The sequence below is a fragment of the Mercenaria mercenaria genome, chromosome 11 (assembly GCF_021730395.1).
Source record: "Mercenaria mercenaria strain notata chromosome 11, MADL_Memer_1, whole genome shotgun sequence".
Classification (NCBI taxonomy): domain Eukaryota; kingdom Metazoa; phylum Mollusca; class Bivalvia; order Venerida; family Veneridae; genus Mercenaria; species Mercenaria mercenaria.
In genome coordinates, this window is record NC_069371.1 from 40,741,566 (window position 1) to 40,813,654 (window position 72,089).

General features: G+C 34.1%; 3 protein-coding genes and 1 long non-coding RNA gene across 5 annotated transcripts; 2 read left to right on the forward strand and 2 right to left on the reverse strand.

Annotated features, from left to right (window-relative positions):
- Positions 1-13,221: 13,221 nt before the first annotated feature.
- LOC123532812 (uncharacterized) lies at positions 13,222-42,031 on the reverse strand. 2 transcript variants are annotated; one of them, XM_053517230.1, is made up of 9 exons: positions 41,945-42,031; positions 27,684-27,872; positions 26,979-27,008; positions 24,769-24,869; positions 23,284-23,511; positions 22,862-22,895; positions 22,229-22,309; positions 16,531-17,574; positions 13,222-16,322 (listed from the first exon to the last, which is right to left on the reverse strand). In XM_053517230.1, the coding sequence occupies exons 5-9, from the start codon at positions 23,335-23,337 to the stop codon at positions 15,544-15,546; spliced, it is 1,992 nt and encodes a 663-aa protein (XP_053373205.1). In that variant the 5' UTR covers positions 23,338-23,511; positions 24,769-24,869; positions 26,979-27,008; positions 27,684-27,872; positions 41,945-42,031; the 3' UTR covers positions 13,222-15,543. The 2 variants fall into 2 exon arrangements, with proteins under 2 accessions (XP_053373205.1, XP_053373206.1); XM_053517231.1 differs by lacking the exons at positions 26,979-27,008; positions 27,684-27,872; positions 41,945-42,031 and adding an exon at positions 26,527-26,543.
- Positions 42,032-43,560: 1,529 nt separating this feature from the next.
- On the reverse strand, positions 43,561-46,570 carry LOC123541908 (uncharacterized). The gene is made up of 3 exons (XM_053518050.1): positions 46,544-46,570; positions 43,811-44,062; positions 43,561-43,662 (listed from the first exon to the last, which is right to left on the reverse strand). The coding sequence occupies exons 1-3, from the start codon at positions 46,568-46,570 to the stop codon at positions 43,561-43,563; spliced, it is 381 nt and encodes a 126-aa protein (XP_053374025.1).
- A 294-nt stretch (positions 46,571-46,864) lies between these two features.
- Positions 46,865-52,330, forward strand: LOC128546536 (uncharacterized). Its single transcript, XR_008366017.1, has 4 exons — positions 46,865-47,142; positions 48,007-48,092; positions 49,049-49,222; positions 52,234-52,330. It is a non-coding gene; the product is annotated as an uncharacterized LOC128546536 (long non-coding RNA).
- Positions 52,331-56,547: 4,217 nt separating this feature from the next.
- On the forward strand, positions 56,548-57,843 carry LOC128546756 (uncharacterized). Its single transcript, XM_053518051.1, has 2 exons — positions 56,548-56,677; positions 57,393-57,843. The coding sequence occupies exons 1-2, from the start codon at positions 56,548-56,550 to the stop codon at positions 57,593-57,595; spliced, it is 333 nt and encodes a 110-aa protein (XP_053374026.1). The 3' UTR covers positions 57,596-57,843.
- The last annotated feature ends 14,246 nt before the right edge of the window (positions 57,844-72,089 follow it).

Consider the following 72,089-nt stretch of genomic DNA (forward strand, 5'->3'; position numbering starts at 1 on the left):
ATATATAAGCCTCCTCTGATCCAGTTCTTCTGCTACATCCACGTCAATCTAAAAATTTCGTGTTTGCTTTTAAATTTTTTGGCCCAAAATTTCAAAAACATTAAAAAAAATTTAAAAAAAAAAAGGCAAATAGGGTTTGAAATGAATTTTTATGTTTGGGTAAAAAAGCTCGTTGTTCAAAGGTTTAACTGTAAAATATCAAACTTTTACTTTTTTCCTTGTTAAAGGCGCAAACTTGAACTTGGGCTTTTTATGACAAAGGTACTTTTGATGTAAAGAAATTTTATTTTTATCTCTCTTTTATTTTACATTAACTTAAAGGGGGGTATCGACGCCGTTTTTTCCAAAAAAAAAACCCGGGTCGTCAGAAAAGGATCCCGGAACAATTGGATTTTGGGGGATAAAAATTATCTTTAAGGAATTAATTTTGACATTTAAAAGGCAAAAACCGAAGGATCAAATAAAAAATACGTAAAAGGATACACTAATGGTCCCAAAGGGAAAAAAGGGAGGCCTTCGGGGAAAAAGTTTTTCCCTTTCGCTGTGGTATTGTTTTTGTTTTCAATCACATTGGGAACACAAAAAAATTTTTAAATTTTTCATAACAAAATTTTTCAAAGGGTTTTGTATTTGATAAAAACTAAAGTTGATTTTCCCCTTTTACATTGAACATTATATTCCCCCAATTAAAATGATTTCATTTTTTTACAATAAAAAAACATTTTATTTGATTTTGTTAAAATTTAAGTTCTAATCAAAAGAACATATTGCATCATACAGTTAAAAATTTTAAAATCACATTAAAGTCTTAGATATATAAACTTATAAAGCAAATTTTTTTTTCTTTAAAAAAAAAAAGGGTAAACGTGGAAAGTCCTTGGTCGCCTTGGGGGCCCGAAAAAAACAACGTTTCTATTACTATGTGGGGATTATCGAAAGCCTCCCACTTCCCCTTTGTAATGCTTTTAACAGCAAAGCGACCCGGGAAAGTATCGTGGTTCCAAAAGCGGATAGGGGAAACGATTCAGGTAAGTAAAATATATAACTAAATTTCCGTCAAGTTGGCATGTTCCCACCCTTTTTTCAGCAGATGGAAGGCATCCCGAAAAATTTTGAAAAAAATGCCCCCAGTAAAAGGGTTTACCTTACCCTTTTGGGTTTTCTATAAGAATAAGATCATGAACCCGGGGAAAATGTAAATAAACCCCCTTTTAAACTCATTTCTCACCCGAAACGCCCGATCGGCAAATTCGAACTATGCCCTATGAAAAAAGTGGTCATTTTTTCCCTCGTGCACCGTCAATTGTATTAAAAATTTTATATCACAGAGAAACGTGGCATTTTCTTTCTAGTCCCTTTTGCTTTTGGTTTATTGTGCTGTATTGCGGGTTTTTAAAAAAAGCAGGCTTTCGCTTTGACCCCATGTATTGGGCCAGATTTTGGGACAGCACATGATAAAAGGGTTAATTTTTTAATGTTTTGATAGTGGAATGTTTGGGTCGATAAATCGTAAAATATTCAAACTTTTCAAAAATTTTTAAATTTTTAAAAACCCCGGGAATACCCAAACGCAAAAACTAAAACAAGTTTCTTTTTCAAAACAAATAAAATTTCGCCCTAATCCCAATTTTCCGACAAGGGTATGCAAAAAAATTTTGGGACAGATCGCTGTTTTAAATTTTTAGAGGACATGTACCCAAAGTTCCTGAAACCGCAAATAAAAACCCCCTTTTAAAGTTTTGAAAAACCCAAACTGGGGTTTTTTAGACGGGCTAACTGTAGATTACTTGACGTCGCCCCAAAACTTTTATTAAAACCCAAAGGGGACTTTTTACAGTTTTTTTACGCTATTTAGGGCTTTTTTGTTGTTGTTGGGTTTAACGTGCAAGAAACATGGTAGGTCATAAAGGGGACTTTTTTTAAACTTTAAGGTGGGGAAGACCCCCGGGGGCCCCCCCGTGCATATTTCAAACACGGGGGCGGGGACCCGGGTTTAAACCACCGACCTTCCGTATCTTTATTGCGTACTGTATATTCGTAAAAAAGAGAAGAAAGAATAGGGAGGAGCGAAAATTCAGTGGGAAAAAGATTTCCCCTGTTCCATGACATCTGTTTTTTTTTTTCCCTTTTTTTCACCATTTAATGGCAAGAAATTTAAAAAAATTTTAAAGTACATTTTTTGGGATACGGGAAAAAATTTTGGGCATGGGAATATCTTTAGACAAAATCGTTCTCGGTTTTCCATTTGGGATGGAAAAAGCAAAGCTTGGGGTGTCACTGACCCAAAGGGATCGAAATATTCCTTAACTTTAATGAAAAAATTCAATTTTCATTTATTTATCGGGAAACTGCTAAATCCTTTACAAAAAAATTTCGATTTGTCTTTTAAAACCTTTACATTTTTTTACATTGTCCCATGTTATGGTATTTCCCCCCCTTAGTAATTATTTTAAATTTTTTTTGGGCTCCTACTTCTAAAATAAAATCTTAAAAAAACTTTTTACATTTAAGTTTTTTAAAAGCTGCAAATAAATTTTTTATACGTTAAAACCCACGTTTTTTTTTTTGTTCAAAGGAAAACAAAGTGTCCTGAAGAAGACGGTGGGTTAAAAAATGCACCCAGGATTTTGGCCCCCAAGCTAGCTATTCCTCTATTTTCAGCTACTGGAAAAAATAAGCTGGGGTATACTTGATAAAAAAACTATGACACCCTTTTTCAGTTAACTGGTATTTTGTATTTAAACTGCTCCCCTCTTACTAAAAAGAACAAAAAATCGGGTTCGTCTTAAAAAATTTGGGGTAGGTTTGGGTAGAACATTATAAATTTTTAAAGTTTAAATTTTCAAAAGTTTTATAGAATACAATTTTCCCTCAATGTTTTAAAACATAAGTCAACAGTTTTCAAAATTTTCGTTTCCTTTTTTATTTTACATTTTACTTTATCTGGAAATAGCGTTAAAAAAATAGATTACCAATGCTTATAATTTTTTTCATAAAAAAAAAAAACATTTTAAAGCAAGAAAAAAACTTTTGCAAATAAAAAAATAAATTGTTTAATTTCGAAGAAGTTTTACATGTTAAATTGGTTTTGATTTGGGGTGAGCTGCAGAAATATACAAGTCAAAGGGCAAAGACTTTTCCCTAGCCAAAATAAATATAAATTTTCATCCCCTGAAAGTTTAATATACAAAACCCAAAAAGTAAAAATTTAAAATTTAAATTGGCTCCTGGGATTCTATTTTATTTTTTTTTTAACTTAGGGTTAAAATTGAAAAATAAACCCCTTCCCCTAATCGTTAAAAAAAATTTTTTTGCAATTTTTTTATTTAAAAAATTAAAAGAACACCCATCTTAAAAAAAATTTGTTTGTATTTCCCCGTCGAAAACGGCCCCTTTAAAAAATTTTTTCAAACAAACATGCTGTCCCCAAATGTACACAACCCTTTAAATTTTAAAAGGGAATTTAAAAAGGTATTTCATAGGCTTTTTAAAATGGTTTAAAAACCCTTATTTTAAAAGTGCCCGTGGGATAATACAAGATTTTGCTGACCAAAACTGTGTAATAAGAATTTTCAACTTTGTTGCTTTTATACTATTTGCAATTTTTGGGCCCTATTCTATGGAGGGCCCTTTTTTTTTTAATTTGATAGCCCTATTAAAATTTTTTCTATCTTTTTAAAATTAAAATATTTGAAAAACTTGTTGAAACTATGTAATGAAACGTGACAATTTTATAGTCAATGCTTTTTCTTTATGTTAAAAAGTTTTTTGACCTCAGTGCCGTTTATGGGGAAAAAACCGAAATCGTAAAAAGGGGGTTTTAAAAAAAAGTGATAAAAGAGCAATTTCCGGGATATTAAGATCTAAATTTTATCAGATTTACAGGGAAAATCCCTCAGGTATCATTATAGTGCAGTTTTGTGACCCCAAAGTTTGTCTTTTAAATACAAGTTTTTTGTGGGCCCGAACTTTCGAGGTGTTGGTTTGTGGAACGCCGATTTTGTAAAAATACCGAAGTTTAGCTACCAGAAGAAAATTTGGCTGTGAAAACAAAAGTGGGATGCACTTCCTGTTTTCAAAAAAATGTTTGTATGACCTTTTTAAATATGTGCCCAATTCGAAAAAAAAATCTAAAAGTTTTGTGTAATTAAATTATGTTTTACATTTTAAAAAATCACAAACCTTTTTTTGTTTTTATTTGAAATAAGAAGCAATTTATAGACATTTTATTTCTTGAGATACAGTCTGTATATTCCCTAACAAAAAATTGTAAGATAAGTATAATGAGTATCTAAACCCCACGTATTTTTTTTGCATCTCTATTAAAAAAATTGACAAAAATTTTTTTAATGAAAAAATTTAACCCACTTTTAAAAGTATAAAATGGACAATTTTTTTTACACGAAATCGAAAGGTAATGAAATGCATAGCGTAAAATATATGTAAAAAACTTTGCATAAAATTGGGTATAAATATCGTACGAGGGTTTTTTTTTCCGGGGCCCCTTTCCGTTTTACGAGTACCAAATTTTTTAAAAAATTTCATTGGGAGAAATCTACAATGTTATTAATCTTTGGTTTAAAAAAATTTTGGGGTTTTTGGGGTTTGGGGAAATTTACTTTTACAGTTTTTTTTGTCAAAGATATAGGGTGACTGCTCTCTAGTGATACACGTTTATTTTTTGTGGGGCAATCCAATATAAGTTCAGGTGAATAAATTTCAATTAAAATCAATTAACCCCGATATGAAAAAAATTGATATCTGGGAAAACCCTGGTTAGTACAGTTTAATGTCCCAAATTTTAAAGTTATGGGATTTTCCTAATCAAAGTAAAAAACGACTAGCCTGCAATGTATTTTTTAAATTTTTTTTGATCCGCCCCCTTTCCCCAAAAACCCGATTATATAATTTTTACAATTTTTTGCCCCTTGAGCCCTTTTATATGATTTATAAATTTACCGGGGAAAGGGGGAATATTTACCGAGGGGAATGGGTTCAGGTTTATGAATAAGCAACAAATATGTGTTTTAAAATAATTTTTGTTTGACTGGTGAAAATTTTATTTCCTTTTTTGAAATATGTTAATGGGGAAAACCCACCAAAAAATTTAAAAAGAAATATATTTTGAAAGATTATGAATGGTTTCCGGGGCCCAAAGAAATTTTTTGGTTTTTAAAATTTTTAAAAATATAATAAAATGAAATATTTGCAGCTTTGTTGGAGTTCATTCAATATTTAAAAATTTTTTAAACCTTGTTTAATGAAATAGGGAAAAGGCCAAATTGACATTTGTAAAGCCCAAAATCCTCTCGCTTTTTAAAATAAGCAAAAAAAAAGGGGATTTCAACCCCTTTTTAAATCCATTTATACTTTTTAAAGGGAAAAATTTTTTACAAAATTTTTTTACAGTATCGATTCGAAATAATTTTTAGCCTCAAAAAATTGACATAATTATATCTTGGGTCATTTTTCGGGAAATACTAAACTGCCCAAACTGGGCTTACAAATGAAGGGTAGAAAGTGTTGTTTTTTTTGTGTGTGTTTTTCTGAATTTTCCCAAGTAAATTACCCCGCCATAAAGGTGAAGAAAAATTTTATCGTCTAAATCATATAAACCCCCGTTTAGTGCAAACGGGTTAATTTTTTTCATTTGGTCCATGCCTAAATCCGGGACAGTGCTTAATTTAAATTTGGGGCACCGTTTTAAAAAAAGCTTTACGTCGTGATTTTTTTTTTGGTATTAACAAGAAACGACGGAAAGGGGAAAAGCTTTTTATGACCAGTTGTTAACAACAGTGGTGAATGTAAATATTTCCAGAAAAATTTTCCTTTTAAATACCCCCACCGCTAAAAATAAAAAAATTGTGTGGGCGTGGGGGATTTACGTTAAACGGGAAGCCCGTTATTTTAGGGGCAAAAGAGGTACTAATTTATGAAAAAACAATTCTGCCTGGTGCAGACGAACCCCTTTTTTTTTAGTTATTTAAAAATTTAAAGTAAAAACCCTGTTTTAGAATTCTTTTCTAAACCCCCAGTATTTATTTTAAAAAATTTAACCGTTTCTGTTATATATTTTTTGACCACTGGGGAAAAAAATGCCAGCATTTTTCCCCCAGACAAGGGAAGGGAATTCGTAAAATAAAAACGGGGGCGGGTCATTATAGTACATAGTTTCTTTAAAAAAAAATAAAGACAGCCCCAAAAAAACTGCATGTGGGGGAAGAATAGTTGTAAACATTATTTTCGCTAAATAAAATTATTGGTATTTTTTTTTAATTTTTATATTTGGGGAAATTTTAATTTAAAATTAGAAACTAGTCCACATGATCACGTGATTAACAGTAGATAAAACTTCAGTCGAACGGAGATGCCTGTATACGTTTACAGGACTGAATCTGACTTCTTTGTTTCAAACAAAGTCATGTTCATTGTTATTATTTGGTGCACTGATTTGTTGCATAATGAAATAGTGTCCGAATATTTAAGCACTTTGAAAGTCGATTTTGACAGCTTTTACTGGCCCACTTCGGATGACCTTTTTATGATGAAATCAGCAATATACGATTTTGTTGTTTTGCATAGAGATTTATAAAGTACCTAAAATTATACATTTGAAATGTGATGCTCGTGCAGTTTCTGAATGCAAAGTTATTGTCATAAAACTACCAAAAGTGTCCGGATTTAGGCACTGGACCAGTACTGTGCTCCCAGTTTGGGGGCTTTAAAACTATGTCCGTATGGGACTCAGTGTTGTGTCTATGTCTTGTTTTCTTGTCCTTCGGGATCATTAGGTTTATTCAGACATGGCAGGGTAAGTTGGAAATGGGCCTTTATTCGTATATATATTGAATAGCATTTCATTTGTTTTTATAATGAATACTTTTCCGAGAAACTGGTTGTATGTTACATTTTCTGTCATACATATTAAACTTATATAATTCATATAAAGCCAATATATAAAATCATTTGTTCTTAAAGTGTGTTGAATCATTGAACATAGTTATAACTATTTTCCGATTACCTACATTACAAACATTCTGTTTATTTTTGTTACCAATGGATGGCTATGGGAAAGGGCTAACCCTCAATTGTTGCAAAAACTTATGGCTCAACCCTTTTGCTCTTGATAAGATTTATTGTATGTACTTGTGTTAACTATTGTATATTACGTAAATTGTTTGTATTGAAATGACAGTGTTATAAGAAAGTAATAAATATGTTGACACTAAACACGTGAACGAACATAACCAAGTCATGTAACGAAAGCGTTGTTTTACACAAAAAATGAATAGCATGAAAACATCACTTACCTTGTTTGTATATAAGTTTATCTATAATCGTCACCGGCACCCCGTATTATGGCGACTCCTCCAATAGTCTAACTGTTAGTGATGTTAGGATAATGCAAGATACGAAATAGGAAAAGTGGAAAACCACAGTTCGCCCAAAACGACATAAATAAATATGCCGCGGACTCTGTTTGATCGAGCCTATTCGTGGACGATAGTAGAAATCAAATCTACCGTCCGCGCCCTCCAGCTCCGGGTTGATCAGAACTCAATATTTACACAGTCGTGTTAAAAGTAGCGGAATAAGATTTAGAGACACCAGCAGGTGTATTTATACGGCGGTGTACATGGAACCTTCAATGAAATATTGGAATAGTCCCCAGTAAAAATAATGATTTGCCCCAAATAAGAAGACGACCTGAAAGACGCTCCAATTCCAGAAGCATCTCTGGTTCTTTAGCATGTCAGGTGTATAGCACCCAAACACGGAACTTTTATCCCAATGTCAGTAATTTTTTGTTGCAGGAACGGGAGCTCGAACTCACGAACCCTTATTTCCTAGTCAGACAGTGGTACCATTTGACCACTGCGTCCGCTCTCTTGTTTTCTTTTGGATGTATTCATTTGCTAAATAACGTGAGTAGATCATTTTACAGTATGTTATCATTTAAGATAAACTGAGGTACAATTTGTTGTTATAGAAATCACTAATCGGTTGCCAGACCACCAAGAGACTACAAAGTCTAGCTCTAGGCCCGGTCACCGGTGCCATAGCTAATATCTTACATGCATCTAGTATGGCACGGTTGGTGTAATAATCTAGTATTATTATACCTGAATTTTAAGTTTAGGGTCTCCGTATCTGAGTGTGTAAGGTCGCTGATTTCGAATCATTTGCCGCTCACCGTTATGGGTTCGAAACCTCGTTTGGGGTATGAAATTCTTTTATGTAAGGATACCATCCAGCTGACTTGAGGAAGGTCTGTCGTTATACCCAGGTGCCCGCCTGTGATGAAATATGCACGAAGGGATATCTGGGATCTTTCTCCACTATCAACGTTGGAAGGTCGCCATATAGCCTAAATTAAGAAGTTAAACCCGGCAGAAACAAAAAAAAAATATTCCAGTTCATATGTTCCTAAGATGATAATAGGTAAGGGTAAATTTATTGGAAGCACAGAGCACCTCAAACACAGCCTCAGAGCCTTAAAGCCCTCAAGGACACATGTGCCCCAACAATATTCCCACCACAAGTCGAACCGCAGGCCTTCAGAATACGAATTTCTAATAAGTATCACAAATCAGCGCCAAAGGAAAGTATGGATACTGAAATTATAGTAAATATTTTTCTCTTAATATTTGTAGATATAAAGGTGGTAAATATATTTTACAATTCTGAGACCGTGCATGACAGTTTTTTTTTTTCTCCCAAAGTATAGTTTCATAATTTCGCATAATTGTATAAAGCACTGTTTTTAAAAAAAACACATACATTCTCAGAAGATAAATGACCTCGGTCACAAAAGTCATTTTCAATCGTAAGTCAGCGAAAAGACATCGACTTTGTTTGCTTTCAGTTTAGCGCCGTTTTTCAACAGTAAATCAGTTGTTTAACCGTAACCAGTTTTAACCTGTTTTCATCAAATATCTGCCAACTTTCCCTCATGAATCACAGGAGGATGACAAGTGATTGCGGACACAACTTTTTATCAGTCACCACAGAGAACATACGCCTCGTCCAGGGATCGAACTCCTGAATCCGAGATCCGTAGTTTTACGATTTATCTGTTGAGCCAAGCGGGCGGACTAAAACACCTTGGTAATAGGTAGATGACTGGACAACGTCTTGGAAATATCAACATTTGTATTAATGTACAATACGTATCATAACAGTTAGGAACAAAGATAGGTTAAAGGGAGATAAATCTACTGCCTATACCGATATGACGCTCACACAAGGCTGTTCGAGTTATGCCTTAATATTCTCGTAATTATCGCTCACCGTAAACATCGCCAGACATACTACATCAACGTAGCGAATTTGTAGACTCAAAACAAAAAGCTGAGTCAATTCTTTCAGGTATAAATATAATACAGAATATGATTTCAATGTTTAATAGGTTAAACTGTACAGAGAAACTTTAACAAATTTTAGGATTCATCATATAGTCTGGTTGACAAATTAGTCAACCCTGGATATAAACTAGATATTTGTGTCAAATGTAAGCACTATTTGTCAAGTCAAACAACTGTAAAGATGATGCAAGCTTATACCACAAATTAAACACTGGTAAAAGTACTTTACAGCATGTGATCACCGTATCTATGTCATCACCATGTCATCACCGTATCAACGATCTACGATAATGAATATTGTCAGAAACTAGTATACTTGATTTAACGGATTCTGATTCTTTAAGACCCAAATTCAACTATAGGCTGCGTCTTCAAAATTGTAATCTCCATATCTAAATTTTGCATGGGACTCTTCAGTACTTTTACTGACTAAACCTTTAGTTTCCAATATTATCTTAGTTTCGTAATGGCTCCACTTGCAGCATAACTTAACTATCTGATGTCTGTGTAATACGGTGTTCTGTAAGGGCCAGCGCCTGCTGCAGCGCGAAAGTAAGGCGGTACGATGGCGAAGCGCGACAATACGATAGTTACAACACGCCAGTGCGATGGGGAAGCGCGACACTACTATAGGGACAGTCCGTCGTACTGTCGCGCTTCGCCATCGTTCTGTTGCGCTTCACCATCGTAGTGTCACGCTTTATCATCGTACTGTCGCTGTTAGCCATCGTACTGTCGCGCTTTATCAACTTTTCTCTGTTTACTTAAGGGTCTAGTTCAATGTAAAGAAATGTACGGTCAGACGGAGGGTGTGCTTTCGAATTTCTTACTAATAATTCTGTTTAACATAAATCTACATTTTATCCAATACGTCTTTAACGTCAGTGGTAAAAAGACAGGGTCGGTAAGCGAATATAATACTATTAGTACAAATAAATGCATACGTTTTTCCAACTCTTAGGTCAGATATAATAAACCAATGATTAAGCCGAGTGCAATTGGATATGCCAGCCGATATAATAGTTATATAGTATACAATAATATGTACTTATGGGCCGTTCTATAGGAAAACCTTATTAGTGACGAAAAATTAAAATAAAATAACAAAATATTTAATATGAAGAACATTCGTTTATCTTTCAAATCTGAAAATCTGAAGTAATTATCTTCACTATTTCAAGAGCTATAATGTTTTTAAGTAAAGCACCGAATGCGTTTTGAGAACTGACGTTAAGAACGTCTTGAAAGCAGTATGATGTCGTCGTGCATGGCGTGTTTTGTTCAAGTCATTAATCAAAAAAATTATGCGTCTCACTTACTCGGTCAATTTCATTTTTACAGGTCCGTAAAAACACATATTTACCTCAACATAAGTCAATAACTGTATAATAACCCGTGTTTTGAGTTCTTATGCATAAGAATATATCACGAAGGCCGTAGGCCTGAGTGATATATTGTTTCGCATAAGAACGAAAAACTCTGGTTATTCTACGATAAATCACACTTGGAGCTTGTTATTTCGATTCTAACACGATATGCTAGTATCAACAGTGTTAGGAAAAATGGTAACTACTTTTTACGACCGTGCTACGCACCTGGATGGATGACGTTATTGCACGCGGGTGGTTTATTGCAGAATCACCCGAGATAGATTTTGCTCTACATTTATGTAGGTTATTCGCTGGTCGTGTTAGAAATAAATATCAGTCCTGCATTGACCGGCCATGAAAAAAAATCCTTGACGGTTTCCACCTCTTCGTATGACCTTGAACATTGACATTCTTGTCTGGGTCTTGAGCTTGAAACATCCACTCGTTACGGAAAATATTTGCGCCAAGTTATATAAAATTATATCTTGATTGGTTACAGAGTTATTGAGCAGAGACAAAACTTGTACTGTTAAGTTTTGACCTCCAAATTTGATCTTGATACTTGGTGTTGCACGCGATATGTTATACATTAACATTTAGTAAACTCCATGATCCAAACGGACAAAACACTACAACAGAATTGAATTCAAGCAGGGGGATCTTTTTACAATCGCCGCGCGGCACTTTTAGTTACTGTTTTTGAGATAGTGTATAAATATAAGAAAATCATCTGGAAGCATTGAACGCAACCGAGTAAAATAATAGCACATTCGGTTTCATGAGAGTTGATATTATGTGCAACATTCCTTAGCACCTACTTAAGCGATTTTTTATTAAAAAAATTAATGAACAGCGTTGATTCCGAAAGGATACCAAAAAAATATAACCACACTGAGCCTAACAACGGGGCAAAACCATGTTAAAACCATTTTTATTACATCTGTATTTATCATAATTTCTCCTGGTCTGTATTCACAGTCACAGGAGTAAATATATGTAAAGTGATAATGACTCGAGACGTCATAACAATAAGACTTCGAACACAGTTTGAAATTATAACACTGGAAAATACCAACCGCTGCTAATTTTTAAAAGTTTCTGGATTAAACAATAATCAATGTTGCCTTTAAGTTTCGGTCCTCGGTCGATATAGCTTTTTCAGGCCGATAAATCCTATATGACTCGTAAATACTCGTAAATACTGCTTATCTCATCGGTCGATATCTGATCACATGAAGGTCAATAGAAAGTGATTACATCGATATTCTTATAAACAAAGTTAGATGAGCAACTGTATATAAATCAGTCAAACACCAGCCAATCGTATCTGGTTTCCATAAACGCGTTATCCAATCAGCAACCTCGTTACATTTAGATAAAACTGTTTAATGACCTTTAGAAATTATTATCTTATGAACAACCTAACTGAAATATTAACCATACTGTTCTTTTTTAGTGTAGTCATGAAACAAAACACTTAATTACTGTATGATAACATTGGTAAATATCTAAGTCTATGGACTTGAACAAGGTGATATTCACCTCACCATCATACAATATCTGTTTATTATTGCCCTCATCAAAAGACAATCATATATATTATTAAATTCAAAAGTTCCATAAATCAATATTTTAAATCATTTTCATCATTCTAAACACAGTCATATTAAACATGACGAGACGCCTTATAATATATAACGTTGAATCCTTCAGTCTGATGACTTTAAATTGGAACAAAAGCGGTCTAATAAAATGAGCTATTGACTTCTTATTCCTTATTATATGACTATTGACTCCTAAAATATGAACTATTGACCACGTATCCAGTTGGAACCGAAGTTAATCTAGAAAAAGTTATCATTTCATTGTTCTGCCAGCATGTTCGTTGCATAAGCACTTTAAGAAATGGAGGGTGCGTATATGTAAACGTCTGTGAATTTGTATAAAATATTTTGATACGTAAGTAAATTCAAATAAAGCTGTACTAACAAATCCTCATAAGCAACGCGTACGATTTAGCAACAGCTGTTTCTTTTAAGTTTCAGTCGAAACGAGGATTTGTCGGCCTGAGAAAGATATTGATCTCGAGCTACACACCCGACTATACCACTTTTTTTCAGGACCAAAAAAAAAAAAAAAACAATTATTGCATTTCAGTGCTGTCGATATGAGGATTTATCGACATTGGAAAAACTTACAGGAAAGAACTGTTTTATAACATGTATTTAATTGAACAACTTGAACGTTACTTATGGCAAAGTTTGCAAGCATTTGCAGCGCTTGGTAACCTTTTCTATTGTTATGGGCTTACATTGTTTACGACGTCACATTTTATGACGTCATTGCTGCTGGTCAATGTCCGCCTTCGAGCCAGTATGACTTTTATTACTAATCTCCTGACTGTGTTTAAGCCAGCAGAAATAACCATCTGTAAAGATTTAATAATTTAACACTTTATTCTTACAAACAAGAACACAAGTCCGTCCTGTAATTCTCTACAAAAATGTTTTTATTCTAAATCACAATTAACAAACATGAACAACTAAAATATTTAAAAGTAAGAAGGAATTATTCTATCAAATATATATATATAATTGGTGCGTTTTTCTCAAAGATAAGGTATGCTCATATTTCATATTAACAATTGCTCTACAGTGTCTATAAAAACATAAAATTAACAATACATTAATTGAAAATATAACCACAATCACAGATTTGAACTATGCCTTCAGAGAACATATCTGAGTGCACAAATCATAGTCTTCACGAGAGGTCATGTGACCTTGCTTTGATGTGGACAGAAAACCATGTTCAACTCGAATCCGTTAAATGCCACTCAAGCATCAATACGCGGAATGATACATGGGCTGTATTGAGGATGGCCGCCAAACTTGATCTTGACGCAGTTGAAAAGCAATGATTTATTAGTCATGAAACTCAAAAATTGAAATGAATATGGACTACGGTTGATTAAACAGGTTAATAAAACGAAACAAATTGATAACCAGATAAGCTTTATCAGAAAATGTAATTTATGTTATAAATTTGGATAGCAATATAAGGCATAATATGTTATTATTTTCATTAGCTCTTTACTGTTGTTGACTTTACAAGTATACAAACCAATACAAAGTGTGGAAGCTGCAAATTGTACATGAGAAATGCAATTTGTGTTAAATGTACATTATCAGCTTCAAAGACAATTATAGCAATCATTCATTAGACATGTAAAGGAGACATTTGCAATTATTGCCTACTGTAGTTGACTGCAGATTACTACAAAAATAAAATTTATGAAAATATAAGTGTTATTTACGCTACCAACTTGAGTTGACAAATACTGCACACATTTTTGCATATCTGCAAGCAATTCTATAATAGACATAAAATATAGCTAGTAGTGAATTAAGACAAAACAAATTTAAGTGCTATTTACACATTATAATGTTTTAGAAAAGTGGAATTAAGAAAAAAGTTTCCAGATCCATGTATCACTGTGCTCCGACTGCTACATCTGTTTATGATTTTGTACATCGTGGACATATATGTATATGTTCAAAATACATAAGCAAAGTAAAACTAACAAGAGCTACCATTAAATACAGCTTTGTAAGAACACACCATGGGTCAAGTTCCTAAAATGACAAGATAACTTAAAATAAGTGAGTAAAACAATATGGATAGATTGCTGTTGTGACTAACCAAATTTGTTAGTGGGACCGCCGAAAATACCAGTGGCCTTTCCCTTTATTAAATGACTAGGTGAATATAATTTAATAAACAAAAACTAGAAGGGCTGTGGATGCCCTTAGAAAATGTTAAGTATATTTACACTTTATAGTGAACATTATGTATGGAGTTTCTTTGGAATGCCATTAAAAATGTGAAAAAACGTTTTAGGTTTAAATTACACAACAATTAATGTATAAGTAAACTGTGCATGTGGATTAAGTTAATGACTCTTCCGAATTCGAAGTCACTGTATAAGATGTTTCCAATTTTAATACATGTATATGCGCGCACACTCTCATTTCTATTTATTGTTAACCTTGGTACAAAAATAAAAACGACTTGAATGTCGAATGTCCTATGGGTTCTATATTCAAAATAAAATTAGCTAAGTACGTATGCTCCCATGATGGCATGTCGGAGGCATAATTTTCAGTCTGTGAAATATGCTGTGAATTTGATCTTTGACCTTAATGATCATAGGCAATCGGACCCTGTGAGATCGTAACTATTAAATACTTACAAAAAATTCATGGAGATCATAAAGTGAAAAACAATAATCTTATGAAATTTGATAAATTATTGAAAACCAAATGTCCTACAGACGAATCGAACGACAGATAAACCAACTGTCTGACATGAGCGAAACAGGAAAATCGGATGGCAAAAACTTCAATGTCAAATGCCGTATGTCGAGTTAACTTGAAACTGAAAAAGAATTATCTCGATATTTAAAGAAGTTACAAAAATGAAATACTATTTGTTAAACAAAATCAACATTCACATTTTAGTGTTGAATGTCCTATATCAAGCTCCCTAGTGAAAAAACTTTTATTGCTGAGTCGCTTTCCCAGAACCCAACCCAAAGTGTTACACTTATCGTATTTAATATAAAGAACTGAAACAAAATACAAATTTGACGGACTTTTTTAAGCTCTTATCCTAAACAAATATATCGGTCATTTATTAGGTTTTTTTTATTTCTGGTAAACAGTTAATATCCCCACAACGTATGTGATTGTTACGATGGCAAATATGGTTAAGGATTGCCTCATATTGAAGAGGTATGTGGCAGTCTGTTACTTTTTTTGATTAATTTGGGACAGGAATTTACCAAGCATCTCTTCCACTGATTCTTTCATCTGTAGCATCTGGTCGCGAGTTTTGTTTTGCATGTCATTCATCTTTTCCTCTAAACTTGTCATTGATCGATCAATATTTGTCTGGAGTTTCGTTATATCACTCTCAATTTTTTCGTTTATTTCTGTCTTTAGATTTAATAATTGCTGGTCAACTTTAGTATGTAATTCTTCTTTTATCTCTTTTGCCTGTCTTGCAACTTCTTGTGAAAGAGCTTGATCCATATAATCGAATCTTTCGTTTAGGTCCTTTGTACGATCTGACTGTGGTATCACATCTTCTGTCGCTGTGGTAACGGAACAGCCTACTGGAATAGCAGTATTAGTGCTATGTAACATAAACTGTTTCATTTGAAAAGGGCGTGGTATTTCTAGTGCATTTAAAACGTCATAAATAGGAGTGACTAAGCAGATGTTGCCCATACCAGCTTCAACAATTCCTATTCCTAACAGTTCATTTCCTTCAATAGTGAAAACCATTGCTCCAGAATCACCTGCTTGTGCAAACTGTGTATCACTAAACGATTCGATTTCATACTGGTTAAATAACATAAATCCCCAGTTTTGAGCAGTGTTTGTCCTAATTGCGCCGCCACGTAATCGAAAGCTTCCCTTTGTTATTCCACTTGTGCTTCCATGTTTTACCACCAGAGCCATTCTCTTAACACTTGGTGATATTTTCCCTGAATGGAAGGTCATAGGATTTTCCTTATCGAACCCTGAAAGCAGTGCAAGTGTACAAATTAAAACGCGGTAAATATACAGTTGTCTATGTATCAGTAAAACATGTAAAAGAATTTATGCCCCGTTGTCGTATCATATTAATAGTATGTACAATGATCGTTCCGTGACTTCTGTGTGAATGAAAAAATATATTATACTTCTTACATTAACCAATACTTGATTCTATTCTGATATATAATTTACCTGCTTCACGGTCATTAGCTGCATCAGGAAATATTCCAGAATTTGGAAATCGTTTCCGGACATGAATAACAGCAGCGTCAACGCCAGCATTGCCGCCTCCTCCTTCGGTGAATACCGCTCTTACCAGTGTACCAAATGGCTCCGAAGGCGGAGAAGGTTGATATACGTTGTTAAGAGGATTGTCGTCTGACGCTGCTATCCAAGTACCATTGCTTTGAAGGTCTTTTAAATTTGGGTTTTGAGCAAACACATGTGCACTCGTTAAACAATAAATTTCATTTTCGCTCTCAATGAACCCACCGATTGTCCCTATATTTGACTGCTCTGCAAAGCTTTGTCCACTTATTGCGCAACCCATCTTTACACTTTCATGAACATCATGCGGACCAAGAAATGGGACACATATTCCCTCTCTGACATCCACAGGAAAACCGTTCAATATCTTGGGGAAAGGTTTCTCGTTGATTGGAATTATACCCTTCCTTGGTACATAGAGAGATATACAGACTTCGTTTGTCATTTTCGCGTCCTCCCTCCCATATCGAGAAGACTTAATCCAGCTAACTGATATACGGGTTATGTTACTGTGCCTTTTCATCAGTCCTTGTGAATGACGCTTCATGCGTGTTACTGCTTTGCTGATTTCCTCATCCATCAAAGGAATTTCGTTTTCGCGCCATTGTATATCCTTGTTTTCCCGTGAGCTATTGACCTCATCTATGCATATTTGTTCAACATTGTAATTGAATGCATTTGCCATTTGGATTTTTGCCTTTGTAATCACTGCAAATACTATAGCATTTTCCTCAATATGTTTATCGCAAATAGTTTTATACCCTGCCCATACATTCACAATAGTATTTGACTCAGCTTTTATACATGAGCTTATTTCGTTACACGTGTCCTTTAGTATTTGAGAATCTCTCCCAAATTCTACTGAATATTTGTTAAGCATTTTCTGTGTAGGTAAGACTCTTTCGGATATTAAACGTTGTGCCTCTTTTCTGTCCTTTTGTTTAATACAGCTCCCCCACGCTGTTTCGTCTAATGAATATATAAACAACTTTTAGTAAGTATTAAAACATATAAACGAATGATATTGGCACACTGCAATCATGCAAGCAAACAATTTCTAACTTAGTCTTATATGTGTTTTTATTATTAATAAACATGATAAATACGAAGTATCTAAAACCTATTTGCGGGATATCAATATTTTTTTCTACCGTGTAATGAAATGGGTATACCGAATCTGAAAAGAAAAATCAGATTTTTAATAGATTAATTAATGATTTGTTGCGACATATGAGTGCTAGAGATTTAAACTGATCTGGCATATGTTGAATCTCATTGGTAGTACATCCTGAATAAATGTGATAATGATTAAAGAAGACATAAAAGTGCTAAAGCATAAACATATGGCATTGATAAATTAAGAGCATGTAATTCATAATTTGGCCATTTATAAATCGTATATATACACATTATTTGTAAATATGGATTGACGTCGTGCAGGAATGATGGTACTAGAATGTAAACATAGTGAAATATAGGTGTTAACTCCACTTAGTTACCAATCTTATAAATTGTCATTCAAATCCAGTCAGTAGAATAGCATGTGAAAAGGTACATGTATAACAAAAATACACTGAGAGACAGATAGACTAACAGACAGTGCATAATCAATATATTTCCCCCATATATGTTGGACATAGTTCTGAATAATGTTACAAACAAAAAAACTTTGTCGCCTAACTCTACTTTACGATTGTATATGCCCTTAAAGCTTATTTTGTGTGCTGTTACATGTAACATTTAAAACACGGCTGTGATGTAATTGTTTTGTCAATTACATAGGTTATTGTACCGATACCGCTCTATACACACAATTTTACTATACTTATCCAATATTACTTGTAACAGATCATTTTTAAAATAATGGATACTTTAGATATGGACAGTGAGCTACAGGTAATTGATATGTATAGTAACAACCTTTTGCGTTGAGAGGTGCGAGTACATCAACCTAGGAAATTCAGCTACTTCATAAATAAGTTTTGAAATATAAACAGCAACGTTTTACAGAAATTTTAGCTGCAATTAAAATTCTAAAGGGGAACGTACAACATTGACCAAATTCGACTCCCAAATTATCAGAAAAATGAAAATCAAAGAATAGGCCAAAAGAATGTACAGAAAGTTCAACTGTTAGAAAGTAGTAAATCCTTTGTATACCCCTAAATCACCATAGAAAAGTATATATGAATTCACACTCGGTTGTGTCACATTTCAATCAATTTGGTCAATATGAGTCTTTATTATAATAAGTTACCAATGCAGGACACAAATATATAATTGATCATTTTTATATTCTTAATAAAATTGAAAATATATCCTTTGCAGATCCATAATGCGCATTATAACTGATAATAAGGGATTCATAACGAACAAGCAATAATCATGTTTTTATGGACATTTCATAACATGATCTGACAAAATTTATAACCTGTCGCAATTAACTTACATGATAATATTCCTAAAAGTCATACTTAAAAAAATGAAATGTTCAATAAAAAGTAATTTTAGTAGACATTTCCGTTCACGGTTTTTAAAAATCCAAAAACAAATAGATTTTAGACGGGGTAAGAGATTAGTCCCATCTGGTTTACACCCCCTCACACTCACCTACAAAGTCCCTCATGCTTAATTCGACAAAGGCGGACACAACCACCCAACCCTCCTTTGAGTTTTATCCAATTATACCTAAATGACGATCAGTTCAGTCCGTATACAGATAGATAATTATCATCTTAAAATTGTTATCTTTTATTTATGTTGATTACTTATTGATAAATTTTAAAGCTGTTATTAAACTATATAAAAGGATGAGTGGTGACAGCAGTGCTCAATTATAACAGAGGGGCCGGGGATGGAGGTGTTCCATACTCACATTCTTTATCTGTTGTTAGACCATGATCTCTATTTTTTGTTGCGTTCATGTTTATTTTAACTATTCTATTAATTGAAGGTTGTTGATTTCTGCGCACGATATATTTTCAATTTTATTAAGAATTATATAAAAATGATCAAGAATATAAACATGAGATGGACATTTATTTGGTTTGGTATTTCCATTAAGTAAATAAATGCCAATAGAAATTTAAGTCATTGGTACGATCCAGATCTCAATTTTGATTTTTTTTTTGCAATATGAACATCATTTTAAAACGGAATTTCCCACCAAGTGATATATTTTTCCGGATGCGCACTTATTATGGCATTGATGATCAATAAGTCACATCAAAGACATCTTATATGCTTAAGTAACTTTTACAACCCGGCCTAATTAGGTGACATTCTCGAAATCACTAACAAGTCTAATGTTATAGTCTTGATCACCAAGGAGACTTGTTTTATCATGCAAATTGCGTAATAATTATTAGTGATCTATTCCCCTATATATCTTAAGGCAGCAACTTCAGTGACAAAGAGCCGCGTCCCTTAAAATTTATAATAAATATCATTCAAGTCGGAGAAAAAATATATACCGCATCTATGTGAAGGAAAAATATCTTTTGACAGAACAAATGAAAGAAAATATGGCATTTTCAAATGTAGTGAACAAGTTTTATGTTTGTTTTGTGAGCGGATTTAGACTTGAGAATGCTTGCGAACAGGCAAAAATTAAGAAAAAAGTGGAACCTCAGATAAGATATAATTAAAAACATATCAATCTTTAATCAAGACATTCTGTACATTAAATTGTGTTATCAAAATCTTTTTCTATTGTGGCAATACATTTCGTAATATAATGATGATTTTCTGAAGATGCTTAAGAACTTAATGCTGAGAGGTCTTTTTGGTACAAAACGCAAACGCATTAAAGTTAAAAAAAATGTGGCAACCGATAGCATTGTAAATTCGTCTATTGCAGAAATACAACTGGTATGGCATTTTCGGTCGAACATAGCTGAAAATAGGCGTTGAGCCTCGAATAGTCCATTCTTTCACATATGGACAGTTTTCGGCTTTTCTTCTTTATATAAAAACATAATTTTAGATATTTATTCGATGTCAAATATTATTTATTTTAAAGTCCAGTTTAAAAATCTTTAAGCATAAAAGGAAATGGAGGAAAATGACAGAAGACTCATTTTGATTCATTAAAGAAGACAAAATGAGCAATATATCTCACGAACGCCCACCCCCTCCATTAACCCACCACCGCCACTAACCCGACTCTGCTCCAGCTTAAATGGATAGAAAAACCTGGAAGGACTCCATGATCCCAAAGGAACCAGAAAATAGAACACAGAGTTCAAGTTCGGGTAGAGCATTTACGGCACATAAAGATTGCTTCTGTGGCAGTTAGTAAAACGTATAGGAAAAAAGTATGTACATGAGTGTCACGTTTTAGTAAATCATTAAAAATGATGTTTTTTTATAGTATTTTCTCCTTCCTTTGTGTTAACAAAAGTACATATAGCCATTCCAAAATTATGGTACAACGAAAGAAATCATGACGTTCAATGACAACTACCCTCCATACTCTCCAAACAATATTATCAAGACAAAAGTTATAAAATGTTACATCACTTAGACCACCAATGGCACCACGAAAGTTTCCATGTAACTTCTTTATCTTGCTTATCATGAATAAAATAAACACAAGATTTTGCTTCAGAATCTCACTCCAAATTTCTTCTTTAATAATGTTCAAACTCTACGTAGACTTAGTTCCCTAACTACCACTTCGTTGTAGTACGAGGGGCGTTCAATATGTAATGTTTTACTCCGTATGTAGTTCCGTAACCGCTTAATATTTTAGATGCGGTTTTCGATACATTATAGAGCAATTTATTTGGAACACATAGCGATATAAATTATAAAAATCGGTATATTCAAAGTAAAAATATACTCATTTGAGTGAGGTGTACTCGGGTATACTGGACAATTTTATGTCCAAAATATTAAGATTGTAATATGCAATTCCTTGATTCTGCTATTGAACAACTAGAACAATACTTCAATTTTCAGTTTAAACAGATAAAACAAATCATGATCTTCACAAAAACATTTGAAAACTAAAATAAAAAAGTTTATAACAGTTTTAAATTGTGTGTGTATATTTTTACTCGAAAAATGATAAGGTGGGTACAATAAGCCTCTGCAATTTTGTCAGGCGCGATAATCATTGTTTAAAAAGTTCTTGTATTTTAAGTTGATACTAGTATCTTAATTCTCGATTGCGAAACTAGTTCTTACAACTTTGATTAATCGCTCTCAACACCCATTCCAGATTGAATCAACCTCGAGTTTAGATATTTTAGTTGTGTTGTAAAATTAAAAATGCAATAAATAGTTTAAAACAAACGCAAACTCATCACAAATTGCCGTACCTCGTAGAAAAATAATAGAATTTTGTGATTTTACAAGTTATTCTATTTTTCTGAGACTTAAATTGCTCAGGACAAACCTAAATTATAATTATGGTCCAGTATACCAAAGTACACCTCACTAAAATGATTATAGTTTTACTTTGAACCTGCCAATTTTTATAATTTATATATGCGTTCCCAATTAATTTCTCTATAATGTGCCGAAAACCGCATCTAAGAATAACCAGCGGTTACGGAACTACATACGGAGTAACATTACATATTGAACGCCCCTCGTATGAAAGAGATAAAAGCAGTACCTATTTTCCATTCTGGAACACTGTCAATAATTCCGTGTTCGGTGCAATGTTTTCCGCCGTTTAACGAGCCGCCCACTGCGCCTAAACCAATATAATAATATTTAAGAAATAATAAGTTCCCAAGTGTGGTTTATCGTAGGATAACCAGTGTTTTGAGTTCTTATGTCTAAGGCTATATCACGAAGGCCTTAGGCCTGAGTGATATATTGTTTCGCGTAAGAACGAAAAACTTGGGTTATTCTAGTACGATAAAACACACTTGGAAACTTGTTATTTCGATTCTAACACGGCATACTAGATCAACAGTGTTAGAAAAATGGTAACTATTTTTTACGACCGTGCTACGCACCTGGATCGGATGACGTCATTGCACGCGCGTGGGTTATTGCAGAATAACCTACATGTATGTAGGTTATTTGCTAGTCGTGTTAGAAACATTGTTATATATATATACAAAATTTTAACCTTTTCAAAATTGTGAATAATGAAATAACGAATACATTTTACAGGTAATAGATAATAACATGCATTAAATGATGGGCAGAGTTTCTCAGTTGATATTCAACAACATGTTACTTAAGTGATACTTGTCAAAATAACCCTATTTTGACAGAATAAAATATATGTCCTTACCGATTTCAAAAGATGCATCTAAGTCCTTCTGTTCCTAGAAAATATATTATTGAATCTTTTACATTATGTCTATTTATGAAAACAAATTAAAAATTGTTTATCAGTTCCTGAAGTGGCCACCAAGAATATAGCTATATTGATACAATGGTTTCAAAGATAAGTGAATGCAGTTATGAATAAAACTGATCAGATCAACCAATCAATATCATTAATGTATTTGCTTGAACATTACGTGCAAATCTGTTAATGGTATTCGCGGATAATTTTGAAAGTAAAATTGTGGTTTATAACTAAAACAAGACAGTTTTGTTGCAAGGTAATGAAAAAATTGATCAAAATTTATTGATTATAAAATGAACTCCGTTTCAACTTTGAAAACTACTAAACACTAGATACATAAAATATGCATGTAATATTTTCACCTGTTTGCATACGTTCTGTAATTCTTTGGACCTTGTCGTTGTTTCTACATTCATTTCAACGCTACTTAGTATTTTACTTTTCTACGTTACATCATACCGTAATTGTCTAAAGTTTTGTTTCACATCAGCTGTTATACGCCGGGTATCCTTTAAGATTTGACCACCTGTTTCTCCAATTTGCGTCGATATGCTTTGTAAGGCTAGTTTTATTTCCTCATTTGACTTCATCTGCAAATAAATAAAGGTACAAAAATGTAAAAAAAGTTGTATGTTTTCTAAAATGAAATATCCTTTACAAAGCCAAACAAATTGCATTAAACCATTTTTAAAAAAAAAATAACTTCCGCTTGTTTTTAATTTGTAATAAAATTTAATTGTCTTAATGGTTCCCATATGTTGTTGTTTGTGAAAAATAAATAAAAAATATAGATAAACTTTTCGAAGCATCACACAGGAAAAATAACGACAGACGCAGTCCTGTTCATGAGATGTAATGAAATGTGCAATACCCCTCACGCACCCTAGTACCTACTTAAGCGTAGTTCTTTCATACAGATATCAAAAGATACATTGAATGGACTTCATCCTCTAAAACACCATACAATAGAACAACACGGATCCGATTTTTAATTATACATCTAGAACAAAAATATGATACTATGATTAACACTTTCCTTTTAATTTGATTTAGACAGCCTGGTCTGGTAATGCAAATACAGTCAAACCTTTCTATATGGGAGAGCCAAAATGTGGTCTTTATTGGGAGGTGGTCTTTATTTACAGCTTAAAATACATTGTAACTGTTCACTGACAAACGGAAAACAAAACATGAGGTCTTTGGAGCCAGGTAGTCTCCTTTTAGAGGTGATCTATAACACAGGTTTGACTGTCTTATGTTTGAAGGTCATTACCTCTCATAAGAAAACGCAGTCAAACCGGGATTCTATTATCATTTTTCGCTTGAATTCTGTATTTAGTGCTTCCAACGGGTCTTCATAAGATTTCATAACTGCCATCACTGAGGTCTTTCAGTGACTGGTTTCAGTCGTTACAAATGGGTGTTGCACATTGTATAACCTCACATGAACAGACTCGATCGGACCGAGCCTCATATTGCTTTTAACCTGGTTGTATTATTCGCTTCCAAAGGACCGCCATACTGATTTTTTCTGTAACTATATTCTTACAATTTGCCATGCTACATTTTCTTCTTTTCTGATAGATGAGCAATATGTATTTGGTAGTTATGACTATTCAAAATTAACAGGCCCACGTAATTAATTATTTTCAAATAACAGACTACTGATTCTTAAAACATTCTCGAGCATACCTCAACTTCCTTATCGAATTTTTCATGTAACATTGGCAAGGGCAGTGCAAGGGCTTCATTTCAGCTTCAATTTCATCAAAGTGACATGGCTTGTGCCATTTCTTTACCATGATGCATTTCTATTTTAAAAGATAAGATTTTATAAACCAACTTACCAAATTATAAAACGAGGAGGATGTGTCAGAAAACACAGACTGGCTCCTTCCGACAGCCATGGGAGGAGTTGTGAACAATACCCTTCCTGGCGATGTGTTCGCTGCAATCAATTAAGTCATAAATGAAGATTTTACAGTCATGTAAATATCTAAGTACTTCTTAAATATACTAAAGCTTTCACAAAAAGTAAAGCGGAATATTTTAAAACACAATTTAATACAAAATCTAACATGAATCGATTTGTCTCTTAGTTTAACATATTGGAAGAAATACAAGCATTCTATATACTGTGTTAACCAAAGGTTGACAGGTGGGCCAGTGAGAAAATTATGTCAAATTAGAGAATGACGTTCGATTCATTACTTCATAATATTCAAATATTTTAGACTGAAAATAAACCAGGTCTTTCTGTGGTATATTTCTCATTTACCGTGTTATATTGTTTAAATGTTAACGCCCTCACGGTTCAATTCCTAAACGTATCTAAACTCTAATTCTAAAGGATATGTTGAATGTAAAATCTAAAAAATCTTTAAAACATTAGAACATCAGTTTCTTAAAAAATGTACTTCTGTAAATAATTTAAGGGAAAATGTGACTTTCATTTAAAGCAAATAAACCATTTTCACCGGAAAATACAGCTGCTTTTGGCAAGGGAAACAGGTTTTATGCGCCTGTAAAAATCTACAAGAAACATAATCTTTGCAACGTTCAACAATTCTATGTTGTGTGTGTTGGCGTGAGTGTATTGGTGCCAGATGGTAGGTGCATATTCCAGCTGTGGGCAGACGAGAGTTTGTATGCTAAGGTTCGTTGGTTGTTGTGATGCTTTATTTTTCGAAGCCAGGAGTTTCATTTGCATTTGAAGCTACCCTGATGATATGTGTAATTCAAGATTAAATCAGTAGCTAAGTCAACACCCAGATATTTTGCAATGTAGAGCGATTCTAATTTATGGTCATGCACTAGATATTAGGTTTCGCTTACAATTGCTTTTTGCGATGTTAAGTGTCTGGCATTCGGAAGGATAGGCCTCTATGTTCTACTCATTTCCCAATTTTTCTAATTTGATTGTTTATGTTTTTATATTATTTGAGGACAAAGTTCTGTGGAAAACCAAATATTACAGGTACTTCTTTGGAATAGTACCTCTAAGACTACAGACTGAATTCTGTTGATTAGGACTGCCTGTGATCACTTCAGGGCTTGTAGGCAAACACCATAAAGATTTAGGAAAGGATGAGTGGTCCCCCTTGTCAAAAACTGCATTTAGGTCGAGCATGATCAAGTTAGTTTGTCTAAAACTGGAAATGATTTGATTCAGTTTAGATCAGATTACTACAAGAAAATCATCAAATCAAACTCTAAGCTCATTGGGAACAACAGGGTGAATACAGTCTGGTCCTGTAGCTATTTTGGCTTCCGGTTAGATATCAAATCTTGGAACAACCATTTTATCGATTGAGATTTCAGATATTTTGGGATACTGGCAATGCTACTACATAAAGATATAGTCTCTTACGTTAATGAACTTAGGAATATTAGGTGATTTGTTGGTCAATACAGCTTGATTATTTAATTCATTTGCTTTATCTTTATTGTGTGATTTAAAGATTCGTGAAACTGGGAATTTATATTTGATGTAAACAGTCTACCAACTATGGGTGACCTGTCAATCTATTTAGTTTATTATAAAGCAAATTACCTACACATCGTGGTGTGAGATTTAAAAAAAATCAAACTTTTCCTATATTTACCTTTATGCCGCATATTTGATGTTCTAATAATGTATTTTCCATCGAATTCTGTTGAAAATCATTGTTTTTCTAATAAATTTAAAATAAAAACATTCGTGTACGAATTCTGAAAAGGGTTTCCCGGTTTTTAAAAAGACGAAATTATGGCGTTTTGAAATGTAAACAAAAAAAAAAACAATAACATAAAATGATGTCAGGACACTAAGTTTACAATGCAGTCGGTCGAGCGGTTACAGTATTTGTATTAACTTGTACTGAATGCATCGTTTCGTGGCCAGGTTAAATGCGAAAATTGGGTTTTTGCTCTAATATAAACAACTGGTTAAGCTAACAGTAAAAAAACGCAAAGGCATTCATGACTGAAAAATTCAACTGTCTCCATTTTTTTTTTATTATCGACGGAATTAAATATTTATTTTACACGTAGTATAAAATAACAGCAAATCATTTACCTATATCATCTCGTATTGTTTTCTGTTGTTCTGAAAATGAAAAATACTGGTGTGTCATATATGGAAAAACTTATTTCAATTCTCGCGGGTCTTAGATTTCATAAATCTAAAAGGGATTGTAATTCAGTGAATGAAATGGTCTGGTGCAATTATATATGACGCATTCAGTTCATAAAAACAGGATATAAGATTTTAATCATCAAAATTTATAAAGAAAAACTACAACTAATTTCCGCGCGTTTTACAATTCTGAAATCCATTTTGTCTTCCAAACAAAATCATATAGCTTCATATGTATGGGACTTTTAATAATCCGGAAATCCTTTTCTGCAGCTATTCATCTGATAGAGTTGTAATATGTACATAAACGCTAGTATATCAAAGCTTTGGATCATAAACAAATATATAATAAATCTGGTAGTAGTTTGACAGCGGGATATCGAAATGGGACAACTAAAATGGTGGAATTTAAAAATGCATATCACTGAAAATAGTTGAGTATTACATATACAGGATATTTCTAAAATGGTACCTTCTTTCAACGACTGAACATAAAATGTAATATGAGCGGCGTACAAACACTAATTAAGATGGAAAAATCTGGTGTTTGTAAACAAAAAATAATGTATTTTTGTCAAAAGCCTACAAGCCAGATATTATAATAATTGCTAAATGGTACATTGTAGAATACTCATGAGAAGTTACCATCTTGTCCAAACAGATAAGTTATAAGTCCCAGTGGATCAGTATCATCCTTTTCTCTCAGGTTATCTGTTTTTTCGTGTTTACCTCTGTCTGTTCCGCGGGGCCACACTTCATATCCTCTCGCGGACATTTTACTTCAAGACAGGAAATCTATCTCTTAATTATTCCTTTGTATGAGATTGTACCTACCTAAGTTAAGGAAAACGTCCAATAATTTTAATACATATAATAAAAGCAATTTTCGAAACTAAAGATGAAATAGGCACTTATTCTAACACTTTGTCTGAACAAAACCCCACAGAGATATTAAAAACATTCCAATGATCTGTCAAATAAAATAAATCTGAAATACTCACACGAAAATAGAAGTCTACCAAATGTTTATTATAACCAAGTGCAATCTCGTTTAATAGTTAAGGGCCTCTTATATACTTTTACTAAATAAGCCTCTATGCATTCGGTGTAAAATGCAAATTTTTGTTATGGTTTATTACTTTTTTTTCAATCTCATTTTACTTATGACTGATAACTAAAGCTAGATTTCTAAACAGAGACAGTGTAATAAGTAAGCTTGTGCTCTTATTCTAATTCGAGGTAAAATTATTTCAAAAAGTTGTTTGTTATTTTCTAAATATTATGACATTTTCTGGAATATGAAAATTGCCTCCTTACTGTATTTTATGAATTGAAATGCGATTAAAGCATTACATGCCTATGACTTCATATAGATAATTGCAAGGGCAAGACAATCAAGTTACATGACATAACAAACAAGTGAATGAAGTATTGCCATGCAATACAAAGTCCCCTACTGGAAGGCACCTAATTTTCTCTACTGCAGTATAACATAATGAACTGATATCTGTCAATGATGTATAAACAATATTGTACTACATATACAATATGTTATAACAACACACTTGGATTAAAATGTGCATATATAAAAACCCACAGTTCTTTTAATATTGAATTTTTTTGGCAGATTATAAAAATGTTATCATGTAAGTTATTTATAGTAACAACAAAGGGAAATTAATCTTTAAAAAAAAAAAAAAAAAAAAAAAAAAAATCTATATAATATAAGTCCACAAGAAACTCTTTACCAGGTAGAGATAGGTCAAAATACACCTAAAAATTGGATGTAACATGCATGCTATACCACAGAAAGTGGTCTCGATTTTTCTCTACCGTCAGTAATAAAAAGTTACAATAAAATCTATTTATAGTAACAACAAAGGGACGTAATTCTAAAAACAAGGGTGCCTCATGGTGGTGAACATTTGGTCCAAGTTACATCAAATCCCTCCATGCATGAAGAAGAAATGTTCCGTACAAAGTCATTCTTGAATTTGACCTTTGACCTCTAAATATGACCTTGACCTTAGACCTAGGGACCTGGTTCTTGCGCATGACATGTTGTCTCATCCAGGGGAATATTTGTGCCAACTGATATCTAAATCCTGCTTTGCATGACAAAGTTACAGACCGGACAGGAAAAAAATCCTCTTGACCTTTGATCTCAAAGTGTGACCTTGACCTTTAAGCTAGGGTACTGGGTGTTGCGCATGACACGTCGTCTCATCATGGGAAACATTTATGCCAAGTAATATTGTAATCCCTTGATGGATGACAGAGTTCTGGATCGGACAGGGAAAAAACCTTATTGACATTTGACCTCCAATTGTGACCTTGACCTTTGAGCTAAGGGTCTGGGCTTTGTGCACAACATGTTGTCTCATCATGGGGAACATTTGTGCCAAGTAATATTAAAATCCCTTCATGGATGGCAGAGTTATGGACGGGACAGGAAAAAAACTCTGTTGACCTTTGACCCCCAATTGTGACCTTGACCTTTGAGCTAGGGGTCCGGGATTTGCGCATGACACATCGTCTCATCATGGGGAACACTTGTGCTAAGTGATATTAAAATCCCTTAATGAATGTCAGAGTTATGGACCGGACACGAAACAGACCCTGTTCATGCTATGTTAACATTTGACTGCTAAGTGTGACCTTGACCTTTGCACTAGGGGTCTGAAAGTTGTGCATGACACATCGTCTTATTATGAGGTACATTTGTTCCAAGTAATATTAAAATCCCTTCATAGATGGGAGAGTTATGGACCGGACAGGAAAAAAGCCTTGTTGACCTTTGACCTCCAATTGTGACCTTGACCTTTAAGCTAGGGGTCCAGGTTTTGCGCATGACACGTCGTCTCCTGATGGGGAACATTTGTGCCAAGTACTATTAAAATCTCTTCATGGATGGGAGAGTTATGGACCGGACAGGAAAAAAGCCCTGTTGACCTTTGTCCTCCAATTGTGACCTTGACCTTTGAGCTAGGGGTCCGGGATTTGCGCATGACACATCATCTCATTATGGGGAACATTTGTGCCAAGTAAAACTAAAATCCCTTCAAGGATGGGAGAGTTGTGGACCGGACAGGAAAAAAGCCCTGTTGACATTTGACCTCCAATTGTGACCTTGACCTTTGAGCTAGGGGTCCGGGTTTTGCGCATGACACGTCGTCTCATCATGGTGAACATTTGTGCCAAGTAATATTAAAATCCCTTCATGGATGACAGAGTTATGGACCGGACACGAAATTGCGGACGGACGGACGGACGGACAGACGGACGGACGGAATGACGGAAAAGTGCATTCCTATAGTCCCCGAAACTGGTTTTCAACCAGTAGGGGACTAATAATACGAATATCTGATTGCAAAACAATTGAAAGCAAATACCTTTAACAATTTAAAATAATTATGAATTCATTTATTGTTGATATATGTATGAAGGTAAAAAAGAGCATTCAAATTATTTTATGATTAAGATATTCCTTTCTTGATAGATTGCAATGTAGGACGTTTTAGATTTGTTGAAAACAAGATCAGGATGTTGCATAAATCACAACGTTAGATTGAAATAACCTTTAACAAGGGAAATATATTATAAATTTTCCCGTTTTGCGTCAAATTCATTTATATGATCATTATTTTCATCTCGAATATCTCCTTTTCGCAAGAATCGAAGAAGCAACATTGCGTTTATGGATTGTTGATTGATGCACATAAATACTTACCGTACAAATACACAAATCAAAAGCAGCCTGTAAAATTTAGTTTTTATATCTACATTTATATTACTACTGAGTAATATTTTGTGCATAATCATTGCAGTCACATTGTACAGGAATTCTTTATAGCATTTGTACTCTACTAGTTTATACTACAAAGCCAATGACAGGAAACATAATATTTACCTTAGTTATTTCAATACCCGTTTATCTCTTGAAACAGAATTTACGTGTAAAACTTTTTCCCATTTAATTAACAACATTTATTTCAGAATATGGGATTGTAGTTTCCAATTCATGAAGGAGAAAGTAATGCAAACCTTGTTGCAGACTTTACATTGTTACGAAAGTCATATCTCTGCTCAGCTCTTATTCCAGATACACAAGCAGATATTATACAAGACTCAAAAAGTAACGTAATTATATCATATGAGAAATGTATGTGGTTTTAGCATTGTAAATGATGGGAAAATATAGCGAGTATCATCATATACTATGTATGTTTCTCAATTATTACAACTTTTTGTCATTGTCTTCAGCATTTATTCTAAATTGCGTCAATAGCTTGCCAAATTTTACAATTGAAATTCCGATTTGGTCTCGAAGACAGTTTAGGGACATGGTGTATCAAAACCTGTTTGTCTTAGATATGGCGCTCTGCTGCCAATCGTTTTGTTTAGCAAGCTTATGACCTAAGAGTGTTTTGAGACAAACATGATGGTTGGTTTTCAACATTTTTTACATTTCTGTTACATTAATGTGTGCAATTTTGAAATAGAAAGAGGCGATGGTTAAAATCGAGGTTTGTTATACCATTCACTGGTTTAAACTCCTCAAAGGTGCTTTTGCCATTGAGCGTTCAAAGGCGGGACCCACCTGGGTCATTTTGTAATTGTTTAAATGTAACTGAAAACAGCGTTTTCGCTACGTATAGGTGTAAAGAAAATAATATTTCTTAACCAAGGATCATACAGTATACTAAAATGTTTGATTATCTTAAACAATGAACTTTAATCATTTAATCAGCCCTTCCCCCCCCCCCCACCTCCCCTCCCCGAAAAATTCCCTCCAACACCTCTACCGCCGCCCCCCACCCCCACACCCTCCACACACACAGACACCGCCATTTCTATCAAAAACCCATCGTTATAATCTTAAACAAATTAAATACACATCTTGTTCGATTTCGGAAGCAATCTGTCTGCTATATCTTTCTTTTACAGTTTCTATTTATGGCGAATCTACTTTGCAGTGGAAGGCTCTGGCTGTTTTGCTGTGCTTCCGGGAAATCTACCCTTAAGTTATTCTGTTTTCATGACATAGAATGCAAATAAATTTTTAAAAACTTCTCTATATATTCAGTTAGTCGCAATGAAAACTGAAAGCTGTACACTTTTAACATTCTGCAAAATAATATACAAAATGTTGAGGAAAACTCTATAAATACCTTCTATACTTATGGCTATCATTAAAAGAGATTGTATCTTTCTTTCAAAATATAGATGTAAAGTAAAAAGGCTTTGAAATACATGCAGATGTCCGTATATTTCTCAAAAATCGTGAGAACTTCAATCAATAGGAGATAAATACAGTCAAACCTGTGTTAAAGACCACCTTTGAACAGAGACCACCTGACTCTAAAGACTGCATGTTTTGTTTCCCATTTTAACATTTACAGTGTATTTTAACCTGTTAATAAAGACCACCTCCCAATAAAGACCACATTTTGGCTTTCCCAAGAGTGGCATTCATAGACATGTTTGATTGTACCTATCTACAAGAAAGCCATTAGCATTCGCTATCAATCATCATTGTGACTAAGATCTAAGATCCTTAAGGTACTTCTGTACGTTTTGATAAACCGAAAGTAATGGCATAATGTCATTTATCCAGATAACGTAGAATAAAGACTGGACTCGGTAAACGGAAACGAAAATATTCTTTATGAATGAATGGCATTAACCTTTGGGTAAATTTATTAAAACGGCAACCTTATTATCTTTCAAGCGATAAGTTATGATATTAAAAAGTTTGACATTTCAACTATTTCCAAATAATGTCTTAAAACCCGCTTGAATTTTGCGGATTTCTTTAATCATGGGCAAACACCTTGAAAACAAGTAAACGGACATGTACATAAGTTTCATTAAAACCTACATTTTAGAAACAAAATCTATTTGCGAAAATAGTGATTTTCTATAGACTTCAATTATGAAACTTGCGTGAGATCCATTTTTTTTTCAGACAAAGCTAGCGAAAAATCAAGCACATGTCCCTATATTTTTTATTTGCCGAGTCAAAGTCTAAATATAATTCTTCATTGTAGAAAATATTGTGACCCAAACATGCAGAATATACCTTAAGAGTTAACACGTGTGCGTTGATATCTGTATGCATAATAGGTCAGGTACAATGAAAATAACAATCCTTTTTGTACTACATTTACAAGTATTACTGTTGACGAAAAACCCAATTATAGACTTAAGGTAAACTGATATTTCAAATGAAATGTATAAACTGAAACTCCTACACTGAAGAGCAAATCTATATCCATTGATAACACATTTTGTATTTTAGAGACCCAAAAATGGTGACATTATCCAGCTCTTCAAATATTTGTTTTTAATTCTTTATTGTCTATCAATACAAATATATAGAATACCTAGATGTTTGTGTATAACAAACCTGAATATATATTATATTGATTGTAAATTTAATCGTTATTACGTTGTGTTTCAGTTATCCATTGTTCGAAACATCTGTCACGCGTTTGATGAGTAGCTGCACTCAAGCGGAACCACATAATATACAGACGGTCGATGTCAAAGAAAGGAACCGTGTTATTTATACAGATATTGCGTACGTTTAATTGAAATATGTAATACGTTGCAAATAATGCATAAAGACATATATACACATAGAAAGATCAAATAAAGTGCCATAATCGAGGGGAATTGATGAAATGTAGACAAAAATGAGCAAGGATCTTATGGTTATATAACTACAACAAATGTTTTCTTTTGATAAATAAATTACAATAGTGTACACACAAGTTAAATATGAGACTACGAATGTCGGACGACAGCCGCCGGATAACATGCGATCAAAGCATCTTTCTGATTTTTTAAGAAAATATAGAGGGAAAACTGCAAAGAATTTTATTTCTGTCTCCATTTACAATTTATTGTTAATCTCAAAGAAAAATACAAACAAAAAACCAATTCGTAGAAAAATATATGAGTAGAGCCGTTCAGTCATTTTCGTTTAGGGCCGTAGAAAAAAATCTTGATTTCAGTTATTCCGTTTTGTTTTGAAAATAGAAATAGTTTCAATGTATTCAATTTATTATAAATGTCATAGTTCTTGTTCAATTTTAACGGAGTAAAACTAAAAGGCTTCAGTCAGAGATCCTCAGTTAATTTGATGTCGCATTAACAATATATTTGCCCCTTAAATATCATATTCAGGGAAAAATGCATGTAAAACGAAACAAGATCCTAAATAAAAGTCCTGATAAATAATGTTATTGTTTACCATCTTGTGTTGAATTAATACAAATATTTCTATAAAAGAATCCTATTAGGAAATAAGATAAATTATTACTAAAATGTATACCTATCTTATTTTTCGTCGATGAAAACCTTATGTAACTTTTACAAAATTAAAAATGGCCGACCAAACAAAATCTCGTTTTGACACGTATACCATTACTCATAACCGTCAGACAGATATCGACGACCAAAAAGGCCGCGCAATATTATTAGATATTTTACGAAATGCATAACAGTATCGGTAGGAACACATGTAACAATTTTTACTCATAAAAAGACAAAATTCTATTTATTTTATTTCAACTTAGGAACATTTAATTTTTTAAAGTAAAAACCCCGATTGTACGACCTTGAAGCGAGACATCCGGAACATGCGCTCTGCACGTCGTCTGGGTGTGGTGAACATTTGTGTCAAGTTTCCTTGAAATCCTTCAAGGGGTTCAAGAGTTACAGAGCGGACACGAAATTGCTAACGGACAGACGGACGGACGGACAGACAGACGGACAGACGGACACCAGCGTCATAACATAATACGTCCCTTCGGGCGTATAACCAGGTAATCATAATAGTTAGACATGGTGAGATATTCCTTTCAAGATCATACGGTAAATATGCAGACTAATTTATCTAATCCATCAATACCCTTGTCTAGCAGACACAAAGGTGACCACAGTTAATTGATACGTTCTGTATTTTAGAGCGGATGATTTAAATATTTAACTCCATTATGTTTCAAAGTAATCGGAAATCTTTAGCAACTTTAACTTTTTTATTTGACTTTGAATAATATGGTATTTTGCTTAATATATATATTCACTTTTTTCCCTTGTTTATTCGATTGATAATTACATGTATGTATGTTTATTTACATTTTATTGATTATCAGTTATTTATTTGTCATATTTCCTAGTTAGTTCCCACAAGAATGCTTACATTATTTACTCATTCATTTCGACTGTTTCATGTATTCATTCCTACATTCTTTCATTGAATCATTCAATCAATCAATCTTTCAATTAACAGTTGATTTTGTTATTCATTCAGTCATTCTTCCCAAGTGTCTATTTCTTTAATAAAATTTAGTATACAAATATTCGTTTAAAGAATGACTTATTTTTCAGTCGATCAATCAGTCAATTAGTCAGTCTATCAATCAATCTATTCATCACACATTCATTCAGAAAATTTATTGATTTGTACTCAGAATATTCAGGTCAATCTTATAACTTTTGATTTCCTATCATTTGTAAATTTCATTCATTCCGCAGTTAAGTCAGTCAGTCAGTCAGTCATTTATTTATATTCATTTAATTAATTTTCGAAATATGCATATAATGAGTCAATCATTCACTCAAACAATCAATCAGCCATTCAATCAGTCTGTCATATAATACTTTATAAACATTGTCAACCCCTGCTTAGCAGATCAAGGGGTGCCCACCATAGGGATAATCTGGGTCCCTGATACATAATGTTAAGTGGGGGGGGGGGGGGGTGTATGACCAGAGCGGATGTTTCAGAATGCCTCACAAGGGTCCCGTTTCCAGTTTGAGGTTACCCCATAGGTTAATCTCATCCAGTTTACGTTGAATAAAATTTGTATAACTACTTTGTTATTCAATTACTTCCCTTATCTGCATCAAAATCTGAAGAAATCATAGCCATCACGCCTGACATGTCCGATACACAGTTGTAGTTTTGTTCATGTATCATATTTAACAAATTTAATTTCAAGTAAATGTAAGTTATAAAGTTTTTTGGAATTTACGTTGAATGAAATTTACCTGCATTTGAAATATACTTAAAATAAGTTTACTTCAAATTTACTTGCACTAAAATCGAATTATATTTTACACATGAAATCTAAGAAAATTTAATTTAGAAGTAAATTCCAATTTTCATGCAGTATTCACTGTTTCCATGGCAACCGTCCATTTTAACAAGTGACAACCATGTAGACAATAATTCCATCATATCTTAGAACAAAAACTTTCCGTACTTACACGGGTCTGGGGCACTTGTCCTTAATTTACAGTATTTCTGTTAAGAGTTAACTTAAGGAGGAATTATCAGTATCTGACATATTTAACACATGATACGTATCATTTGATTATATAATATTCTATAAATAGTACTACTGTCAAGTTATTACGTACTCTACATTATATTTCCATACTTGTTTATGTAGTGAGATGTTTCAGTGAGAAGTAAAACAATATATGTGCTTGTTTTTAAAAGGTATGGAGGGAGAAATTAAATTCACTTTCATCAATATATTGATTTGTTGTAGAAAAACAATATAGAAACAGAAGCACTGTCAAATCATTTAGCACCTTTAACAATACGGTATATTTCCATACTTGTCAAACAGTGAGATATTTCCGTGACAACACTTTAAAATATGTGACCACTGTATTTGGTTGCATTTAAAAGAATGTAGAAAGAAATTGAATGTATTGATTTGCTTAAACTGTGGTGTATTACCCTGAAGATTGTTTTACTTCTGTCCACTAAGAAATCATCTGAAATATACATTACAAAATCTATGTTACTGTTCCATCATGAATTGATGTAAATATCAAGTTAATTTCGATACTAATAAGACACACTATTTCCACAGTTTGTTCAGTTTTATGAAATGCGATAAGCCAATATGAGTAATAAAGCCAAAAACCAGTGACAAATGCATTATATCTATTTAATGCAGTTTAACGTCTCACCGACATAATTATAGATCATATAGTGACTTTCCGACTTTTGACCGTAGAGGTGATCCAAGGTGCTCCTCAAGTCATTATTGCAGGCATTAGGGTAGAATTATCGACCTTCCAGAAGCTAGCTGAATGACTTCCTTACATGAAATAATTTTATACTGCAAGCGGGGTTCTGAGCCTATAGCGGTAAGAGCAAGTGATTAAAAGAATAAAAAGACTTGTTTTTCTTTAATATAATTTGAAGTGTGTACCGTGTGTAAGCATTACAGAATGATACAACAGATCTTAAAAACTCGAAGCATGTGTTTCATAAATGTGTTCCACATAACTATGAAAGAATTTCTTCATATTACTCTTTCTAGGTCTCTATAAGTTTAAACTCATTTTCAAAAATATACTATATTCCATAAGCTTGAAAATATTTGTTTTTATAAAACTCTGCCAAAATTACACACAACATTATTCTGATGATAATGTATCATATGTTAATGTTAATAAAGTTTGAAAAAATAGCCGTCTATACATGGCTGACTCTAATTAGTTTTAGGGGGCTTCTTTGGTCGAGTGGTAAAGGTCGCTGGCCACTCACTTAACCGATGTGGATTCGAAACCTCGCTTGGGGTGTAGATTTAAGCTGGGCTGTTGTATTTTTCACATCATCTCATTTACAAACTCGGTCACAATGATTGATTGATTTCTTGATATTTTCGTCAATTTTTAAAAAAAATTGTTTGACTGGACTAGATCGACACATTCCAAACGAATATTGAATGCACATGCATGTGTATGTGTAACAACCTATACTTTTATCAGCTATATTCTTTTTCCACTGGTATTTGTTCAAATTACTGAGAATAAAATACTTGAATAAAAGAATTAAAAAATCAAGAGCTGTCCGTAAGACAGCGCGCCCGACTTTTCTCAGTGCTTGACTCTGAATTAGAGCTTTGCCAGTAAAAAAATTCCAAGTCATAAAGGGACATAACTCTGTCAAAATCATAATCAGAGTTATGGGAATTGTGTCTCCTGGTGTAGACTTTGATAGTGAATAACAATTTAGAGTTTCAAGTCAAAAGTTTTAATAGTAACGGAAATATTTGACTTTTAACAATACGTTAAAAAGATGCAAAATTTTGTCAAAATTCAAATCAGAGTTATGGGGATTGTTTCTCCTGGTGTAGGCTGTGATGGTAAACTAGTATTTCAAGTTTCAAGTGAAAAGCTTTGATAGTAACAGAGATATTTGACTTTATCGAAATCTTTAACCAAAAGTACTAAGTTAAAAAGGGGCATAATTCTGTCAAAATTCAATCAGAGTTATGGGAATTGTGTCTCCTGGTGTAGACTTGGATTGTAAACAACTATTTTGAGTTTCAAGTAAAAAGCTTTCATAGTAACAGAGATATTTGACTTTATCAAAAAATGTTTTAAAAATTCTAAGTTAAAAAGGGGCATAATTCTGTCAAAATTCAAACCAGAGTTATGGGGATTGTTTCTCCTGGTGTAGACTTTGATGGTAAATAAGTATTTTAAGTTTCAGGTCAATAGTTTCGATAGTAACAGAGATATTTGGCTTTATCAAAAACTTTAACCAAAATTTCTAAGTTGAATAGGGGCATAATTCTGTCAAAATTCAAAGCAGAGTCATGCGGATTGTTTCTCCTGGTGTAGACTTTGGTAGTAAATAATAATTTTAAGTTTCAAGTCAATAGCTTTGATAGTAACAGAGATATTTGACTTTATCAAAAACTTTAACCAACGGCGACGCCGACGCTGGGGCGAGTGCAATAGCTCTACTTTTTCTTCGAAAAGTCGAGCTAAAAATGAAATGCTACATTAATGTAATCAATATGGAGATGGTAAACACCAAGCTCTGGACCTCTTGTCAGTGTCGAAACAGTAGCTAATTTTTATGCCCCCAAAGGGAGGCATATAGTTTTTGAACCGTCTGTCTGTCGGTCTGTCCGCAATTTTCGTGTTCGGTCCATATCTTTGTCATCCATGAATGGATTTTCAAATAACTTGGCATGAATGTGTACCACAGTAAGACGACGTGTCGCGCGCAAGACCCAGGTCTGTAGCTCAAAGGTCAAGGTCACACTTAGACGTTAAAGGTCATATTTCATGATAGTGCAATGATGGGCATGTCCGGTCCATATCTTTGTCATTCATGCATGGATTTTAAAATAACTACGCATGAATGTGTGGCACAGTAAGACGACGTGTCGCGCGCAAGACCCAGGTCCGTAGGTCAAAGGTCCTAAACTCTAACATCGGCCATAACTATTCATTCGAAGTGCAATCGGGGGCATGTGTCATCCTATGGAGACAGCTCTTGTTTTCTCAATAATTACCGTGATAAGTAATTGATAATTGAATGCATTAATGTGGTTCAAATAGAATAATTTTTGCATAAATGTGTAAGTGTAAATAAATATATTTTCAATATCCTTAACTTTTGGAACACCACCGGAACCGTGCAGGTTGTACGGTAATACATGTCATACAAAATGTAAAAAAGAAACACTTCCATTTACACACAATAACTGCTTGTATATGATAACCCGTTAATAGTCATTTCCTTCAAAATACTCTCTTTTCGAAAAAAGAAAAAATACTATTAATTAAAATTGTACGGCAAAAGATACTATTTAACTGGTACATAGCAATTACTAAATAAAGTTTGTGAAATTGATATTATGATAACGTTATGTTGGCTGAAAATAGGCAGAAGTAATCCGGTTGTATTGTAGTTGCTTTTGAACAGAATTTTTAAGGTTTAAAGAAGTTGTACAAATTTCGCGTGTAAGATCAGGTATGATTGAATGAGGGTTTTTTTTTAAAAGTCCATAAATACCGGTAATAATATACTGCAAAATTACACACTGGGATATCAGGTTACCCCAAATCACTTTATGGCATTGAAAAAGTATTCATATGCATTAGGGCGGCAAGTACAGCGCTTATTATGACGCTAACTGATAAATGAATACAGTCTATACAATTCAATTTGACGCTCCTTATGTAATATCTAAAAATTATATTCATGACACTATTTTCTTTGCTGTCTAGCTATGTGTAGGAAAGAGAATAAATGGATGCAAATTGCTTTGTTATAATGAGAAGGGACGTCATAGTGTTGGTGCTAAACAAAAATATATATTTTCTTCTTTAAGTACATTAAATTATATTAAATTAAGACATCTGAAACAGTTTTCCTAGTTGTCTTTTTCACAGATGTTTGTTTAATTTCTCAGGATCCTATGTATATATTTACTTGAAGACAATTTTAGTCACATTTTAAATGTTTTTATCAAATTTGATAAACTGTTTCACACACGTGGTGGAAATATAAAATTACGACAAAATCTTGCATTTTGATGACGTTGAGTAATTATCATAATCAAGAAAAACGATTTATTTTGTTTCTACATAACTTTATTCTGATACTTCAGCCTCTCAAATATAGATGGGAAAACAATTCAACCTTGAAATAATTTTGGGCGCATATATTCCGTGCTTAAATAATTTCTTCATTTGATCGGTTGATTTTAAAACAAATGTTAAACATAAATGAAACAGGAACTATTTATGATAGCTGCCTGCGTTGTATTGTGATAAATTTAAACTGAAGTTGGGACAGACAGTTTTGTTCGCCAAAATATTTTTTGACAATGACATTGCAAAATAATTTATCCAAACAATGTAGTTTTTATGATTTGTAGTTTTTGTGATAAAACGTTTCTACACAAGAATACGTCCGCCAGAAGGGTAAACGTCACTTTTACGATAACAAGAGGTTTTACTTTTACTGCTCCTACACGGTGTACCTTGATCCTAGATTATGATATATTTTTTTACATTATTATGATTCAATGTAGTAAATTGAGCTAGTCTATAATGATTTTAACAGTATTCCTCCTAAACAATCTCTAGAATAGACTTGCTTTTGTCTCTATGAAATGGAATAATTAGACCAAAAAAAAGGAGGACAAAATGTAGAAATATCTTTATCTGTAACAAGGGTTTTCCTTTATTCCCTTAAAGGTAAGGTAAAAACAAACTCCGAGGGTGGTAATATGAACTATTTTAAATTTTCAAAATATCTCGATTAGTTTTGAATTTATCATCAAAAAACTTCTTAGATGGGTTATTTTCACCCAATTTTTACTACAAAATGTTTCAAAATTCAGCTTTTACTTATCATTAAACTTGAAGGATATCTTAGTTAGCACAAAAGCGACATTTCCATACAAAACAAATTGTAAAGTTTCTAAAAATATTGTTCCTGGCGCTGTGATTTTGTCCAAATTATACAATAGGAAAACGCATTTTTAGTCATAACACTGATGTTACTAAAGATATTTAAAAATTTAGAAATTCAAAAAGATTCTACCACCACCCCTGAAGACATAGTTTTTATCTAGATAATGAAAGCCCTGGTTACGGATTAGGTATATCAAACAGCATTGTCTATATTTAGTACGGAAATATATACAAGGGCAGTTTTTCTACTTCTTAATTTTTATGTCTTATAATTATGATTATTCATTTTTATCTGTACAATTTTATATATCTAATATATCTAAAAATGTACACGTCGTAATGTTTCGACTACAAAAGGCGAAATTATACGGTTTTTTTTAAATTTCAATGGAAATACTCTAATATGTTTAAGTCAACATTTTTTTACATGTTAGATATAACATGTAAAGAATCCGATTACATTTGTTTCCAAAATAACACTTTCAATGTTTAAACGAAACATGACCATTTTCAAGACCTTAGAGTTAAACAACTTCCTGTATGTAAAGAATAAATACTTTTGACGAAGTAAAATATAATTAAACTATTACAATAAAATAATAGTAAATATCAAAATTTAAATTAGCCAGTATAGTTACTTAACCAAATACCTTGTTTTGTTTTTGTCCATGAAATCCTTTTCCAACTATTAGAGAATTAAAATGGCCGACATGACAAAGCCTCGTTTTGACACGTATTTTATTCATTATCGATCCAAGTTACAACAGGCCAAGCAAAAACAGTTGAGGTACTATTGTTAAGCTAAGATACCTTACGTTGATTAATTATCGTTCGTTTATATGCTTTTACTACGGAAGAGCATTAGTGCCAGGTGTATGTTATTTATCAACTCGAAAGTTTGAGTTATTAACTCGAAATTTCGAGTTACTAAGTCGAAATTTTGAGTTATTAAGTTACTAATTACAATTGTTTACGTTGATGTATAGGTCCTGGCCAAGATTAGGTACCTGGTGTATCCATCGAGTAGCCCTACAGGGTCATATGATTAAGATGACCGGGCAGCGTTTGCTCATAAAAAATATCACTATTTAAACCATGTTTGAGTCTGGAAGGATTTCGACCTAGTTTGAGCCCATATGGCAAGGAAATATAGACATACCCTACATGAACGTGTAGTATTGATTGAGTCTGACCAAGATTGGGTACCTGGATAGATCGAGATTGTGAAGAGAGGTCAAAGAAGGTGACCGGGAAGTATTCAAACTTAGAATATTTCACTAGTTTGAGCATATCTGGAAAGTTTTCGACCTAGTTCGAGCGCCAACCACCTGAACATACTATACATGTAAATGAAGGTATATATCCTGGATACAGTTTGAAATCTGGAGTAGCTCTAGAGGCTATGGGGTAGGTCATACATTGTTGTATGGTTTTATATGTTCAAGTCGCTACATGTTGGGTATAATATATTGATGTGTAGATAGATGATTCCACTTCGAAGAGTCAGAAGTCGTCCATTACAAATTTGGCCTTTGACAGACGGACAGACGTTCAAATTTTGCGAATAAAAGGGCAAGATACGAAGGCGAAATTTTGTGTTATTAACTCGAAATTTCGAGTTACTAAATCGAAATTTCGAGTTAGTATCTCGAAATTTCGAGTAAATAAATAAAAGCACTTGGCACTTATGCTCTTCCGTATTTTACTCATGATCTTAATAAGAAATACTAATGTGCTCATTTCTTAAAAAAATATATAAGATAATAATTATAGATGTTGTGTGAAATTAAGTAAACAGTTGAGGTTCCGCAAAGTGCACCATGTTCATAAACTAACATTATGTTTATATGTATTAGAAAGAGGTGAACTTTCTCTCAACATTTTGATTACCTTACCAAAATTTATATCAGACTACATAAAATATTTATGCACATGCACAATGTTTGACATGCTTACATGAAGAGTGAACAGAACAGTGTAAGAACAGAACTGGAACGGTTTTATATTGTCAGTATTCATTTATCATAACAATATGTGAATAAATCATGTTACAAACATATATTACAAATGAGTCTACGACACCTTCGTCAAATACCACACTTTGCCGAATCCGACACTTCGCCAAATACGACATGGTCGAAACTACCAACTCGTCGAATTTGGTCGAAAGTTCGTCGAAAAACTCGGAAAAGGAGTACTTACAATATTCAACTAGTAAAGAAAGCGGAAACACTTTTATTAAACGACTGTGCTTGATTCTCTTAGTTCAGTATCTTATATTATATGCGATTCCTCTCAGAAATTCTTCAGACGATCGTTTCCCAAAGTCCTGCACCACTCTTTGTAGCTTCTCGTTCATCTTTTTGATCTGAAATAAAAGGTTAAAAGAACCATAACATATTCAGTCTTGAACTGATTTCGACACATTTAGTTATAAAGTTGTGGGGTTATTGGAACATACTCCAGCAAACCGAGGCTGAAATTTTCCAACTTGCTATTAAGTGAATTTAACTCACCTTTGGTCTCGCTTCCTGGAGAGCTCCGTCACCAATCAGTTGCTGAATAACCATTTCCGTTCTAGCGTGTTCCCCTTGCAGTGTATCAATAAACTCGTATATGTTTGGATGGAACTTGTCCACTATTGACTTGAATCTCCGATGCCAGCCTTCCAAATGGTTGTTGGTTCTTGGCTCATCTGACAGTGTCCTGCTGTTTACGTTCCAAAGTTGTGGTGGGAACATAGGTGGTCGCACGTGACGCTTGAATACCTGAAATGTTTTGTGTCACTGTTTAATTAAAGTGTATTTATTTATTTATTTATTTATTTATTTATTTATTTATTTATTTATTTATTTATTTACCATTGTACCATCAGGTTTCTGTTTGCTAACATATCTGAAGCTAAAATTATGATTATTTGTCACTTACCCGCAGGCTTCTCCGGTCGAATCCAAAAGAACTTTGTTCACCAAATAACACGTTTCTAATCAATTATGGCTATTCGTGCATTTAATTAACGGTAAACTTAACTTATTGTTAATGCCGATAATATAATCAATTTTCATCATCAATTTCAAAGGGAACAATATCGACCAAGTGTCGTACTTTGTATGAAAAGTAGACACATTGTCGTATCCGGCGAAGTTAATATTTAAAACTTTACTTGAGGAAAATGCAGTTCATAGTTTTATGCAAAGCACAACTAAAATAAAAAAGAAGAACGAAAGAGCAACATGATAAAATAGTTCCAAAGATGGAATCCGCAGTAATCAAGGTTTTAGAATGCTGAATTTTCCATTAACCTATGGTGGCTGATTTCTGCCATCTCGTTCTGGCGTGTTGGGAGACGCCAACACGCCAAGACGACAAGTGAACGCGCCAAAACGACAAATATGGATTTTGTCGTCTTGGCGCGTATAATTGTCGTCCTGGTGTCTTGGCGTCTTGTCGCCCTGCAAACGCGCTAAAACGCCAGAACGCCAGGACGACAACTTCCCAATTTAGCGTGTTGGCGCCCCCGCCAGAACGACAAATGCCTTGTTTGTAGTCTTGGCGCGTATAATTGTCGTCCTGGCGTTCTGGCGCCCTGCAAACGCGCCAACACGCCAGAACGAGATGGCAGAAATCAGCCACCATATTAACCATTGACGCTGTTGAAAAGATACTCATGACACGTTCGTGAACATACCTTTCAGGGATTTTGAGCTATAGTTTAGCTAAATTTCAATGTATTTATCTACTTGAAAAAAACGTTTTTTGGTCTTAGTCTATATTGTAGACTTTTTTTATTCGGACCATGCTGATGCATACCAAATTCCATGAATTAGGTGACAGTAAACGAAGAGCATTCCAGAGATCACAACGCTCAATTGGCTGCAGTTGTTTACATACGTCATGTTGTTATATGAAAACCTGACATTTTCCCGAAGTTGATCATGGAAAGCGTGCACTGTGGTGATACGTCGAATGCTTGTTATTCCTACAGTCGCCGTAAGGTGGCGATTTTGACGTTCCAGATGTTGGTACTCAGTATTCAATATAGAATCAAATGAATCAAGGTGAAAGAAAGAAAAAAGAAAGAAAAGCACTGTAAATATAGATAATAAATACAAACATTGGGTTATTTATAGTAGGTATCGGGGTCTTCGATCTCAAAACATTTTAACACCCCCAATGTACTTTATATCCAGACGCTAAGTACATAATCGCAGATTATTCTATAAGTACAGGTACATTTGCTTCTTGGCTTGATTTTACATGCTTTGTTATACGTGCAATGCCACGTTAAGTTTCATAAATTTCGGTTAATTACTTTTGAACAATATAAGGGGGGTCGTTAACATGTCAAGACACACTAGTATGTCTTTTAAAGTTATATTTTCAATATTTAAACGTGCAATCATCGTTGTTGACCTAAGCATATCTTTAAGCTTATACGTATTTAAAGCAAACAAAAATTGTCATTTGATATGATATCAAACTGAAATGCCGACAATAGGAACGTTATCATGAGAAGGAATCATATTGCATTTCTAATTCATGTATTAATAATGTTTTGTGAACCTTATAAATTGCATACCTGTACACTGAGGTAAATGCTATTGATTACATATTGGAAATTTTGGTTGACATGTTTCACGTTTTGACCTATTTTACAATGAGCTCCACATGTTTTGTGGACAAGGTAATATTAAAGTAAAAAACATCTACCCGAAATATAACTTGAAAATGTTTTGATCCTTAAAAATCCAAAAGGTCAAAAAAGTTAACTTTGAATGATATATCTATTTCATGACAGTATGAATAAATTCACTTCACAGTGGTGTTGTTCTGTTAGTTTTGTCCAAATACCTTGAAACTTTTGCAATATATATCCACCAAATACCCTTCCTATTATTGAACAATAGAGCATTTAACAAACTATCAAAGGTCATACATTTATAACGGTTAAATACGGTGTTCCGTTGGGGCCATCGCAGTTTCGCGTTGTCGTCCTAGGGGGTATTTTCTACTTATTCTGAACAACTCCGTATATAAATATTATGGGTCTGTCGGGTATGAACCTTGAAGGTACAACGAAAACGGTCCGCAACAGGGAAGTCACAGACATTAGGCATATCACCATCCCAGACCCGAAACAACCGCATACACGGGTAAAACAACGCAAAGACTTTTTACACGTGATGGTGTAGCAATAACTGTAGTTGTTGCGGTAAGTGCCAGTTACCCTTAGTGCTGATACCCGTTACCTTCAGTGTATGTGTGAAATATGTCATAATTGGAGTCGGAGATTGTTGCCTTTGGTGTCACTGACAAAGTTATCTTAAGTGCAGGTTGCTTTGGGTGTCAAAAATTGTTACTCTTAGTGCATGGTGTTACCTTTAGTGCAGATGTTACCGTTATGGTTGTTACATGATAACTTCATGTACAGGGATGTTTCCGTTGGCTTTGGTCTCATTTCTGTTTTCACCTAGAATAGCAAGTCAATCTGGAACATAGTGTCTCCACCAACCCCCCCTCTAACACACACACACCTACACACACACACACACACACACACATCATGCAGTTGTTTCATTTGGTGTCATTGCTGACATTACTGTAAAATAAACGTCGGTATACCATGAAAATAACTCGACTCGTCAGTAATTGAATTAAAGATCGTGAGATCAAACCCACACTATGTATTATCATACTCTATTCACCTGTTTGTTGATGTTTTTACTAGCGCTGCGCATTGACATTCTTTTATTATTCCAGCTATCGGCAACTTAAACGGCATTGTAAAAGACTTGGTCTAAAGAGGCGGCCAAACTGGAATCGTGCTGTCGTTCAAGCAGCCATTTTGGTAAATATCTATATCAGTTCATTTTCACAAATTTTTAAATAGGAATTTACGTCTTGTTGCTTGAGATGCAAGGAACTGACTGATAATGATACACGGAATATGAATATTCCTGAGATAGCTGAAAAGGACCTTCTTTAGAGTTGGTATCCCATTGGTGTTCTGATAGACAAGCAGCTCAGTACAAAACAAAAGATAGACCCAGAGTAATATGGCTCTATTCCTGTCAATTTTACGTCTGAGATACGAAACGTTTTGTATCACAATTACGTCTGAGATACGAAACGTTGAAATGTATCACAATAGGAATATAATGTACTGGCATATATAGCAACTTCGAGATATGCGATGACCTGTGACTAGCGCAATGAATAGATGTTGTTGTTAGTTTGTCTGGTCGATAAAGATTTTTGAAAGCTACAAGGTCGTTTGTTGGGCTTGTTTATTCCTCTTAGTAAGGTTTCTAGCTAGCTAGTAGTTACCATGTAGATAACTATTTAATCTGCTGACTGCCCTGGATGTTGACTGAAGGATTGACGATGATGATCGGGTTTATATATAACGTCTGTCTAGGTTATTTTACCCTTATGTATTGAAGCCAAAGTGTGCCCACATCTCTGATTGGTTAAATGTTGAAGCCAAATGGGCACATGTTGCGAGAGCATATTGCCAATGATTACCAATCTGATGCCAATTAAAATATCTATTCGCTGGCCAATGAGGTCCGAGGTGAACAGATACCGTTTTGATTTTTGGCGCAAATTCGCTATCGTTATCCAAACTTGTGATAATCAGTACTAACACTGCAACTGTCCATTAAGATGGCATAGAGACTCGAGAAATTCTTTTTTAACCTGTATCATTCAGGCTGAAGTTCAGGGTACAGGTGGAAATCTCGGTTGTCGGGCCATGGCTAGTAGGTTGCGAACAAAGTATTGAATAATGTTAAGGAGGTTTGTATTGCTGCTCTGTACCATGTAACACTGAAACATTGTGACTTAGTTATTGGCATTTTCAAATTTCTGCTTAACATACTTAACATGCTATATTTATATCTTAAATGCGCCAGAAGGTTGCATCAGTTTATTGTTTCACATTTGTTGTCAGTGAAACACGTTATCTAGAACTCTAGCTACATGTATTTGTTTCCGTTAAAGTGTCTTTTGGAGTGATGTTTCTAATGAGTGAAAGTACTAAATATTTTCTTATTATTTGTCATGAAAATTATGATTGTGTTTTCATGTTACTGTTGGTTATACAGTGTGTCCCAGAATACATATCCACTTAAAAATAAATTACAGATAAGCATGATTGGTCTCAAATGAAAGGAAATGGATGTAAGTTTTACAACTAAACAAACAGAATTATATCATTAAGTATCACACTATCTGATAATGACGCCATTAATGAAGCTATATTTATGTTCTGTTTTTATTTTCAATCCCATTTTTCTTTCAACTTTTCCTTTAGTGAGTTTGTTTAGAATACATTACAAACTGTTCATCAATATATACGAAAAGGAAATCTTAGAATAAATTATGATACGTACTAGTACTTACTAATAGATAAACTACGTTAAACCTCATAAAAGACAATACGTGAGATAAAGAATATGAGAAAAGGACCGGAATGCACTGTTTTAATAATGATTTCATCCATATTTATTACCATAATACTGTAAGTCTAAAAAGCCTTTCTTTTTTGACCAGTCATGCATACTAGTATTTGAAATTTATTTTAGCAAAGTTAATATCATTGTGAAGTGGAAATTTATTCTGGGACACCCACCACTAATATTTATGATATCGTTATTCAAAAATTTTAGATATACTAAGTGCAAAACTGTATAATTGTAATTACTATGCGATACATTATAGATGAATAAATATGTTTAAACCAAATATTTTAGACATAAGGTACTGCAATATCAAAACATCATAGATCCCGAAGGTGTTCAGGCCAGACTGTCAAACAGGCTTTCAAGAAGAGAATACTTTAACAGAGGTCCGAATTTTCTAATTCACATTGACGGTTACGACAAGATAAAGAAGTATGGGTTTGGAATCCACGGAGCCATTTGTGGGTATGAGTTTTTCAAGTCATTTCATTGTCAGTTAACTGCCATGGTTAGTCTATAACTTTGGCCGATATCTGTCTTTTAACAGCAAAATCCTTTAGGACCATCTTTGAATTAGGACCAATATATTTTGATTAACTGAAACATTTTCAGCCCAAATAAGAAATAAATTGAACCACGGCTTACTGTTTAAGCCATGTTTTGAGAGAGCAGATGTTGTCTTAATAGCGAGGATACACTTTGATCAAATGAATGTATTAAATGCTAATTGTTATCAATTTTTACATTTTATTATTTATATAACTGATAATTTTACATAAACTCTATGAACATTTTCCCCTTTTTATTGTTCAGTTGCTATTGATTTTGATCGTATGTCCGATAAATTGATTATTGAAATGGTGATGAAAACTATTTAAAACCACCTTTATTGTAAACTTGTTAGTACTAGTTTAGACATTTTGAAGAATAACTGAAGTAATGGTGAAAATGCACGTTTTATGCATTTGTTTTCGAAAGTTAAGCTTTTGTTTTGCAAATCTATCATTGAGCTACCTTCTAAATCTTTCAAAAACGTGCAGAAAAATATGTCGAGAAATATCCTCAATGTTTTCATGTAAACGCCAACGCAAGTAGGACTCAAACTAAATACAGACAAGTTTTCATTGATGATAATAATATTAGGTTATTTAACATTGTTCTGTACAATACGGAGATATATTTGGACGAGTACCCAGCTGAGAAAACCATATTGGACGAGCCGCTAGGCGAGTTCAATATGGTTTTCTCAGCTGGGTACGAGTCCAAATATATCTCGTATTGTACAGTACAATGTTAAATAACCTTTTTATTCTATATCTATTTTATCTTACTATAATAATAGTTTAAATTAAAAATGTTTCACTGAATATTGTATTCCTGCCTTTTCTAGCTTTTCCCAGCTTGGTATGAGTGCAAATATATATTAAAAAGAACAATGTTAGACCTTAGATAACCTTTTTATTCTATATTTATTTCACTTCATACGTAATATACGTAATTCATTGAATGTTGTTTTTTCTGCGTATCATCATTAAAAAAAGTATATGGTGCAACCTCCCTACAACAGCCATTTGGCGATTTGGGTGGTAATAATACTTGGCTGAGATATTATGCCCACAAACATTGTCAGCAAGTTTGGTGAAGATCGGATGAAAACTGTTCGACTTAAAAGAGCGGACAAGGCTAAATTCCCCGTTTTTCGAGTAATTCAAGGACTATAATCAAAGAGTGCCTGGTACAATTTGGCTGGTTATCAAAATTGGCTGAGATGTAATGCCCACAAACATTGTCAGCAAGTTTGGTGAAGATCCGACGAAAACTGAATTATAGAGCAGACATGTTTTGGATGCTGACCGCCCGTCCACTGCCATTCATAATCTTCTCCATTTTGTTTCTTAAACGTTAAATAAAAACTGCTGAGGTAGCTATTCAGACAGTCAGGGCTGATACTGATTTCTAGGTTTCGTCCGGAACGGCTTCTTTTATCGACTTTTCAAATATTCCAACATCTGATGATCCTTTTTACTGTATTTTTAAGTTTTTGATTATTAACGAACGTTTTAATATCTAAATCAGATAGCATTGTTTTCCCTTGAATCGTTTTTGTGTGTTGTAAACAAAAAAAAACCTCAAATTAAATCCAGATTTCAAGACGCATAATCAAACTCTATACATAGAGCGCCTACTTCATCCGATTTACATTCGGAGCATTTTCACGCGTTTCGGGCTTTATCGTATGTTTAACATGGGACTGTTGAACCGTCCAAATACAGAAAATACAGGATTTTTTGTACGCGCGTGCGTCCAAATACAGAAAATACAGGATTTTTGTACGCACGTGCATCCAAATACCGTAATTTATTTTATGCTAACTGATGAAATACTGTATTCTATCAGTTAAATATTTTCATATTTCATCACTCACACTGTGAAAATATGAAATCTATACTTTCACACTGTGAGAGATATAGCTCCGCCCCCTCATTACATTGTGTATGAATTTTAAATTATTTGCTTAAAACAGGATGGAAATTGTATCCGCACTTTGTTCTTTATAGTATATTTCTCGATTCAAATTATTTTACTTAAAGAGAATTTCATACCGTTATGCAGCAAGAAATAAAACAAAATGGAACTTTATGTTGCATGCGTCTTTATAACGTCACAGCACGTCTGACGTCATGTCTGTTTACGCGCGTCTGTTTCCCGCGCTGAGATTAAAATAGTTGCAAAATGCACATCTCAACGTAATTGAGCATAAAATAAAAAGAAAATTTGTTTGTTTTTCGTGAATATAGAATATATCTCACCTCGAAGTGAGAAAATTTTCACATTTTCACTCGCGCTACGCGCTCGTGAAAATATTTGAAATTTTCTCACTTCTCAGCGAGATATATTCCATATTCACTCAAAACAAACAAATATCCTCTATATATTGTACGATCACGTGTTGCAAATGAACGTTCGCGATTGGATAGATAAAATAGGTATAGAATAATTAAATGTATTAGACTAGGCATATTAAATAATTAAATCGTAAATTGATTTCCTTAGAATCATAGATGCCAAACAAGTTCAAGTTTCCATGAATAAATTTTTGTTTCCTGTTTCCTTACCTACCCTAAAATTTTGGCAATATTGTTTTTTAACTTTTGAGAAAAAAATTTTGCAAAATTGAACTTTTTATGCTTTAAACATTGTCAGTGATGTTAGAAATCAACTGCGTGACCCCCTTATTTGTATTTATTTTTGGACAACAAAAAATCTGAATAGTATCACTTAGTCTTAAAAAAATAATAATAAATAATTTCCGTTTGAGCATGTTACCAGACACAAAGAATATTTAGGCCTTATAAAAATGGGTTCAATTTTGAAATACATGTAAATACAATAAACCGCAAGAAACTCATGTTTAGAATACACTATGTCTGATACTTTTTTAATATAGTTCTACTCAGTTAATATCCTTTTTTCAGCTTTTCGAGACGGATTCTTTGGCTGAAAGTTGCACATTCCAATAATAATCCGAATATCTTTGCTGCCTATTTCTAGATTCGTAAAAGAAATAAGAGGTGAGCAAGTTACTAATTGCAATAGTAATGACCAATCATTTTCACTGTGATGTGGTGTAAGGTTATTTCTGTACTGTGCGCGGTTATTGCTTACTGCACGTATGTTATACATGTATGCACTGTCACACCCTTTATAGCTCCCTTCGGATATAGCTCCGCAGGGAGTTATATTCGGAGCACCGTTTCGAGCTATAAACGGAACACCTGCAGCTTTGTTCCGTATATAGCTCCACGGTGTTTTTGTGTAATTATTCCCCGAGGAGCTATATCCGAAGGGAGCCATATAGGGTGTGACAATGCACAGCTTCTTGTGACAAGTACTGATGCCTAGTAAAAAGTAGTTCAACTTTGAATATACCGGGTTTATCCCGTTAACAAATTTAAAGCGTATTTCTGACAATGCTGCACAAAATAGTCCCATTTCATGAACACTGCGGATGAATTATCAATGAACAAGCAGTTCTTATTCAACCTGTATCCATTCACACTGACCATTTAGATTATATAAGATCTGTCAATGATAAGGTATTCCAGCCCGTGGTTACATCACAAGCTGGGTCAGGCAGAGTTCGTCTTTGATATGAGGCATATTAAATTTGCATTTGTTTCTCATTCATGTATATTCATAGACTGGCATTTAAACAGAAAATAAATCTACCAAAACCCCGCAACCATCAGACATTTCAAGGCTTTGAGGTTGGGTGCGCACCATAAACCGGTTTAAGCTCCCCAGTGGTGGTTTTGCCACTGACCGTTCCAAGGCGGTGCCCCACTGTGTTCCTTTGTTTGTTCGTTTTGTCCTTGTGTGTTGACTTTGTGTGCGCGCGTGTGTGTATGCTTATTGTTCGTCTTGTCCTTATGTGTTGGCTTTGAGTGTGTGTGTGTGTGTGTTGTTCGTTTTGTCCTGATGTGTAAGCTTTGAGTGTGTGTGTGTGTGTGTGGTGCTGTGTGTGCGTGTGTGGTGCACGCTTTTGCGTGCTGGGGGGTTCGTTTTGAGGAGGCTGCGCTTTTGGTGCGTGGCATTCCTTGTTTGATATTTTTCTTTGTTTTAATTTACTTTACAGATTCTACTAACTGTATTGTACTAACTCTGTGTGTTGAGATCAATGATCCCAAAGGACCAGAAAACTATACCAAAATCAAGCCTTGGATATCAGTTAGGTTACTTGTACATTCCGCGTTATAAAGTATAGATATAGCCAATAGTTGTGAATTCTTTTGAACGTTTATTATATAAGGGGTTCCACGGTGTATCAGGATGGATGCGGGTACGGAAAATGTTGTTGTGGAGGATATGCAAAAAGCATTCAGATGGAATCACGGTGACGATATGGCTGGTGAACGAAGTGTTATCGTTGGTAGCTCGCATACAAACCAGGTTAGTAAAAGTGTCAGAATGCAATACGTTATTGTTCTTTGAATTTGAGCTGCACGTGTCACAATACTTTTTACACCCTCTCCCCGGATCGAATGATCGGGGGCATATTGTTTTGGTTCTGTCATTCCGCCAGTCCGTCTGTGTCACAAAATTTTCACATTGCTCATAAAATGAAAACGCTTCCACCTAGGGTATTCAAACTTCATATGTAGATGAGCCTTGTTGATCTCCACATCCGTCAACTGCCTTGACCCTTTACTAGGTTAAAGGTAAAGGTCACCGTGACCCCTGATAGTGAAACTTTAATCTGACCCATAAAATATAACTGTTTAACGAAAAGGTTGCTTGAGGGGGAATAGTGTTTTCCGGACACATCTTGTTCAATTTTGTTCATATAATATATCCTTGTCCAAATACTTGTAATATCGCTACACAAACTGGTATAACCCTTGTGGTTTTGGGCTCCCTTTAATGGAAAAATGAACAGAACTGCAACCACCTTGAAGCCGTGCGCGCATCGTAAGAGCCGACTTAATGGACTTTAACAATTGAAATCATTGAAACTGAAGATTCCAGCAGGCGGGTGGTTTTGATATCATGCCTTGCGTTTGCACGGTCTTTTGAAATGCGTGAGATAAGCTAAAATAATTCCAGTAAAAGAAACTTGTCAGTACTTGAATAATTCAGCAACTAGTACTGGTAAACTGATCAGCGATATGCTGAAAGCGGCGTTAAGTTAAACCCATTCAAACAGCAAACAATAAATGGGTATAAACAGTGAATGATTTGGCGACTCCAAGTTTAAATTTGCATACACATTATTGTTTCCTTATTTTTAGAGGATAGAGTGTTGGTGGCGACAGTTACATCAAAGATGCATAGCGGCATGGAAAGATAATTTTGTCAAATGGAAGAGCAAGGGATTTCTCAACAGCAGACGGTATTCATGTGTAAGTTATTGTTATAAGGTTGAAGATTAATAGCTCCACTATTCAAAGAATAAGTTGGTCTATTGGATTGGCACATGCTTCGTCGTCGGAGTCCCGACTTTGTTAAGTTTTATATGTAAATTGGTTTGTTATTACTCACTAATGGGAATGGCTTGAAACTTCACACATTTGTTCATTGTGATGATCTAACATGCGGTGAACAGGTTCCATAACACTGTTATGCAGTTTTACAGAATTATGCTCCTTTTTCGACGTGTTTCTGTTGACAAGGCTATTGAATAGTCAAGCGTTGCTGACCTCCGGCAGCTCTTGTTTTAAAATTGTCGGTTCCCATTGATTATAATCTTACCTAATTTTTAATATTAAATGTCTCTTAGGGCAGTGTGAAGTGGTTAGTTCTGAATCCGTGTTAGGTTCTACTCCTGTTCTGGGTGTATGTGATTTTGGTTGTTTTTACATATTCCAGAACGATGGGTTTCTTGAGCCATCCTGTTTCTCCCACTTCTTAAGACAACAATCACCTGTAATACCGGTGCCAACTTGTGAAAGTTTGCTTTGCTTTGTTTGTTTGTTTTGGGTTTAACGCCGTTTTTCAACAGTATTTCAGTCATGTAACGGCGGGCAGTTAACCTAACCAGTGTTCCTGGGTTCTGTACCAGTACAAACCTGTTCTCCGCAAGTAACTGCCAACTTCCCCACATGAATTATCAGAGGTGGAGGACTAATGATTTCAGACACAATGTCGTTTATCAAATAGTCACGGAGAACATACGCCCCGCCCGAGGATCGAACTCGCGACCCCGCGATCCGTAGACCAACGCTCTTACCTACTGAGCTAAGCGGGCGGGCTTAGTTTGCTTTGCAGTCGTTGTAAAATGAATATGTTTAAGATAAACCACATGAAAGTTGGCGACGCACTAGGGTGCGCCCATCCCTACAGTAAATCATATCAGTTGTAGAATCACGATGTTTAGTCATTATGAGGACTCGCATACCTAATTTCGTCAGGCGACACCTTATGTTTATAAGCAGAGTTATTGTCCTTGAAATAGCAAAAAGCCTGCCCATTTTGTGATTTTAACACACCAGTCCTAGATAAAAAGTTCTGTTGTAAAATCATGAAACCTTTCATTTAAAATTTCATCAGGATGGGAACTTGCGCATCTTGAAATGTTTGTCCAGCCTAGCGGAATTATTTGCCCCTAAAATATTCATATTGAGGCTCCTTCCTCAGACATATTATTGTAATTACATTTATAGAATTCACGATATAAATGTTTGCATCTTCTGTATTTCTCTGGTCATGCTCTTTATTTCATAGTTATATGTTCCTTAATTGTCATAAATGACCGTTTCTTACATAAGGATGTCGAAACACAGAAGATCGATATAATATCGATACATGCCGTTTCAAATACATATCGACACACATGGCATATGTGATACATAGCTAACAGCTAAATGTTCGAGTTATAATTTATCTATGTTCCAATTTTTAGATAAAGAAAGTGTTGTCAAAAACGTGTCTTCCCCACAAATCGGCACTCACAATAATCTCTAGCAAGTCACTATATGTACGTTGATTGTTACTTATTACCTTAGATATTTGTTAACATATTCCTTAATTGCTCTATGTTGAAAGAATATGTGGTCGCTGGACAGTCGACTGCGGTGGGTGCAACTGGATTCGAGCATGCTTAGAAAAAGGGTTTATGGAACAGAAAACTTATTTTGTAAATGTATGTTTTGATAGCCTTATGTCAATTATGTGGACAATACATGGTCGCGCTGCAAACAATTGCCAGTTTTTACTTTTGTATTACTTTTTCTTAGTTTAAATTGTTATCGTGTTTGTTTCTTTTGCAGAAGTTGCGTCAGATTCTGTTTTAAATGCAACTTATTCAGCATGAATTGGACTTAATACGGGCAGAGTGGAATACACATTATATAAGGAGGCAGACACGGGAAGGAACACCTTGTGGAAAGCCAGACATTTTATATTTGTATTCAGAATTATATGGTAAACGAATTTTAATTATGGTCTTGCCACAATAAACCTTTTACTGAGTGAAAAGGGAACAAAAACGAACTTTTTAAGTATTTATTCTGCTCTTGTAATTGTGGTGTAAAAAATGTATACCCGTGTCAACACTGCAGGAATAGGTCAAGTTAGCTTAACAATGACCCAACAAAAGTTGCGTACATACAATAAGTATAGCAAGAAAAGTGAATGGACTGTGAAATAGATGCGACTTCATACGTCATTGATTTTGATAAAAACATGCAAAACAGATGTCAGTATTTAACTGCAACTAAAGTGGAGTTAATTGTTCTATAAAAATCAGCACGTCGGATGGGATTCGAAACCTTGATGGTCAGTTTGTTTTGGTCTTTACATTGCCAACCATATTAAAATGACTCTAGCAACTGTTCCGTGTTCAACCGAAGTTGACCGCCTATCGTAAAGATTACCTTTCCCTAGAGATCGTAACGTATTATATTCTACTTCTTACCTCCGTATTGAAACTGAAATACATGGGTAAAATAAACTGAAATTGAAGGGAATGTCATGTTCGTTAAAATGGAATACTTATGTGCACAGAATTGTGACAGCAGAGTGAATGTAATTTATGCCACGTGATGGTCATGTGTTGAAAAACCTATTTACCGTTGTTGACCTTACTTTAATGCTAGTAACCTTTAATGCTATCCACCTATTTTTTTCAACCGGACAGGAACTTATGACTACAAATTCCCAGTTGATGAGGCAGACTGCGAGTGCCTGGGTGAGAACTGCGACGTTCCATATAGCACTGGAATAGACGAAGAACTAGAAGGAAGATTTCTTCGAATGATGGAACTGGATGGAATGCGTATGCCGGATACATCAGCTGAAGCCATCGACTTGCTTACCTGGCTAATAAGGAAACTTGACTAACTGCTTGACCGGAAATGACATTCCATTAAAGGCATTCGTTCTAAAGATTTACTGAGAGTGGGGCAGTTTCGTCGATCTTGTCCCTTACTTAAAAGTAAAAATAAAGATGTTGATTTGTTATAAAGTTTTATAAATTCAATTCAATTCCTTGTGATTCATGAAGTATAAAGTCTCAACTTCCATGTTCTTTTTTATACGACAATTGACATGTTCTCTCTAAGAAATCGTTGGAAATAGTGAAAGTTGAAAAGTATTCTGAGCAACATCTGTTGTTGTGATTTCTGGCTAACTGTTTCTTTGAAGCAAACAGCGAAATAAGCCCAACATTAAAGTGACTTTTTGGTGCTACGTAGGAGCCTACAAAGCAAGCTAGAAATTTGTGTATCATAGATCTGTATTCCCTTCAAAACAACCAATTAATAGTTTTGTAAATGATAGATGAAATCTATCAACAACTGGATCGCTCACCTGAGTAATATGAGCTACATTGTACATGTTTCAAATGTCAAAACGATGATAAAATATTAAGAAAGTCAGTAAGTCACATTCATGCTCAATAAAATTCAGTTTTACAATTTGTGTGCAAAACGGAGTATGTCATAAAAATTTCAAAGCTGTATCTTAAAAAACAAGAAAGTAGGTCAAGGTCACAGTCAAGTGACATCATATTACTTGGGGTCATCAGTTAATTATAATTAAACAGTCTTGGAAATAGGATCAGATGATTTTTTAAAGTACTTTTCCTATATAACTCACATAATAACTAATTGACCCTAGGGCGGGACCTCTTTTAACCCCAGGGGCATAATTTGAACTTTTGGTAGAGGACTACTAGACAATGCATTATACCAAATATCAAAAGCCTAGGTCGTATGGTTTCAGACATTAGAAGATTTTTAAAGCTAGTCTCTATAAAACTTGGGACCCCTCTTTTCACCCAAGGGGTACAATTTGAACAATTTTGGTTGAGGACCATAAGACAATGTTACAAACCAAATATCAAAGGTCTAAGTGTTGTGGTTTCAGACCAGAAGAGTTTTAAAAAAAAATTCCTATATAAGTCTATGTAAAACTTGGAACCCCGGGTCGGGGCTATATTTGACCTTATGGGGATAATTTGAACAATTTTGGTAGAGGACCACTAGATGATGCTACATACTAAATATCAAAGCCCTAGGCCATGTGGTTTTGTACAAGAAGATTTTCAAAGTAATTCAGAGTTTACTTCATGGTAAATCAGTTAACAAAATTCATAAGTAGTACAACTATTTTGTCTCGAATACCCGATTCCCCCTTCCTCAATAATAACATAAACATGTTATCATTACAAATACCGTGCGCGAATAGTACAACCATTGTGTTTACTATTTGTCAAGATTTACCTCTATTTCTCATGTTAGAAATAATTTACATTTGATAGTGATAACGCACACTCGCCGGGAATCTGTCCTTGCGGATTTGGTCGTTTTCATTGCTAGGTCTTGCTCAATCCACTTCCATTGTTTTAAAAATGGCGTGAGTTGTACCTCGTCTTTGTTTCAGTATGACCGGCAAATTCCGACATTTATATAGAAAGCTGTGTGTTATTTGGTAAGTATAAATTTTGGTAAGTATAAATGTATGAGAAATGATTATCAAATCACAGCAGGTAGTTGTGGGTAGGCATTAGAGATATTGCCATGTTTATGGCCGATGGAGAGTTAACAGGCTTTTCCTATAATTTTATCTGGTGACCTAGTTTTTGACCTCAAATGACTATAAATTTTAAAATTCACCTATAGATTTTCAAGATTAATATTCTGACAAAGTTTCACTACGATATGTTCATTAATGTGGCCTCAAGAGTCTTAACTTGCTTTTCCTTTAATTTGGCTTAGTGATCAAATTTTTGACCCATCTGACCCAGATTTGAACTCGAAATATCATTAAAAACACATTTTGAAAAAAAGTTTCATTAATAAATGGTCACAAATGTGGCCTCCAGGGTGTTAACTAGGTTTCCTTTGATTTGACATGGTGACCTAGTTTTTGAACCCAAATGACCCAATGTCGAACTGGTCCGAGGTTTTATTAAGGGTAATATCCAGACCAAGTTACATTAAGATCGGACCAAATTGTGATCTCTACACTGTTAATAACCTTTGCCTTTGATTTGACCTGGTGACATAGTTTTTGAGCCCAGATGACCCAATATCGAACTCGTCCAAGATGCTATTGACTATTGAGGGTATCATTCTGACCAAGTTTCATTAAGATTGGACCAAAAATGTGACCTCTCAGTGTTAACGGTCAAATTGTTAACGACGGATGACTACTATATATAATATGATATATAATTATGCCTGTCCCCATCTAAACCCACATCTTGTTTGAAAAAAAAAAAGAGTCATGTTATTACATGTATGTAATCTGACACTAATAAAAGTAATAGGTGTTGTTGTTGTTGTTGATGGACACAGGGTAAACACAAAAGCTCACTTTGAGCACTACCTGCTCAGGTGAGGTAATAAACTCTCATTTTTTCTCTAATGGCACTTTTGCTTGTAAAATGGGGACTTAATGTCATTCGCAGAATGTATTTTCAGTAAAATAAGACAAGTTCATGTTAAAGTGCATGTGTTTATGGCAAATAAAAGACAAAACTAAAACAGAGCTGTTTACTGTGCGACGGGGTCATGAAAGCGATCTACAAAGAATTAGTGGATTCGATCTGGCGCCGTTTCACTCCAAAACACCCCCATTTACTGTTCATATCTTCACACCTTATTAATTGCAGTTGCGATTATATATTGATTTCAATGGTTTGAAATTCTAGAAAATATAGTCCTGTATGCGACACATCGTCGCATTACGGTCTTTTGATGGCGAACATTTGTGACAAGTTATTTCAAAAACACTTAATGAACAAAGAATTATGTCACTTGACATGAAAAACAGACCATGTTTCACATTTGTCACTTTAAAAAGAAAAAAGGAAAATAATAAGATAGACATTAACTACAATGCCGATGTTTGTATGTAAACTTTGAGATAGGTAGGTGCAACACGTTGAAGTAATTGCACGACCAAATATATGAGGACACATATACAAATAGACTGAACTGACAGACCACATGATGATTGCTTTATACCACCCTCCTTCAAACATTGGTTGCGGGTTCTAAATATGAAGAAATACTGAAGGAGCATAGGAAACGCCCATATTTTGTAAAGAAGTCACTCACAAACAGGTATACAGTCTTTTTAAACCAAACTCGCAAGCACTTGTACAGAAATTAAGCAAGCGTGCATACAGTCAGGAAATAACACCGAATCTTCTTCATTTACGGCTATAAAACAAATTGGATTAATTTATAAATGATTTATTGTATTTTACTAAACTAGTATTGTTTTCTTTATCCATGAAACAGTGGAATTATACATGTAGTCATTCTTCAAGCAAGAAAAAAGTACTTTTGACGCCGAAAGTGTACAATTTCTGGACAAATCAGTCGTCGATCGAGTTTTTTGCTATAATTCTAACTGTCATCAGAAACACATTATATACAGATGCAAATCATGTTTAGCTTCCAATAAAATGTAAATATACATACATTCAAAGCAAATCATTCACTTTAAAATGCTGTTTTTCAGCTTTTAGCTGTAAGTTTATTGTTTTGATCACTCGCAAGAGGAAGATGGAATACAGTCGTTTATAGGGTGTGATAATGACCTTGGAAATTTGAAATGCCCTCCGTTTAATTGAATCAATGAGTGGACGTTTTTGCATTTTCCTGCTTTTTTAGGCGAGAAAAATGATGTTTGCAGTTCAATATGGCGTTATTTGTTTACTTTTTGACCAAACAGAGGAAACATTTTGCAGTAGTACGTGTGTTTATGATATACAAATTTTCAAACGATAACGTCCAGTCGGTAGCCATATAATTTATATTCACTCAGCTTTCGGTATTATATGTTTATCGTTGTTTGTTAAAACATATCGAAGGTACAGTGCCAGTTTATAGTGACGAAAAAATCGTAGCCGTGTGTGAAAATGTAATTTCTGTACAAAACGTACACTTTACGGGATGTTAATTGATTTGCACATATACATAAATTTATACAGTAATTTAAGAGTTTTAACTTCTAAAACATCCCATTGCAAAAATATTTTGGTACAAACAACATTTCGTTGTTTGATGTTATATACACGACGGTTTTGTTGTTTGATTCTTCTACCGAGATGCCCTCTTGAACTTTTCAATCCAATATAAAGATTGGCAACTAGAAATATTTAAAAGTGAATATATATATACCAGAAATAATTTTATTAATCACTTATTTCTTAATATTTTTTTTTTGTAATGAATATTCATGAGTCCAAGATGGCGGCGCCCTACTGGAATTCAGATGTCTTTGATGATACCCTTGTATCCATTACCTGCTCAGTCAATTGAGACATTTTCACCATAACTGATTCCCCTTCCCTTAGAAGGGACAATAAACTAACGACAAAAATTTATAAAATGGGATGATACAAAAGTTACCAATATCACAACTTTTTAGCAACAAAATAGATAATGTTAAAAATCTTCATGATAAAAGACAAATAGTTTTCAGTTTGGTAACACCTACATACAAGAAAATATATATGTAAATTTCTAATGTATTTATTGTTGCTATATATTTAGACACACTGATGAGCCATTCACGGCGAAACTAGTTTGTGACTTTTCTATCAAAATTTAAGAAAATCTTAGCGAGCGTGTGAAAAAACTAGAAATAAATTTGTTAAAATAGAAACAATGATGAATAGCGCAGACAGTAATGTGACTATAAAACAATATAATAAAACAAAAGAACAAAAATAGTTATTAAGAAAGAAGTGATCTCAATAAACGTATTAAATCAAAAATCGAAAATAATTGAATAAAAATTAGACGTAAAATGCAAAGAATTTTGTACAAGCTAAACGCTTTATATGAATATTTTAAATTATTGTGCGACACGGATTTTGACGAACATCTGATTGATAAAAACGGATCTCACTGGGACACCGCAGTATAGTTATGAGCTAAAAGTGCAGACACGCCTCGATGATCTATATATAATATGCAGGTGCTCGCTGTGTTAATCACTTAACATACAGATGAAACACTCTTACGCTAGAATGATGTCACGTTAACGTACGGTGACGTCAATGGTTTAAAGAGCGCTACTATATTTTATCTAATAAATGATGTCACGTTAACGTACGGTGACGTCAATGGTTTAAAGAGCGCTACTATATTTTATCTAGTGTTTTATATTTAAGGCATATTAGCATCGAAATAGTTCATGCCAAAGCCGTATTTTAACACTATTTTTACACTCGGTGGGCCCTCGTGAAATTATTACGCCAGACGTACGCCCATCATGCATAAATATACTCATTTGCTATAAATTATTTCTTAAATCAGATCGAGTCATGTTAGAATGTGTGGTCCCTTTAAAGATTTCATCTTTGGGCATCAAAGTCGTTCATTAGGATAGTCTAACAAATTTGACGCGATCTTAGGGTATTTGGAGGGTTCTTTTTGTACAGACAATAGATCCACATTTCCAGTCAGGGATATAATATTATGTGTCATTTATTTGGTATGAAACAAGCGCATATGTATTTATAGCCAAACATTTTTATTTTAACATAGAAGAAGCATTTATAAAGATGTTCTATTCAGTAGGACATGTGACCTTTTCAGAGAAAACATTAAGTATGTATATAGAAAGCAAAACCACAGATAATCGATAATACTTGTAGCTGAAAAAAAATATAACATTTTTGAAATGATAAAACTTTCTATATTGTAGATTTTATTAAAACTTCTTATCAACGTTTGGAATTAATGATATATAAATTGGAATATATGGCCAACTTAAATGTATATTTCTATGTGCTTTTTTTAAATGTTATGAAATATACGACTAAATTCATGTCAGATTTTAAAACATAATTGGAATCATTTCATTTGTCAACATCTTAAAGCCCCAACTTTTACTACCCTGGCAGTAAGTTTTGTAGGAGGAGCCTATCAAATAACAACGCTACTCTAGGCTGTCTGTTAGCTAAAAATAGCTCACTTTAAATGATTCACAGGCAAATGAAAACAATGGTGAGTTGAAGAAATTTGAACTAGTTTGCATGTTTTGATGGTTAAAAACTATTATTATCCATATTGTGCATCCATATATCAGTATCAATCCTATGAAAAATTGAGTCAAGACTAGCATTCCTGATTTTTAATCTTGTTATGTAAATTAACAATGAAACTCAAAATCAACATTCATTTAACTAAAATTCTGTCATTGCTGGCTGGTCCTTAATTGAGATAACCTAGCAATAAATGTAGAAATAATAAACATTTTAAGTCTGGGATGCAGAACAATACACACAAATTAGCAAGTGCTGCTGTGATAAGGACTAATAACAATGATAAGCTAATTTGAAATAATATTATCACTATATGTCTGTAATTAGTACTTCCCTATTTCTTAAAACATTTTTTTTATGATATGACATATAAAAATATAACTGTAGAAATGACTATGATATTCTACTTGGTTTAAAAATTCAAAATTACTTTCTGGAGAAGTTTTGCAATGCACTCTAGCTAGGTGTTAATTCCACTGATACATATGAAGCCTTCTGACGATCAGGTTTGTTGATAAAATTAACCACGTGGGAATTGTTTACATTCTCTGTTCCTCTAGGGTTCATGACCTCATTAGCTCCTCCCGGCAAATTCAAATTTTTGGCAGTTAGGTTTAAATAATTTTTTGAAACTATACTTCAACATTTTTTGTTTTAAAAAATAAAAACACCAATTGATAAAGAATATTTCAGTGTGTATTTATGCATTTTTTCATAACTTTTTATTCAGTGGTTTATTTAAAATTTTGAAAAAGGGCTCTCTGATGTGAAACATGCATAATTTATATAAAAACCTGCCCCGGCACCATCTTGTGGCTTTTATATGGCAGTTGGGGGTTTAACATTTACACTGTTACATAAAAAGTGACAATTACAATTATTATATACATGAACACCAATAATTCATACATAGATTTTTGATCATATATTACGGGTCTAGGCTATATTTTATGTTATTCAGAACAAGGAAGTTACTTTATAACTTTCGGTAATAAAACTGTGCAGAACTAGTGCTTAAAATTGTTCATTTGCATATACCCATACCTTTTAACTGAATTAAAGGCACTTATTTATAAAAAAATCCAATTTTACAACGATACCCAGGCATTGTCTTGTAATTGAAAATGTGTCTAAAACTTATAATTGATTAGCAATGGATTGAACTAGCTAGGACTACGTTAATAAAAATGAATAAAACAACAACCAAATAAATAATGAATAGAATGAAATTTAATACATGTTTATTTTAAAATCACGTTCACATTCTTTTCGGTCACTTTTTGAAAAGGCCGAGAAGGTCAATAAAACGGGAACAATAAAACAATTAGTCATATTTCAAATGTGTTTTCACTAAAAATGTAATCAAATACAAATATATATACACGCTTTTACCAATTTTTGCCATGATGTTTTTTTAACTTTCCTTATATGGAACTTCTCTGGTCAAATAATGCTCCACGGAATTTTATTAAAGACTTGCACATGGCATATCGTCATGCAACATTTGTCACAACCTGAATTTGCTGCTTTTAGCTCCCGCTAGTTATCACAGGGTATTTGTTCATTTCAAGGACAAACTACCGCAGACTCCATCTGTAGTAAATGCCATACAAACATACATAAGTATATAAACAGACAGACAGGCAGACACAAAGACAGATACATAGACTGATAGACAAACGACACACAAAACGACACCCAATGTATGGATAAAATATAGAGAGAGCATTTTAAGACACTGGCCTTATTCTCAACTGATCATGAAACTCAAGTCTACGTGCTATTTACATTTTTTTTTGGAAATAGAACTCATTAATAATTATTGCGATTTGGGTGGTTATTTTATTTCTACCAGTAGTGTGAAAATGTAAAAGAAAAAGGGGCCAAAATTGCCAAGGAAGGATCGAAATGGCCAAGGAACACCGTAAGTTGGGGTTGAAATGTATCCGGGTGGAATTTACGGTCTCTAGAAATGTCTTTCAAGCGTTTGCGCAAGTCAAACCGGAAGACGAAATTACGATATAAAAATATCGTGTTTTCGCGTTTTCGCTATAAAAATATCGTGTTTTCGCGTTTTCGCCTATGTGCGAAAACGCGAAAACACGATACTTTCACACGAAAACACGAAGCAAAAATATCGCGTTTTCGGGCTATCAATATCGTGTTTTCGCGTTTTCGCCCTACTTACCACGAAGGCGAAAACACGAAAAGACGACGGCAAATCGAGGGCGAAAATACGATATTAAGAGCGCGAAAACGCGATATTTTTTGTTTCGTGTTTTCGCTTTATAGCTTCGTGTTTTCGTGTGAAAGTATCGCGTTTTCGCGATTTCGCCCCTAGGACGACAACGCGAAACTGCGATGGCCCCAACGGAACACCGTAGTTAAAGGACTTTACGTCCTTCAATACGTAAACGTCCACTTAAAAGTTATTTCCTCTGCAAGTTTGAAACAGAGCCCTAAACATCTATAAGACGGATCGGATATATGGACAGAACTTTCATTCTAACATTAATGTATACTGTAACTCTTAAAGGTGTCTTCACTGTAACTTTTATACATATATAGCCTAAGGCTAATATATCTCAAATTAAAAATGAAAAAAAAAAAGAAAAACGAACAGAAACTAATACTTGTTTTTTTTATTATAATCAAAATTGAATCAACGAAATCAGTATTTATCTATTTACACATTTCGAGAGCCTTGCAAAATAAGTAGTGTTCGCATGTATAGACGATAGAACCGCAATTCGAGAGCCTTGCAAAATAAGCAGTGATCCTATATATTTGTAGGCGATAGACACACATTCCGAGAACCTTGCAAAATAAGCAGTGTTCGTATACATGTGTAGACGATAGACACACTTTCCGACGATAAACACACTTTCCGAGAGCCTTGCAAATTAAGCAGTGATCCTATATATTTGTAGGCGATAGACACACATTCCGAGAGCCTTGCAAATTAAGCAGTGTTTGTACATATGTGTAGACGATAGGTACACATTCTAATAGCCTTGCAAAAAAGCAGTGTTCGCATGCATGTGTAGACGATAGACACACATTCCGAGAGCCTTCCAAAATAAGCAGTGTTCTTATGCATGTGTAGACGACAGATATACATTTCGAGAGCCTTCTAAAATAAGTAGTGTTCGTATGCATGTGTAGACGATACAGCCGCATTCCGAGAGCCTTGCAAATCAAGCAGTGTTCGTATACATGGGTAAACGATAGACACACATTCCGAGAGCCTTGCAAATTAAGCAGTGTTCGCATACATGTGTAGACGATTGAAACACATTCCGAGAGCCTTGGAAATTAAGCAGTGTTCTTATACATGTGTAGACGATAGAAACACTTTCCGAGAGCCTTGGAAATTAAGCAGTGTTCGCATACATGTGTAGACAATATACAAACATTCCGAGAAAAGCGGAAGGTTTGTTCAAATTAATTGGGAATAGATTTTAGTTTTGCGTGATTTGTTGGCAAATAAAACACGGTTTTAAGTTCAGATGCATCTGAATGAAAAAAACGTGTTTTATTTGCCAACAAAGCGCGCAAAACTAAAATCATTTTCCGTTCTAACACGTTCGAATTACACCAGGAATGGGATACTATTCTTTTTAGGCGTAAATGGATGCATTACTTTCCTTGGCGCTAAAAGTATGTCATTTTGCGAAACGTGTTTTATTCGACAAGACAATACACGGTAAAATCCTTCTTTGTTTATATGAAAGAAAATCTTAAGTGTTAGAATGGAAACTTTTACACGAAGATCTAATCTGTATTGTATTTCCCGAATAGAATTGTGTAGTCGTATAACATAGTTTCCTTGCCATATATGTACAAGTTTTAGCTATGACCCAAAAATTTCTTCCAGGGCTTGTCCTAAACATGACCTACATTTTAAGGTTTACTTGAATGTAAACACTGCGGTCAGATATTTCACAAAATGGTTCACTGGCCAAGGCAGTAAGATGACTACTCACAATGTGACTTGATTTTCCTATGAAATATGCTACAGGCTAATGCCTGTTATAAGCAGAATGGCTGCTTATGACCATTTGAAATATGATGGTAACACTTTAAGGAGATTGTTTGCATTTATAGAAATGTAAAAAGCCTGACACATATGTTCATACCCATATTTTAGTTGTAAGTTTAGAAGAGTTCGTTAGTGTTGATCAGTCAAACAGCATAATCCCTCTTAGAAGATACGTGGTGGTGTTTTGTTTAGGTTTATAGGTCATTTATGAACATAAGGTTAGTATTTTTAATAGGCCTGACAGCTCTCTCAGAGGATCGGTTTCTTTTTTTTTAAGCAATTTTGTTACTCCTGTCCTAACTATAACTTTATGTTTTATATAATTTAGTGACTGTATAACTTAAAACACTCGTTAATTAAATACTTAGACAACAATAATATTCGCACAACCATTTCAAACCACAATGAACCGCCATAGTTCAATATTTTAGATGATAAATTTGCAGTTCAAACTGTTGTCCATACAAGTACTCGTGGAATTTCTTAATTCCGAAAACCATAGCTAGGCATTCCCTCTCTATTAACGAGTAGTTCTTCTCTCTTTTTAAAAGCATCTTGCTTGCATATGCAATAGGAAACAATCCGTCATCAAACCTTTGTAGAAGCGCTGCTCCAACCTCAGTAAGTCACTATGTACCATGATTGTTACTTAGTACATAAGATAGTTGTCAACATATTCCTCAGTTGCTTTACGTTGAAATAATATGATGTGGTCGCTGGACAGTCGACTGTGGTGGGCGCCACTGGATCCGCGCATGCTTATTTAAAAATAGGGTTTATTGGACAGAAATAACTTATTTTGTAAACGTATGTATTTATAGCCTTATGTCATTTTCTGGGGACAATACATGGTCGCGCTGCAAAACAAACATGCCAATATCAGTTTTTGCATTATTTTTTCTCAGTCATAATTGTTTTCGTGCTTGTTTCTTGTTGCAGAAATTGCGTTAGATTCTGCTTTATGCAACTTATGCAGCAGGAATTGGACTTAGTACGGACAGAGGGAATACACATTATATAAGGAGGCAGACACGAGAAGGAACACCTTGTGGAAAGCCAGACATTTTATATTTGTTTCCAGAATTATATGGTAAACGAATTTCAATTATGATTTTGCCACAATAAACATTGTACTGAGTAAAATGGGAAACATACGCACGTTTTGAGTATATATTCTGCTCTTGTAATTGTGGTGTAAAAATGTATACCCGTGTCAACACAGTGCAGGTATAGGTCAAATTAGCTTAACAACTATTACAAGAAAGATAATTTTGTGTGCAATTACCCAACAAATGTTGCGTACATACAATAAGTGGAGCAAAAAAGTGAATGGAATGGAGAATAGACGTGACTTCATACGTTAATAAATTTGATAAAAACATGCAAAACAGATGTCAGTATCTAAATTAACCAGAAGTGGAGTTCATTGTTCTATAAATACAGTACATCGGATGGGATTCGAACCCTCGATTGTCAGATTTTTGGTCTTTTACATTACCAACCGTGCTAAAATGACTCACAAGATCAATTTGATTAAAATTCAATTGCATAAGGGTATGTTATTCTGTGCAACCATCTATAACTTGTAAGGATAGAATCGTCTAAAGGGTCAATACTGAACCAGCGAGCAACTATTCCGCTCGAAGTTGGTCGCCTTTCGTAAAGATAAATAAATTTCCTCAGAGTTCGTAACGTATTATATTCTACTTCATACGTCCGTATTGAAACTGAAATACATGGGTAAAATAAACTGAAATTGCAGGGAATGTCATGTTTGTTCAAATGGAACACTGACATTACGTCATGTTCGCAGAAGTGTAAGACAGCGGAGTTAATGTAAATTATGCAACGTGATGGTCATGTGTTGAAAAAGCTATTTACAGGTGTTTATCTTACTTTAATGCTAGTAATCTTTAATGCTATCCATCTATCTTTTTTCCGGACAGGAACTTATGACTACAAATTTCCAGTTGATGAGGCAGACTGCGAGTGCCTGGGTGGTAATTGCGACTTTCCATCTAGCACTGGAATAGAGGAAGAACTAGAAGCAAGATTTCTTCAAGTGATGCAACTGGGTGAAATGCGTATGCCAAATACATCAGCTGAAGCCATCGACTTGCTAACCTGGTTAATAAGTAAACTTGACTAACTGCTTGAGCAGAAATGACATTCGGTTAAAAGCAATCGTTCAAAAGATTCACTGGCAGTGAGGCGGTCTCGTTTGTCTGGTCCTTTACTTTAAAAAAAAATAAAGATGTTGATTTATTATATAGTTTTATAAGTTTTATACATTCAATTCCTTGTGATTCATGAAGTATAAAGTCTTAACTTCCATGTTCTTCGTTATTGTTTTTTTTTGTATTGTTTTTTTTTTTTTTTTTTTTTTTTTTTTTTTTTTTTTTTTGATACGACAATTGACATGTTCTCTTCAAGAGATCTTAAGATATTTTGCTTAACGGTTTATATAATGTGTAAAAACGTTAAATGGTGAAGAATTTGAAACATATAAAACAGTAGTACATATATACAATCTGACTTAAGTACATCTCCTATTACGCTACGCATAGGATCTGAGAACGACCTATTCATAGCCTCATTCTGACGACCCTTTCGCTAGCCAATCAGAGCTTAACTTACAACATTTTGCAAATCTACCTGTAGCCTTGACTTATGATATCTACAGTTCTTATGTCGTAATGTGTCAGATAGCTGGTTGGCTCAATCGGTAGGCCACTTGCTTTGTAAGCGAGGGGTCCCGGGTTCGAGCCCTGGAATGACTGCACATTTGTCTTACTCTTTGACATTCGAACTTTGACATTCGAACAAGTCGTCTGATTGGTTAAAATAAAAATAGCAATACTGGAAATCCAAAATATACAGAAGACGTATGTGAATGGGTCGTTCTCAGACATTCGTTTAGAAGAAAGTACTTAAGTCAGATTGTACATATATATGCATACGTTATTAAAACACTGACACACATGTATGAAGAGCAATGATTAATTTTATTTAGGAAATTTTATTTCATTTCATCTGCAACCGGATCCTGTTTGTCTTCTGTCTAGGAATATCACCTGATTAAGGTCAAACATCAAATATTCTTCTGTATTTGACTGGACATAATTCCAGGATATGTGATCATGTGATTAAAATGCACATATACAGATACCGAAATAACAAAGACAAAAGTAGACATGTCCCAATCTGCAGTTATTTTAATGCTGTTTCTGACGATTAATCTCTTTTGGGTAATTCGTTTAAACACTTGAAAAAGAAACATTTTAGTCATGCCGGTGTTTGTAATAAGTAGGATGTTTAAGCTAAACAGCGATATACCCAATGAAACAGCATAATAAGCTTCAGACTTCGGTTTATCTGAAAGAACAAACTACAAGCAGTAAATAAACAAGAGGATCGACCAGCTGGTCCTGCGCTCACCTGAGTAAATGCAGCTTACTGCATGTAAACAGTAAGACGACAAGGACAAGTTTTTCTAATATATAAAAGCCTATGTAGCACTAAGTGACTCCTGGGATGGGGCCAATTTGACGCTGAGACCATGATTTGAATATCGTTCGAAATTGTCTAGTAGACAATGATGCACACACTCGGGTGACCTAAAAAATACGTGTTTTTACTTAGTGTATTTCAGTATCAGTACACCTGTATCCGTTTCTATCATTACATAATGACGTGATTCTATACCCTGAATTATTCGCATATCAAAGGTTGAGTGGTACAATGTGCCAAATTGATATGTATCAAAAGAAGGTATGTTAAGGTCCGACAATACGTGATTACGATTATCATACTCAAGCATACATTCTAATATGCTTGTCTCTGTTAAAACACTCTTACGCTAGAATGACGTCACGTTAACGTGCGGTGACGTCGTAGTTTTTGTTACGACCAAGAAAGAGCGTTTCTATATTTTATCTAGTTTTAGATTAACGGCATATTAGAATAGCAAAACCGTGTTTTAAGGTATGACCCGTGTAATAGTGTACCTCCTTTTGAAGAGTATTCAATTCCTACAACTTAAACTTTTGAGGCGGCATGTTCAAACCCAATTGGGACCAATTTTGTCCATTATTTTCCTAGATTCTAGTTAGTTTTTACTTTTTTTTCAAGGCTTCTTTTTGAATTAAGTGAGCAAAATTTAAAACAGTCGCACAGGACTCGAACTCAATTTTTCAATGTTTGAGTTAGAATTCTGTCTCATTAAATCCTTTCACTTGAGGCACCCCGAAAAACATGATATTCATAGTTTTATTTTGTGTTTT

Coding starts and splice junctions, on each gene's coding strand:
- LOC123532812 (XM_053517230.1), bottom strand. CDS start 23,337: ATGAATGTAGAAACAACGACAAGGTCCAAAGAATTACAGAACGTATGC. Junction 22,896..23,283: donor TACAGAACGTATGCAAACAG/GTGAAAATATTA, acceptor TATATTTTCTAG/GAACAGAAGGACTTAGATGC. Junction 16,323..16,530: donor AGCTAATGACCGTGAAGCAG/GTAAATTATATA, acceptor CACTGCTTTCAG/GGTTCGATAAGGAAAATCCT.
- LOC128546756 (XM_053518051.1), top strand. CDS start 56,548: ATGCAACTTATTCAGCATGAATTGGACTTAATACGGGCAGAGTGGAAT. Junction 56,678..57,392: donor TTTGTATTCAGAATTATATG/GTAAACGAATTT, acceptor TCAACCGGACAG/GAACTTATGACTACAAATTC.
- LOC123541908 (XM_053518050.1), bottom strand. CDS start 46,570: ATGACATATTTCACACATACACTGAAG. Junction 44,063..46,543: donor ATTTCACACATACACTGAAG/GTAACGGGTATC, acceptor AAAACATTTCAG/GTATTCAAGCGTCACGTGCG. Junction 43,663..43,810: donor TCCAGGAAGCGAGACCAAAG/GTGAGTTAAATT, acceptor CTTTTATTTCAG/ATCAAAAAGATGAACGAGAA.